General features: G+C 35.1%; 3 protein-coding genes across 4 annotated transcripts; 2 read left to right on the top strand and 1 right to left on the bottom strand.

The window, feature by feature from the left end:
• Positions 1–27458: 27458 nt before the first annotated feature.
• On the top strand, positions 27459–28980 carry LOC125491960 (protein FAR1-RELATED SEQUENCE 5-like). The gene is made up of 3 exons (XM_048634041.2): positions 27459–27567; positions 28153–28364; positions 28690–28980. The coding sequence occupies exons 1-3, from the start codon at positions 27459–27461 to the stop codon at positions 28978–28980; spliced, it is 612 nt and encodes a 203-aa protein (XP_048489998.2).
• Positions 28981–54212: 25232 nt separating this feature from the next.
• LOC125491959 (uncharacterized) lies at positions 54213–56974 on the top strand. Of its 2 annotated transcripts, XM_057396334.1 has the most exons (4): positions 54213–54388; positions 55436–55677; positions 56125–56181; positions 56682–56972. In XM_057396334.1, exons 2-4 carry the CDS (start codon positions 55462–55464, stop codon positions 56814–56816), a joined length of 408 nt encoding a protein of 135 aa, XP_057252317.1. In that variant the 5' UTR covers positions 54213–54388; positions 55436–55461; the 3' UTR covers positions 56817–56972. The 2 variants fall into 2 exon arrangements, with proteins under 2 accessions (XP_057252317.1, XP_057252316.1); XM_057396333.1 differs by lacking the exon at positions 54213–54388 and having other exon boundaries at positions 55359–55677; positions 56682–56974.
• Positions 56975–62559: 5585 nt separating this feature from the next.
• On the bottom strand, positions 62560–68482 carry LOC104899431 (guanine nucleotide-binding protein-like NSN1). The gene is made up of 9 exons (XM_010686627.4): positions 68304–68482; positions 67968–68212; positions 66087–66198; positions 65793–65966; positions 65092–65306; positions 64673–64937; positions 64144–64323; positions 63816–64033; positions 62560–63135 (listed from the first exon to the last, which is right to left on the bottom strand). Exons 1-9 carry the CDS (start codon positions 68320–68322, stop codon positions 62776–62778), a joined length of 1788 nt encoding a protein of 595 aa, XP_010684929.2. The 5' UTR covers positions 68323–68482; the 3' UTR covers positions 62560–62775.
• Positions 68483–72089: the final 3607 nt, after the last annotated feature.

The raw sequence follows: 72089 nt of genomic DNA, 5'->3' as shown, positions 1-72089 counted from the left end.
CAACAACACGAATGGGAGCAAAAACTGAAAAATGAAAAGAAAAAACACAAAGAATCAAATCTAACCCAAAATCGAAACCCAAGGCAACGAAACCCAACCAAGGAAATTCGTGCAAAATTCACAACAAATTAGAGCAAAATTCAAGCAAAAATGAAACACAACGAAACTCTATCCCGATGAAATTCGAGCAAAATGGAGTTTTTATTATGGTGGTAGTTATTAGTTAGGGTTTTCGACTTCATGGTGGTGGTTGTGGTGGTTAGGGTTTTCATGGTGGTGAGTGGGTTATGTGATGAGCGAAACTGATGGGAACGAGGTGGATTCTATTGCCCGATCCTTAATACTAGTAATACAAACCATAATACATTAATCCGATCCCATAATTTGACTTGAAATTTCGGCAGAGTTACTTTGAAAATTGGATAATCCAAAAATGGGCAATAATTTAAACATGTTTACGAACTCAATAAAATATAATAATATTCTCATTCTCATGACCTAATTCATCAACGCTTTCGCGGAGAACAACCTTAAGAGGGAATCAAATTCCATGAAACTACTCAATAATACAAACCAATCTAAGAGATCTTGAAACCAAAACTTCAACAAGAATAATATAACTAATACATATATAAACCCAAGTACAATTTACATTTGAAGCTCTTCAAATACAAAGTTCCTCTGAGAATTTCCGTCCTCACATTAAACATCGCAAATCCAACAATAAACCCGCTCTAATATCAACTGCTCACCATTACACAAAGTATATGGGTCATCACAAGTTCAACCCCAAAGGAGAAAGAACAACAAGCAAAAACAAAAGCAAATACAACACACGTCATCAAAAGCTGAGTACCAACACTCCACCTTAAACTGAACAAGAAAGCTTCGGAATATATATTTTAAGAGATAAAAGTATAGCTTAAATTTTCATTATATTCTTATCTGAAGTTCCCATTTTAAAACTTTCTATATCACTCTATTTCAACTTAAAATAATAGAAACACCAAAGTCTTCATATATCAAAGCCGGATCAATTATACTCAAAGTTAATGATCCCTATGTTTCACATCGAGTCACAAAATCCTGAATTGAGTAAAATAGAATTACGTATAAAAGTCAACACTACAATCACAAGGCAATGAATTATTCCTTCGAGGTATTATTATATTTTAAATCAAGCTATTATGATCACAACAAGAAGACTGAACATTATTAAAAACCAACAACCATTCATCCTAATCATTTGATTGAATAATTCATCTTTGATTTCCCAAAAAAAAAAAATCATTTCATTGAGTAAGATTGACCAAATAATCCAAAGAGAAAGTCGGAGTGGATTCGAAAACCCTGGCCGACCCACTAATTAGCAAATGATAGATCCGGGATCCCCGACCGGTCGATCATAATGTAAACCCGGGATCCCGGCCGGTTTACCAATAATGTCAATGGACAATAACCTATAGTCTGCACACCCCTCAACTCAAGCTTTTATGTGACCCGAGAGCCCCGACCGGACACGCTAGAGAAGAGGAAAAATTAGTATATTGCCACATACGACAATATCAATCAATCCAATATATTCCCAATTCGGGCGAAGATAAAAATATCAAAATACCAATATCTCCAATAGTTAATCCAAGCAATACTTTATTTTTCATTAATATTACCCTTTTAAGGAGTGAACAATAAAACTATGATCATTCTTTTACAAAGATCCAGTATTCAACAATCTTTCGAAATATCGATCAAGTCAACAAGATTCTCGAGATTCCAGAATCACATAAGCTAACCAATATATTTGATAACATTGTAATTCATACTATGTATCTCAACCTGAGTCAATTCTATACAAATCCATATTGTTGTATTTCATGTTTTGATGATGCCAAATAATTAGGTCTTGTATAGTTTTATTTTGAAAAAAATATAGAATCCCAAAAATATTGTCTTGTTGATTTTTATATATCTTGTGGAAAAAAATTAATGAGTTTTAATCTAGTCAAGATATTATTTGTACACTTTGAATTTTATTATATGGTATGTTTAATAAGTCTCATAGCTTAGAATCTTTTGAATAAAAAGATTCCAAGTTAGATGAGATATTGTTGCTGTTTTGTTGAGAAATTAGGACGATAAGTCGTGGCTACAAAGAAGGAGAGTTAGGGCGAGATTTCCTTTAACAAACTCACTTACAATTGGCGCACAACGGCTGTTGGAAAATGGTTAAAACTGTTGCAAGAACCACTAGTAGAATAAATGCTATTTGCTGCGGTTAAAAAGTGCCCTATTGCTGCGGTTTTGGGCGCGGAGCAATTAAGGGGGCAGCAATAGGTAATAATTATATTGTTGCGGTTTTAAACCGCAACAATATCTACAAATATTGCTGCGGTTTTTAAACCAAACCGCAACAAGATATTATGTATTATCTAATTAACACGGAATATTGCTGTGGTTTTGGGACAAAAACCGCAACAATATGCTATAATTAACAATAAAAAATAGGGATATTGCTGCGGCTCCTATTGAAAACCAGTAATATGTACTGCTACAGACAATTTTTTTTATTTTTTATTTTTTTTTTTTTTTTGCGTTTTGTCATCAAATTTGATAAATAAAAATGCTGAAAAAAATAAAACACAACAAATTCAAAGTAATGATAAACAAAACTTTCTCAAATAATTGAGATACCAATTTTAACTAAAGCAACACAACATATGCATAAACAAAAACTTACTTCAAACATTTACATTGTTCTATACAAATCTGATAAATAACTAACTAAAGTATACATTTTATACACAATGTAAACATTGTTTTATACACAAAAAATATATAAAAAATAAATTAAATAAAATAAGAAACTGAAAATTAGCAAAAAATCTCAAGACATAAATCCAAAAGAATATTAAAACATAAACAAAAAAAAACTACTGGATTTCGAACGATGAACGACGGTTGTGATGAAATCCGTCACTCACTGATGGATCTGAACGAACGAACAATTGTTGATGGCGACGAACAATTGTTGATGGATCTGAACGAACGAACGACGGAGGAGGCTTTAATTACGATTGAGTGAAATCCGTCACTCACTGATGGATCTGAACGAACGAACAATTGTTGATGGCGATGAACAATTGTTGATGGATCCGAAAGAACGGACGAACGACGGAGGAGGCTTTGTTGCGTCGAGTGAGGGTGGCGAAGGTGAGTGAGGAGGGAGGGTGAGAGAAAATGAAGGCTGAGAGGAGAGAGAAGGTGAGGGAAAACGAACGACGATGAGTGAGGAGGGAGGGTGAGAGAAAACGAAGGCTGAGAGGAGAGAGAAGGTGAGGGAAAACGAACGACTGAGAGAGAGGAGAGAGGGGGAGAGAGAGAGAGGAGAGAGGCGCCTCTCTTGACAGGAGTGAAAGAAAAACCCTAAGTATTGTGTTTTATATTTTCAACAGGCGCCCCTTCTTTTTTTTGGTTAGTTCAGCATATATTGTTGCGATTGCCACGTAGGACCGCAGCAATATATTAAAAAAATATTTTTTTAATATATTGCTGCGTCCTACATGGAAACCGCAGCAATATTTGCTGTTCAGGCCCCCACATTATTTTTGAAAAGTGTGCGTTAGATAATATTGCTGCGGTTTTGGGCGGGAACCGCAACAATATTGTCAATTTCTATTTTTCTTTTCTTTTTGCGTGTTATATTGCTGCGTATAGGTAAAACCGCAGCAAATAGCATTTATTCTACTAGTGAACGTGGAGTTTGTACAGCGTGTAATGGGCCATGATTCCTAGATATCAGCAAGTACACAACATGGAGAACGTGGAATGTAGAACAAGAAGCTACTGCATCTATTTAAGAGAAAATACTTGCTCGAAAAACTTACAACTTTCAAGCATTACAATTCAATATTAACTTTCAAAGTTTTTTTTTTTTGTAAATTTCTTCTTCTCTTGCAATACATATCGTTGTAAAATTGTTAGTGTCTGGTGAGTGAAAAATTCACAATATCCTTGTAATCAAGTGAGAGAAATAAAGAGAAAAAAAGAAGACTTTGACTGAAGTCAACTGAGTGTCATCAGTTCAGGGAGTTCTAGAGGAACAGAGAAGGGTCTAGTAGTAGGTTGTAAAGAGAGTCTTTTGGCCTATTCTTATTAGAGAAGTATTGAATCAAAATCCCTTGGGGTCAAGGTTTTTCTTCCTATTGGGCCTAGGAAGTTTTCCTTGTAGGTTAAACTTTGTGTGCGATCTTTCTTTCATTCTAAGTTCTTTTAATTCTACATTTAAATTCAAAAATTTCCTCTCAACTATAATTCACTCCCCCTTTTGTAGTTGGTCTACTGTTCATACTAGAATAACAATTAGTATCAAAGCCTAGTACCTCCAAAATTCAGTTAACCATGAGGAGCTTGTACCTGGCACCATGAACACCACTGGAGAAAAACTTGATGAAGGGTATTCTACCCAACGTCCGCCCATGTTCAATGGGAAGCATTAGCCATACTAGAAGAACCGCATGGATATTTTCATTAAAGCGGAAAACTACCAAGTATGGAGAGTAATTGAACTTGGCGATTTCGAAGTTACAAAGAAAAATAAAAAGGGGGAGCTGATTTCAGAACCCTTTAAAGAATTTGATAAAAATGATTTTGATAAAATGGAGGTGAATAATATGGATAAAAAGCTACTTATTGTAGCCTTGGTCCTCATGAACACAACAGATCCATGGGATGCAAGACCACAAAGCAAATATGAGAATTCCTTCAAATTACTCATTAAGGAACAAACGAGGTGAAAAGATTGAACATAGATATGCTTATGCATAAGTATGAATTGTTTCAAATGAAACAAAAGCAACCTGTTAAATACATGCTCACTCGCTTTTCGAACATCATAAACGAACTTGAGTCCCTTGAAAAAATCATTACTCCATAGGAACGAGTTCGAAAAGTTCTAAGGAGTCTTCCACATGATGAGAAGTCGATGGCTAACGTTACAGCTCTATTGGAGACAAAGGATTTCACCACATTTAATGTGAAGGAACTGGCTGGTTCCTTGATGACCCACAAATTGCATCTAGGAACTCATGAGACTGAACCTGTGAAACCTAAGACTCTTGCTCTTAAAAAAAATGATCAAGAAAAGTCACATACAGAGAACAAAGAAGCCGCAATGATCGTATGAAGATTCAAGAAGTTTTTTTAACAAGAACTACAAGGGGTAGGTCACAAGGAAGCCTACCAAATTAAGTTGTCATAAGTGTGAAAATCCTGATCACTTTATCAACGAGTGTCCTCAATAGGAAACTGAGAAAGGTAAAGGAAAATTCAAGGAAAGATAAGGATTAGCAGAAACCATTTTAAAAAACAAACGTGAAGTGAGGCATGGTTACTACATGGGGAAAATCTGATTCTGATGAGGAGGAGGAAAAGACAGAAGAAGAAACTTCCCATCTATGCCTCATGGCTAAAACTGAAGATGAAGGAGAATCGTCAAACACCAAGGTATGTTCTAACATTGTAGAAGAAGAGCTTACAGAACTTAACAAAAGCCAACTTGTGAAGTTACTTCTAAAAAGCTTAGACGACTATAAGGCTATTTGTGTAAAAAAGGAACAAGTAGAAAAATGCCTTAAGCGTTACTAAGAAACATTCGAATTGGCTTTAATCATTAAAATACGATACTGAAGAACAATTCTTTGATCTTTTTAATAAAAAAACAAGTATTCAAGAAGCATTAGAGAAGCTTAAAAATGAGAACTATTTCTTAAGTATGTAATTGGTAGAGTCAAAACTCTTTGTTCCTGAAGGAACATATCCTAAACAGATTTCGAAAGACTAAAAATCTGATTACGAAAATGTTCTAAGTGAAAACATGGTACTTAATAAGAAACTAGATTCCTCTAAGAACAAGCTTCCTAATTTAGTGAGCTGGATAAGAAAGTATCAAAATAAAGGAAGAGATGGACTCGATTTCAACCACAAGAAGAAAAATAAAAAATAAAATATATTGATCTACCAAGCAGTAAAATATGTTCTTACTGTAGGAATAGTGGATACATAATGTCTGACTGTTCCACAAGGGAAGAAAGTATCGAGAGAAATACCTACATTATTAAGAAGGTATGGAAGGCTAAAAGCGGTTTAAGTCCAACAAAGGAACCCATGCAGGACTGGGTTCCTACCACTGATTAGTTGGTTTAGATACAGACTAAAATGAGGGGGAACAACTTGTGGTTCCTCGACAGCGGTTGTTCTAAGCATATGACAGGCGATAAATTAAAGTTTCTCTCACTCTCAGCTACCATGGAGGAACAATGACCTTGAGAGATAACCTTACATGTAATATAATAGCTGTTTGTAAGATTGGTAAGTCTCATCATATTCCATAGATAATGTATTTTAGTCAACGGCTTAAAGCATAGTTTACTTAGCATTTCCCAGTTTTGCGATAAGGCTAATATAGGTGAAGTTTACTAACGACTCATGTGTTGTCAACAATGACAGTACAAGAACCAAGATCCTTGAAGGGATAAGGAAAGGAAACAATTATATGGTTGACCTGAACCTTGTTCCTAGGAACAACCTTACTTGTTTGAGCGTTGAAGAAGATCTTATACTATAAGTGTTTTGGCCATGTCAGCTTGTCACTGTTACACAAACTAAGTAGGAAATACTTAGTGGTTGGGATCCGAACAATTAAGTCTATGCACCACAGTGTTTGTGATCCATGTGTAAGAGACAAACAAGTATGATACTCCTTTAAATTTAAGAAAATGGAAAGCACACAAAGTCCATTGGAACTTATTCATATGGACTTGGTTCCAAAGTAGATTGGGTGAGAAATATGTATTGGTTATTATTGATGATTTCTCTAGATATGCATGGAATATCTTTCTTCATAGTAAAGATGAAACCTTTGACGAGTTCTTAACTTTTGCTAAAAAGATTCAACAAACAAGTGGTCTTTAATTGAAACACTTAAGATCTGACCATGGTAAGGAGTTTGAAAACTCCAAGTTTGATGAACTTTGCAGCAATGAAGGCCTAGATCACAATTTCTTTGCTCCAAGCACACCACAACAAAATAGAGTAGTTGAAAGAAAGAACCAGACACTAGAGGACATGACAAGAACGATGATTATTGCAAGTAGTCTTCCACAGAGCTTTTGGGCGAAAGCAGTGACACAGCATGCTACATCATCAATCGAGTCATGTTGAGGCCAATAACAATGAAGATACCTTATGAGCTCAGTTACTTTCGTATTTTTGGATGTAAATGTTTTTATTAACATAATGGAAAAGACAATTTAGGGAAGTTTGATGCTAGAAACGATGAAGCAATATTTTTAGGATATGCTTCAAATAGAAAGGCATACCGAGTTTACAACAAGAGAACAATGTGTGTAGAAGAGAGTGTCCATATAATTTTTGATGAAACTAATTCTATGCAGAAACCGAGTTATGATGATATCTTTGTCATTGGATTGAGACAACATAAAGAGTCAAACCACTATGATGAGGAACTAACCCCTACAGGTAAAGAAAAGAAGCATGTTCCTGAACCTGAGAACCTTGTGCCTGATCCTCAAGGGGGACAAGCAGTAGGAGGAACTCAAGAAGAAGAAGGATCTCCTGAACCAGAAGAAGATCAACAAATTCAAACACCTCATGAAGCTCCAGAAGCAACCAGGAGATTTGATCCAAAGCCTTGAAAACACCAAAATTCCCATCCCTTAGAATTAATTATAAGTGATATTGAAAAGGGAACTCAAACACGATCCCAAATGAAGAATTTTTGTGTTTTTCTATCTATGACAGAACCTAAGGATCATATGAAAACATTAAAAGAGGTAGATTAGAAAAATGCTATGCAAGAGGAACTGAATGAGTTCCAGAGGACCAGAAAGTAATTGGACATAAATGGGTCTTCAGGAACAAACTTAATGAACATGGTATAGTTGTGAGGAAAAAGGTCATACTTGTAGCCAAAGGATACGATCAACAAGAAGGTATTGATTTCGATGAAACCTTTGCTCCTATTTCTAGGATAGAAGCAATAAGAATTTCGATTATCTTTGCCGCATTTATGGGATTTAAGTTGTACCAAATGGACGTAAAATGTGCATTTTTAAATGGCTTTTTAATAGAAGACGTCTATGTAGAACGACCTCCTGGATTTGGAAATCTCGATCTTCCAAATCAGGTCTATAAGCTTGATAAATCTCTATATAGGTTGAAACAAGCTCCTAAACCTTGGTATGAAAGATTATCGAAATTCTTACTTTCATATGATTTCATAAGAGGAAAAGTTCATATAACCTTGTTCCTTCGTTCAAAAAGAACATACATATTAGTAGTCCAGATTTATGTTGATAATATTATATTCAGTGTTACTAATGATCTTCTTTGTAAGGAGTTTGTTGATCTTATGAGTAGTGAATTCGAAATGAGTATGATGAGAGAATTGAACTTCTTTTTGGGCTTGCAAATCAAGCAAACCAAAAGAGGAACAATGATCCAGCAACAAAAATATGTCAAGGAACTGCAAAAGAAATATGGGCTGAAACGATCTAAAACCTACCACACTCCCATAGGAACAAGAACCAGGTTAGACGAAGACACAAATGGTAAGTGTGTAAACGAGAAGTAATATAGAGGTATGATAGGATCTTTACTCTACTTAACTGCAAGTAGACCTGATATTTCTTTTAATACTGGTTTATGTGCAAGAGTCCAATCAAATCCTAAAAAATCTCAATTAACCGCAGTTAAGAGAATTCTTAGGTATTTGAAGCGATGACTTATGTTTGTTCTATCCTCGAAGTGATGTATTTGACCTAGTAAGTTATTTGGATGTGGATTATGCTGGGGACTTGGTTAATCGCAAAAGAACCTTAGGTATTGTTTAGTTTCTAGAAACAAGCTTGGTCTCATGGAGCTCAAAGAAGCAAAATATTGACGCCTTGTCCACTAGAGTATGTGGCTGCTGCTGCATGATGTTCCCAGGTCCTACGTATCAAGCAACAAGTACGAGATTTTAGGGTTAAGTTTAAGTGTGTTCTTATCTACTGTTATAATACTAATGCAAGCTGTATCTCCAAGGATTCAATACACTATTCTAGGGTCAAGCACATACATATTAGGCATAATTTTCTTAAGGACAATTTTGAAAAAGGTCTTGTTAAAGTTGAGTTTTGTCCAACTGAAAATCAAATTGCCGACATTTTGACTAAACCAATCCCTACAGAAAAGTTCGATAAAATTTTCTTAGAACTAGGGATGATTAGAATTCATTGAGTATGGTGCTTCTAATGAAACCAACAAAAATTTACATGTTAGATTTTCTTTTCAATGTCTTAGCTCTTGATTCTTTTCCTTTGTCTTATTTTTTTTGGCAATTCAAAGTTGTTATTGAAAACCAAAAAAATTGGTAAGAGATCATTACAGGAAACCCACAACTCTTCCAACAACAAGCCGAAGAGGGCAGGAAATCCACTAGAAAGCAAGTAACCTACACAAACAACATATATCTGTCTTCATCCTTACACTTGGCAGCAACTCTGAAAATGACTTCTTTACTAACTTGACTAGGCTGGAGATACGAGTTTTGAAAGATCTTACTATTCCTCTGAGCCCATATAGCATAAATAGCTTCAATAAACAACATGACATAAAGCATGGCTTTCTTAGACTTACTGTGAGCCTTTTTACAAGTATGCCTCTATTCACTAGCAAAACCCTAGCATCTTCTGTTAATATGTTGGATACTGAGTAGCTTATTCCAGATTATTGTTCATAGCTACACTAATAATACAGATGCTCAATTGATTCGTCTATAACTCCACACAGGCTACAAATAGGATTATAGTGAACATTCCATTTCAGCAGTCTATCTGTAGTTGCCAATCTCTGATGAGTAGTGAGCCATTGAATAAAAAAACTTTTAGGGGAAGCTTTGTTATCTTTAATTATCCTTCTCCAAGGAACTCTCTCATAATCCTCCTTCATCAAACAATAGGCTTTGTGAATATTGAAATTCCCATTAACCACCATAGCCTGCCATCCTCCTTAACTCTAGACTTGAGATCTTGCAGCCAGAATTTTCTTAAGTATTTAAGAGGTGTTGATTGTTACAACTACTGTATGTATCCATTGAACCCAGAGCTTATCTTTTTTTGAAAGAAATGGCCCACAACAACTTCATAATGGCAGCTTGGTTCCAAACTTTCATGTCTGTCAAATTCTAGCCTCCTGCAGCTTTATTCTTGTAAAAACTCTCTCATGCCACATGACATTTCTTCGAAGGCAAAATAGCTCCAGTCCATAGAAATTTTCTACAAACACTCTCAACTGCCTTAATTATTTTCTTTAAAAGAGGGAAGATGTGGGCCCAATAATTATGCGTACTGCTCAATATGGATCTTATGAGCTGTAGCCTGCCAGCATAAGATAACATATTAGCCATCCACCCTTGAGGTCTTTTAGTGATCTTCTCCACAAGAGGCTTACATTGATTGGAAGTTTAAGTTTTTAGAGGACAAGGGAACACTAAGGTACTTAATAGGAAGCTGGCCTATTGGCATGCTAGTGAGTTCAGCCATAAAGCTTTTCTCGTCCTCTGTTACCCCAGCAAAGTAAATACAGCTTTTATCCTCACTAGCTTCTAGTCCTGAGGCATGTGAAAATTTATTGAAAGTGTCATGATTTTGGAGACTGAACTAGCATTTGCTCTAGCAAATAGTAGCAGATCATCAACAAACATCATGTGAGTAAGCTTTAACTTTTCACACTTGGGGTGAAAGTTGAAGTCTGGGTTCAGATGTAGCTCTTCTAAGCATCTACTCAGGTATTCCATGCTAAGAGCAAACAAGAAAGGGGAAAGAGGATCCCCTTGCCTCACCCCTCTCTTTACTTGAAAAGGTGCAACTGGCAAACCATTTAGCAATATGGAGTAGTTAACACTTCTCACAAAGACCATTGTCCACTTGATGTACTGCCCAGGGAGTCCCAACTCATGTAACATTTGATCAAGAAATATCCATTCAACAGAGTCAAATGCCTTTTTTATATCTACCTTAATAAGACATCTTGGAGACATATGCTGCCTGTTATAACCTTTAATGAGCTTTGTTGCTAGAAGTATGTTATCTGCAATGTGTCTTCCAGGTATAAATACAGATTGAGCAGGATTCACTATCTCATTAATCACCAGGTGCAGTCTATGTGTTAAAAGTTTTGAGATAATTTTATACAGGATTGAACAACAAGCTATTGGTATGTAATCTTTTTCCTGAATATCATTTTCCTTCTTTGGAATCAAGGTTATAGCTGTTGTGTTCACTGGCCAATGAAGAAATGTTGTTTGAAAAAATTCCATGACTGCCAGGTAGATGTTTCATTTTATAAATCCCCAGCACTTCTTGAAAAATCCTGAACTAAAGCCATCGAAACCAGGTGCTTTTACATCATCAATACTATGTAATGATGCATCTATTTCTTCTCTTGTAACAGTTTTTATGAGAGAGTCACAGGCTTCTTTACTCAGTCTTTTCCCAACTCTCATAGTTTGCAAGTCTATAATAGGCAGTTCACTAGCCCTTGATCCTAAAAGACCTTTATAGAATCCAACAATCTCCTCCTGAATATCTTCAGGCTTGGATAAGGTTTCACCATGTACATTCTGTATAAGGTTTATCTTGTTCCTTGCCTTCCTAGCCATAACATCAGTAAAGAAAAATTTGGAGTTAGAATCACCTTCATACAATCAGGTAATTCTTAATTTCTGCTTAAGAATAATCTCATCCACCTTTGACCAATACCTAAGCTTTTCCCCATAATCCCTCTCCTCCTGCTGCAAGCTTTTATTATTGTTAATGTCAGGAAGGGCTTGGATACTGGCTAGTTAAACTCCTCCATTTTACAGTGTGCCTGAGACATATGATTAGCATGCAAGAATTTTAGAGCATGCTTAACTTTTTTAAGGTTAAGCCACACACTCTTCATTTTAAACCTATCATCAACCCTTATCCAAGCTTCTTGGACAATTTCATCAAATCTCTCATGTTAACACAAGATATTCATAAACTTAAAATGTCTTCCACCTTTCATAATTTCAGGCACCATTTAAAGACAAGAGGGATATGGTTAGGGATATCATTGGACATATAAGTAACTACAACTTCATTAAACTTTTTTATCCAAGCCTGATTCACCAAAGCCTTGTCAATTCTACTAGTAATCCTATCCTCGCTCCTCACCTCTATTTTTCCAAGAGTAGAAAACCCCTGCTGTAGGAGCTTCCATCACACTTGCTTCCACCATGAAATTCTCAAAATCCCGAGTCTCAGCTTCATTGATTGTATTGCCATTAATCCTGTCACTGGAGTGTAAGACTGCATTGAAGTCTCCAATAATCATGAAAGGACTGTTGACACCATCCATCACTTCTAACAATGTCTTTCATATTCCTTTCCTATATCTCCTATGGTACGCAAACCATAAACTGCAAGTAACAAAATTAAAACTCTATTGTACCTTCATAGTTGCTAACCTTACAAGCTATCATCTGTTCTAACTGCTGAACAACATGTAACATCACCAACCCTAGCTTCCATCCAATCCGGATTCTTCCTCTAGGAGAAAAAGAGTAATTACAACACCAATCCCAACAAAGCCCAAACTTCTTTTGAATCTTTTGAGCATTGTGACTCCTTACTCTAGTTTCTAGCAGAGCACACACAACCACCTTCTCCTACTTCAAGAAATTATAAAATTCTTTTATTTTAAAGGGATCATTCATCCCTCTCACATTCCAAGGTGTAATTATCATTAGGACAAAAAAGGGTTTGGCCCCTTAGCTCCCCCAGGTCTACCTGAGTCTCTTCCCTCACTTTGAGCTACATAATTCACCACTTTTGCATTCTGAAAAGCTATTTGTTTGCCTTTATCTTTTCATTTTCTAGTGACAACTTTCCAGACTTCTTCCCCTTCCTGGTCTTTTTGGTGTTGCCCTACTGGTGTAGCCACTGGAGTAAGTATTGGGTCAGAACTTAGAGCTACCACCATGACAGGATCACTAGGAAGCCTAGGATCTACTGGCAAGATGCATCACCCAAACTTAGGACTTCTGCAGCTGTGGTTATATCCCAGTTGGTCTAGGCACCCATATTTGAATTATCTTCTTCTTACATTCTTATCTCATAGTTATGCCCAATATTCTGGCATTTCTTGCAATATGCAAGCACCCAATCATATACAACTTCCTATGCAAAAATATTTCCGTTTGGATCTGTAATTTTTACTTCCTTTAACAATTCTTTTGTCACATCCATCTCAATAAGTATTCTAGCATAACAAACTCTCAAGATCTTGGAGGTGCACTCATCTGCAAAGAGAGGAATACCTAATAGGCTCCCAATTCTACTTAGTGAGGTTTCACTCCAACGGTTCAGAGGAAGATCGAGGAACTTAACCCAAATTGGAACCACTTTTAAGACTTCTTTATGAAAGTTAAAAGTGGATGACCATTGTTTCACAATCATTGGTTTCCCATAAAAGAGATGAGCACCTGAGTAAAGGATTGAGTCCCTAACCTCCCTATTCTGCAGCTTAATGACAAAATATCCTTCTTCATGGTTAAAAATGGTAGGCTCCTCTTGCAAGTGCCATTAAGCTTTAATGAACGATTTAAGCGCATATAAAGTAGGATTTTGCCCCATAATGTAAACAATCAAGGAATTGGCCCAGAAATTATTCATTTTTTTCACCTCCATTTGCTCTAATCTAGCAGTAGGACAACCCTCCAATATCACAGGAGCTAAGAATTTTAGACCCATACCTTTATCAGAGATCCTACTTTGACTTATGAATATATTCCATTGTTCTACAACATCATTACAACCACCTCCACTCATCACTTTGTCCTTCTCCTTTGAAGTAGAATCCCTTAGGTTTTGAGCTTTAGTTTCTGGGTTTTCTTTAGTTACTGTTCCATTAGTTTTCTCACTACTTACTGCATCTCCTTGCTCCGCTCTAGTCTGAGACGCTTCTCCGTCTTTTCCCAGTGCCGGCAAGCTATTTACCGGCCCCGTAGCCTTCTTCTTCCTCCCCATTAAGCGCCGCAGTGCACAATAGTTAAACCCTTATCGTGCACCTTCACAAGCTTAGAGAGAGAGAGAAAAATGGTATATTTATGTATGTTAGAATCCATTAATACCTTATTTTCTTATGTTAATTTTGTCAATATAATATTTTTATTTGCCTTATATTTGTCATCATAAAAAAGGGAGAATATTGTTGTATTTCATGTTTTGATGATGCCAAAAAATTAGGTCTTGTATAATTTTATTTTGAAAAAATATAAAATCTCAAAAATATTGTCTTGGTTAATTTTTATATATCTTGTGGAGAAAGATTTATGAGTTTTAATCTAGTCAAGATATTATTTATACACTTTGGATTATATTATATGGTATGTTTAATAAATCTCATAATTTAGAATCTTTTGAATAAAAATATTCTTAAGTTAGTTGAGATATTATTGTTGTTTTGTTGAGAAGTTAGTATGATAAGTCGTGGCCACGAAGGAGAGTTGGGGCGCAATTTCCTCTAACAAACACTTATTATTGGCGCGTAACGGCTAGTGGAGAGCGATTAAAACTATTGCAAAACGCATGGAGTTTGTGCTGCATGTAATGGGACATGATTCCTAGATATCAACAAGTACACAACATGGAGAATGTGGAGTGAAGACCAAGAAGCTATTGCATCTATTTAAGAGAAAATATTTGTTCGAGAAACTTACAACTTTCAAGCATCACAATTCCGTATTAACTTTGAAAGTTTTTCTATAATCTTCTTCTCGTATAATACATATCATTGTAATATTCTTAGTGTTTGGGTGAGTGAAAAATTCAGAATATCCTTGTAATCAAGTAAGAGAAATAAAGAGAGAGAAGATTAGAATTCGAGTGAAGTCAAGTGAGTGTCATTAGTTCAAGGGGAACTGATTGACTGAAAACAAGTTCCTAGAGGAACATAAAAGGCTCCAGTAATAGGTTGTAAATAGATTCTTTTGGCCTATTCTAACACGAGAAGTATTGAGTCAAAATCCCTTGGAGTCAAGGTTTTTCTTCCTATTTGGCCTATGAAGTTTTCCTTGTAGGCTAAACTTTATGTGTGATATTTCTTTCATTCTATGTTCTTTTAATTCTGCATTTAAATTCGAAAATTTCTCCTCACTTACAATTAATCACTCCTTTTGTAGTTGGTCTAGTGTTAATATTAACACATATCCATATTAATAAGCCTATTAATAATATAATTCATGTAAGCTATAATAATTAAGCATAACTCAACTCTAAATGATCTTCACAATAATTAAGTAATATACTTTTCTCCTTTTCAACTTACTAAAATATAATATACCTGTTATACTTAGCAAAGGTACTTTGAGTTTCATACAATACCAAGACTGTCTCAAAGCCAATATATTTTCTCAATTCCATACATAGCAAGGCTGAAAATAGTTAATCAAAACACTTTTCACAACTTCTGACTCAAACAATATGCAAGCATGATTTAGGTAATTGAAATAGAATTCTATATCAAATAATTTATCCTATCCATACATTATTTTCAAACAAATGTTAGAATAATATATAATCATGTTCGACATCTCATTAAGTGATTCAATAAGATCCTTTAACAAGTAACCCAAAATCTCTTTAATATGGAGTAACTCCTCAAATCCATCTTCAGCAATAACCATAACCCTATAGTAAAACTAAGTTTCATAAATGGGTTGGATTTAAATGATCGAAAGTATTCTGAAATCAAGAATACAATTCGACATAGTAGCATAATTTTGAGTTAGTACCAAATTAGTTTAACAACTCAACTATCCATCATTATCCACAAAATCAAGTTCCAACCCCTCTCAAATATACATTTTACACTTAACATAGGATACTCAATCAAAACTTTAAAATCGATTTAAGGTAATATATGAAATAAACATAATCAAGAAATCTACAGTAATTCAAGAACTCAAAGCATTAACATATAACATCTTAAATTCAGAATTTAGAATTTCATGAATAACAACATATTTGATAAAACAAAGGGAGAAGAATAGGAAGGTGTGGCACCTCAAAGCGGCTCTGATAAACAGCATCACCCCCCCCCCCAACAGTGGCAGTGACAGCACTACGAGGCAACAACAACAGCTATGGAGGTGGCAGCAGCGTATGGCAAAGGAGTCGCATCGAACAACAACACCACCGCGAACAAGAGGAGAAAGAAAACTATAGAGGCAAGCTTTGTGGCTCACTGCTCCACCATCGACAACAACAATAATGGCACTAGGTGCGACGACCACACGACAGAGGAGAGAGGAAGCTCCGACGAGCCTATGGGAAGCGTCGGTGGAGGACCCGGAGGTCTCGACAGGAGGTGAGAGAGGAAGAGACAAAACAAGGGTTTGAGGTTTTTTGGGGGGAAACTAGTTCTTTTCCCGCGCGATACGTCCCATATTATTTACCAATGTGCATTTAAAGTCTGTAAAAATAGAAATAGTATCTCGTCTTTTATTGAAGATAGTTAGTTACTAACTAATTGCCAGCTCAGCCAGTTTGTTATAACAAGCTATTTTTGTTATATTTATTCTTCTGTATTTTAGCCTTAGATACAAGATGTTGTGATTAGCATTATATAAGTTGTAATCTAGCTTGTAATAGAGATCAATTTTCTCATTCTTACAATAATAAGTTTTTCTCTCTATTTTCTCATTCTCTCTCACATTCATTTCCGCAAAACATGAACACTTGTTCATGATTTTCTCATGGTATCAGAGCTAAGGATGCTCAATTGTTGCTGTTTTTTTGGTTCAATCTTCATCTACGTTTCTTCAATTGAAGTTTGATGGCAATTTCTTTTTCTGATTCAATTTTTAGTTGAATTTTGAGGTTTGATGTTGAATTCTGAATTTTTTTTTTATATTGCGAAATTTAATTCATCTTAATCATTTCTCTTTGATTTCTTGATTCAATCATTTCTATTTGTGTTCTTTGATTGAATCGTTTCAAATTATGGTTGGTTGATTGAAATTTTGAATATTTTGATTATATCTCTTGATTTCTGGCTTTGTTTATTGATATAATCAATTGATCCTTTTTGATTGATCATTCTTGTTGTGATTCTTTCTATGAAAATGCCTTGAAATTCTTAAAACACCTCAAATTCTTCGTTCTCAAATTTTTCATCCTCAAATCTTCCATTCACACAAAATCCTGCTAGTATTTACTTCATACATTCATCTGAGAATCCTGCTCATTCACTTGTTTCTGTGAAATTCAATGGAGAAATTTTTTGAATGTAAGAGAGGAATTGTTATTGCACTTTCTTGCAAGCATAAACTATCATTCATTGATGGAACTCTTTCTAAACCATCAATTGAAACTGATCCTGATGCTTATGCTGCGTGGGAGAGGTGTAATGTTATGGTTACTTCTTACCTCCTTCATTCTCTTAAAACTACAATTCCCAGAAGTGTTATATACTTCACTAGTCTTAGAGAGATATGGAAGCACAGTTGTATTCTATATAACAAACTTTGCATGATTTTTCTCAAGAAAACACTACAATTGCATTATTTACTAAAATAAAGGCAATATGGGATTAACTTAGTGGAATTAATCCAGTGTCTGTTTGTATATGTTCAGGTTGTACTCGTAATATCACTCAAAAGATCATCAAACAACAACAAGAAGAAAGATTGGTGCAGCTTCTGATGAAACTGGACACTAAGTATGCTAATGTCAGAACAAATATTTTGATGATGCAGCCATTACATAATGTGTCTATGGCATATAGGCTTCTGATTCAAGAAGAGAAACAATGAAGTATTTCTTCTCTGGGGATCCACCTGCTATGACATTTTCAATTGAGGATAAGAAAGGTGATCCTAAAGTGCCTGTCTACAAACCTCTTGGTACATGGAACAGATTTCAGAATGCACCTAGAGAAACTTATAATGGTCCAAGAAGAAATTTCTATTGTGAGCATTGTAAAATGTCAGGACATACGATTGACAGATGTTAAAAGCTACATGGCCATCCTTCAGCCTTTAAAGGAGAAAAGGGAAAAGACTAGCTACTATTATCTATGGTGATGAAGATGATGATGATCATTTCAGCACTAGACCTGCACATCTCACTTCAAAACAATATCACAAGCTGGTTCAGATGGTGCAACAATCTTATGGCAACAATGATGCTTCTACATCTCAAAATGCACAAAATCTTGTGCATTCTAATCAAACCTCAGCTTATGTACCAGGTACTTACTTATTATCTTGCTCTAATAACAAGTGGATAGTAGATAGTGGGGCCATAGATCATATATGCTCTAATATTGATCTGTTTGATTCATATGAGAAATTTAAAACCTCAAAATACTATAATAGTTGCTGATGGTGATCATGTCATAATGCAACATATTGGCACTGTAAAGTTTCAAAATGGAGTAGAACTCATAAAGTTCTACATGTGCCTGGATTTACTTTCAACCTGATTAGTAGACAAAGTTATGTCAGGATCTTGACTGTAACATTGTGTTTACTCGTGACAAATGTTTACTTCAGGGGGACTCTCAGAGCAATTCACAGGTTCTTGGTAAGCTGGATTCAGGTTTATATGCTGCTAGTGATGAATATAGTGTTCTGTAGAAGCCTAACTCAGCTGATACAATATGCATTGTTGATAGTGAAGTAATAAAACTATGGCACCTTAGGTTGGGTCATTTATCTTTCAATAAAATTCATCATGTTGTAAATGGTATTCCCGGTTATGATTGTTGTGATGATATTTGTTAATTATGTCCTCAAGCCAAACATAGTAGATCATCTTTTCCTAAAAGCAATAAAAACTTCTAGTTGTTTTGACATGCTTCATATTGATACTTGGGGTACATTCAAGGTTTGTACTCATGATGGTTATAACCAATTTCTTACAATTATGGATGATTTTTCAAGGCACGCATGGATTTTTCTTATGAAACACAAATCTGATGTTGTTAAGATACTTAAGCATTTTATTGTTTTTCTTCATACCCAGTTTCATGCTCATGTTAAGTGCATTAGATCAGATAATGCCAAAGAGTTTTGTGAAGGAACTGTCTTACCTATATATCAACAACATGGTATTTTTCATCAAAGATGTGGTTATGATACTCCACAAAAAAATGGTGTTGTGGAGAGAAGCATAGGTATCTTTTTTAGACTGTCGGCCAGGTCCCTTTTCTTTCAATCACATGTTCCTACAAATTTATGGGGATAGTGTTTAATGACCGTAGCACACCTAATAAATAGAATGCCATTAAGTACAATTAATTTATTTTACTCCTTATGAAGTTATTCATGGTTCTAAGCCTAACTTGAGTTACTTAAGGGTGTTTGGATGTCTATGTTTTGCTTCTAAATCCAAGGTTCATAAGAGCAAATTTGATCCTAGGGCAGTATCTTGTATTTTTCTTGGTTATCAACCTGAGCACAAGGCATATAAAGTCACAGATTTGACTACGAAGAGAGTTTTTGTTACTAGAGATGTACAATTTCATGAAAGAAATCTTCCGTTTCATGTATCTACATCTCACTCTTCTTCTATTTACTACCTGCCAATACTCTTTACACTTCTGATTTTACATATGACATACTTGAACCTTTTCTTTTTTATACAACACCACTGTCTTCTCCTTTGTCTTCTTTATCCTCACATCCTGAACCATCCACAAACACTCAACATCATTCACCGACACAAAATTTTCCTCCACTTTCCTTTTCTTCTATAGTTTCACCTTCTATACCTCCTCCTACAACTGGATAATCTCATAGACCTCATAATCCCCCTACTTGGTTGAATGATTATGTTGCTGCCCATACTGTTAGTTCTCACTGGTGCAATGTAGTACAGTTCCAAGATTTGCCTTCCTCTCTTAAATCATTGATCACTCAAACTTTCACCCTCACTAAACTTGAAAGTTGTCTAGAGGCTTCACAGGATGAAGGGTGGATTCAGGCAATAAAAAAGGAAATTGAAGCCTTGGAATCAAATGGTACATGGGAGTTAACTTCTCTTCCTCATAACAAGAAGGCAATAGGGTGTAAATGGGTTTTTAAAGTTCAACTCAAAGCTAATGGCACTTTAGAAAGGCTGAAAGCAAGGTTAGTTACAAAGGGTTATACACAACAATATGGGGTGGATTTTGAGGAGACTTTTTCACAAGTGATAAAGATGTTAATAGTAAGGTGTCTTCTTGCTCTTGCTGCCAGCAAAGGGTGGAGTTTATTTCAATTGGATATCAATAATGCATTTCTACATGGAGATTTGACAGAAGAAATTTACATGAAAATGCCATAAGCAATTCCTAATCCATAACATTTAGTTTGCAAGCTAAGAAAATCACTCTATGACTTGAAGGAAGCTTCAAGACAGCGGTTTGCTAAGCTCACATTAGATTTGTTGCAATAAGGATTTGTACAATCAAGATATGACTACTCTTTGTTTCTAAAGGTCACTCAACCACCTTGATTGCTGCCATCTATGTAGATGACATCATCTTAATAGGTGATGACATTCCTGCTATTGAAGCTTTGAAGGCTCGCCTTCATCAGGTTTTCAGTATTAAAGACCAAGGAAATCTTCATTATTTCCTTGGTATGGAGATTAGTCATGTGCAGCAGGGCATTATCATGACACCGAAAAAAACTACATAAGACTTGTTAGCTTCTAGTGGCCTAGATTTATCTAAGCAAGCTAAGAATCCTTTGCCAGCTCATGTGAAGCTTACATCAGATTCAGGGGACTACTATAGTGATCTCGCTCTCTATAGAAGCCTAGTTGGGAAATTAAATTTCCTCACACACATTAGGCATGACCTCTCTTATGTTGTTCAAAATTTAAGCCAGTATATGCATCAACCTAGAATCCTTCTATTTGATGCATTAACACATGTGCTAAGATACTTGGCTGGCACAATTGGCAAAGGTATTCTACTTGCTGCTACTCCATAGCTTACTTTAAGGGCATATTCAGACACAAATTAGGCCTCTTGCCCTGATAGTAGATAGTCAGTTACAGGCTATGTCATGCTACTTGGAAGTTCTCCCGTTTCCTGGAAGTCCAAGAAGCAAGCTATCGTTTCCAAGTCAAGCTCTGAAGCTGAATATAGAGCAATGTTTGTTGCTGCAACAAAAATTACTTGGTTTGTAAGACTGTTACAAGAGTTTGGCATTGATGATTTACAACCTATCAAGCTATTATGTGACAATCAATCTTCCATACACATTGGCAAGAATACATATCTATGCATGAAAGGACAAAGCATATTGAACTGGAATGTCATTTTACAAGAGAAAAGGTGATGGAAGGGTTGATTCAACTATCTTATACCTTCCTACTGAAGATCAAACTGTTGATTTGTTTATTAAGGCATTGTCTTCACCACAACACTTGAAGTTTAGTTATGTTAGTCTAGTATAAACACTAGATCAACTACAAGAGGGGGGTTATGTTAGTCTAGTATAAACACTAGATCAACTACAAGAGGGGGGTTAATTGTAGTTGTGAACATTTTCAAACTTTTTGCAGATAATAAAACTTAAAAGCTAATAAAGAGAATAGATAATAAGGGAGAACACAAGAAGATCCTTTTAACAAGGTACTCTTCCATAATTCTTTAGGAAGAAACCTTGCTCTTTTATTTATAACAGTTATTACAACTTATTATAAATCAATCCTCATTCAGTTCCTCTCGGAACCAGTTCCAAGTCACCTTGTTCCCCCTAAACACGTGACTTTCCTCACTTGACTTTACTCAAAGTCTTCTCTTTCTCTTTCTCTTTCTTACTCTGATTACAAAGATTTTGTTCTCTAAATCTCACTCACCCAACACTCGAAAGTATTACAAGGATAATTGCTTTGAAGAGTATTAAAATGGAAATAAACTTTCTAATAAATAAGACACTAAATCTGGAAAGTTGTTCGTTTATTCTGGTTTTAGTGGAGCTACATATAGAGGGCTGCTGCAGCTCCTATTTTTGCTCCACTACATAGACATGGATGTTTGAAGTGGCCCATGATCTATCTGTTAATGTAGTCGTTTTATCTATGATCTTCTCCCGCTAACTCTACGTACAATCAGCCATCACTCCATGTTCAGCGTGAAGTTAGTTGTTGAGGGTTATTTGCTTGGGTGGTTATTTACCTCTCCTAGTCTAGGAGCTGACTGCCAGTCAGTTCCCAATCTCCCTAGAATCTAAAAACATCAGTTGTAATTTGTTGCCTTCTCGCTAGCGTGGTTTGTTAGTGATCAGTTCAACCTATATACCAATAACAAACCCAAATTCCATCTAATATCATGGAATCTTACTTTAAAATAATATTCCATGTAATTAGGTTAGTTCAAAATTATTAACATGTTATATTCAAGTGTATGTAATAATTAATTTAAATAACTTGACAAGGTTAAACTCATAACCAATTCTCCCTAAGTTATAATTAAATTAATTATTAACAAAAGAATATAAACTAATTTATATGCAAGGATTAAAACATAAAGATAATCTAAGTCTATAAATAAATCCCAATTAAAACTATTAATGCTAGCCTCAAAAGTATACTCATTATCATTATTAAAACAGTGAATACAACAATATTCCCCCTTCTTTATGATGGCAAATAATTGGCAAAATGTAAAGAAAAGAACGATAAAACAAATGAAATTGAAATTTATTTAGAAGACTCTAAGACTCACTAAGAGTGACTGACTTTATTTTGCTCTTAATTGTTGTGACTAGGGACAGAGACTAAGATCATCAAGAAAAGCAACAGGGACTAAGGAAAGTTCAGAAATTTTCTTCAAATGCCAATATATCTTCCCCCTTTTGTCATCATCAAAACTATGTAGTGAACCTGCGGTACTAATAGAGTTAACAATCTTAGATCAAGGCAAGTAGCTCTAAGATATTATCTCATAATATTAGCCATCCAAACATTTCAAGAGTAAGAAAAGCAGGAACAGGCATAACAAAGCATAAGTATATCAGGAATAGAGTTCAAATGATCAAAAGATAAGAAGATTGATGGGATAAAAGAGGATACATAGATTGTTCAGAAATTTCTTGTGATACCACAAGAAGAAGAAGCAAAGAAATTAAGATGCAATTATTCAAAAATTATACAAGCCCAAAAGAAAATGAAATTAAAGTCTTAATTAGAAGGGACTGGGATCAGGGAAGTTCATGAATGGGAAAGGAGGCAGCAACAGAATCAATTTTGGTGCAGATGTTGGAGGCTCCCATGTTAATAGCTTGAAGAAGCTAATCATGTTGAACATCCTGATGAGCAATCCGAGCCTCTAAGGCTTGCACCTTGTTCCCAACAGTGTAATACAAGCTTGAATCTCCTTCAACAATCCATGAAGACCAGCAGTAGACAGGAGAGGAAAATCCACAGCTTGAGAAGCTGCTCCTTAAGGAACGGGATCCTCATCCAGGTCAATCATGATGCCGCTGACCTGGTTCCTCGTGGGCTTTGCCAGTCTCTAACTCTTCCGGACAGATTGCTTGACCCTAGAACCTAGTTCCTCTTCTCTCTTCCTCTTACCAGCAGGTTCATCCTCCTTCTCCACCTTCTCCTTAACTTACTCAACCTCATACCCTAGCACACCCCCTTGGACTCTCAAGCTATGTCTTGAAAGGGTATCTTTTATTAATTAGTTCTCGGGTTCCAGTTCAAAAGATGGTTTAGAGGGGAGTTTAATCTTGCATTTTTTCAAGATTATGGAAATGAGGTTTCCATAACCAATGCAGTTCTTGTGTGTATTGCAATGGGTAAGGTGAGTTATAATTAATGCAGGGAGGTTGATATGAATGTTGTTGGCTAGACAATACATGAGAGAGAGATCAAGAAGATTGGCTTGGGTTCTTTTGAAGGTACGAGGAACAAGGAACCGCCAAACTAATTGGAAGAGGAAATTGTGAAAAGGGTTGAGATCTTTTTAGTCCATAGAAAGGTCCGAGGGATGGCCACAAAAAAAATTTAAAATTGTCCTATTTGGGCCTTTTTACATTTAATTTTGCTTTTCCCTTTACGTATTCCTTGTACCCAACAGCAGGTACACTGAATCAATCACTCAATTTATGTTCATCAAACTTTACCAAGTTTCCCCCGACAACACTTATTCATAATCCATTTGAATTTTCAAAATTTAAACAAAATTCAGTCATTTCGTCCTCATACAGACCCTCATCTATGCACAAAATAGTTGACCACTTTTAAAATTTGACAATCTCAAGAAATTCAGCCCATTTTACTTTCTTGCACCACCCCAAATCAACACAAAACCCAATAAAAAACTTAGATGATTTTGATTTCTTGCCTCTCTTTGTGGGAATTTTAAGTTCCCTTTCGACTTCTTCCTCTTCCTCATTTTCTTCTTCCATTTTCTTGGAAAATGCTCTATTTCCGGAGTTTTTTCTTTGCATGTAGATGATTCTTGGCTAGAGTGCTCTGTTTCGTTGTCACTTTCGTCATATTCCACAAGAGGAGATGGTTTCTCGTGTGGAATATTGAAGCTTTCGGTACATAAGCGTTTGGGTGCCATTGAAATTAGGGTTTTTTGTGAAGAGAGGGAATATGAGAAGTTTTGGGAGATTTGATGGTTTAGAGTGAATAATAGGCGCGGGTAATGATGTGATGGTAGGAGGTGTTTAAGAGGGAGGCTTTATGCGTGTGTAAGAGGGGTTAATTTAATGTGGTGCTTTCCCTTTTTCTTAGACATTTAATTTTTCAAATACAATGGGCATGCATTTAAATATTTTGAACTAATGCAACGAATGAAATGTGAATGAAAAAATAGAAATTCGGAAAAATAAAGAAAGAGAAAATAAAAATTATGAAAGAAGATAAACGGAAAATGAAGAATATTTAAACTCATGCGTATGATAACTTCTAGTTAAGCTGTACAAGTACTATTTCTATTTACTCAAAGTACTAGTGAGGACATTAAGGGGAATATTATAAGACTAATGCGAGTCCTTAACCTTGACTAAGGTGTATGAATAAAATTTATGAAAGTTGTAGGACATACTTAGTGAAGAATATTATTTAGGGAGATGATTATAAAGGCATTATCATATTATTCTGATCATCCCTAGTTTCAAGCGAATCTTTTCGGATCTTTCTCTAGAATGAGGCTTGGTCAAGATATCTGCAATTTGATTTTCAATAGGACAAAACTCTACTTTAACTAAGCCTTTTTCAACATAGTCCTTTAAGAAATGATGTCTAATATGAATATGCTTGACCCTAGAATGGTGTAGTGGATCCTTGGAAATACATATTGTGTAACGCCCCAAAAATTCATAACCTTAATTCCTCTTAATTGCTAGCAGAATCTATACTTAAATGCGTGGGTTATAGCCCACTAGTACAATAATGACTTCAAAGAGTCCTTAAGTTGATAACAGTCATAATAATATAATAATCTTCCTAGTCTCCAAACAACGACAACAATACACGAGATACATCATGTGCATCATCTCCTGCTATAATTCGAACTTGAGCTTACAACCCTTAAGTAATAGTGACTCATCAACTAATTTCTTAACACTCTCGTTAAGATCAATTCTTGGAACCAGACATGCCAATACCTAAAATAGAAAAGCAAAATGTTATGAGCCGAGGCCCAGTAACAAGCTACGTACTCCAGTAACTTAAAATCATTTCAATCATTTTATTTGCGAAACAGGAGGAAAGAATAATTCAAACATTTATGAAAACAATATTCATTCCATTTCTCTTTAATATTCCATGATTCCAATTCATCAGTTTTTACTCTGGTTGGTGTACATCAGTCAGTGCTGGGACGTCTCCCAGTATGTGTATGCACCACTGTGCAAGGGCCTTGGCCCCGGGCTTTACCCTACACCAGTAAACAGTAGTGGGCCAGTGCCCTAGTAAATAGTAGCGGGCCAGTGTCCCAGTAAATAGTACGGTACGTGCACGACCTTCAGTCAGTCAGTAGGTACAATCAACCAGTTCTTTCACTTTTCTTTATCATGTTATGTTTCTTTTATTTTAACAATGATCAGTGTATTTCAGTAACTCATTAACTTCCATTAATATTTCATAAACAATATCATTTTCATTGATCAGTATACCTCTGTAACTCAGTATCTTTTAGTCTTTTAGAATTATATAAATCTCAGGATACGTAATCAAATCATGTAATAATATTCCCACAACTCAAAACACACATGTTCATAAATCATCATCTCAATAGCATATTATAAAAACGCATTTCAAAGGAATTGCGGGTACCAGCAGTAGTTGTTACCTTGATTGCAGTACAATAATCTCCATCTTATGCTTTTGAGATCGTCCGTACTGAGCTCCGAGTAACGAGTTCTTTTTAGGTTTTAAAATGACCATTTAATAAGTTAGTAACTCAATGGAGAGTATATTAGTACTAGTGCTCTTTAAGTACGATTTTTAGTTTACAAAATTATTTATATAAGCTATATAGTCTGACTCATTTAGCGTTTACGTAGCGAATTGTTTATATACTTGATATTTTAATATAATAGTTTATAGACTCCTTTATATACTTATTTGTCGAAAATTCGTCGGCATTAAACAAGGTGTGGTCCATCATTTAGTCATATGATTAGCTTAGAATCAACCATTATACTTAGTCAAATGGGCTAGTTACTAAGATTATAAAGTGGTATAACTTTTAAATTAGATTAGGAAGGTATATTAAACATGTTATAACGTAACTTATATATTTTTGAAGCTTGATAACATAAGTTCTATTACATTCTAAATATTTACTAAATTGATAATCCAAATTCTATTTGGGATTTTATTAAACCCATTTGGAACATATATTAATATCAATATTATGTCATGGACATTCAAATTTAGGAATATAAGGAAGTTTAGTAACTAAATCATTTAAACCTATAAGTAATGAGTCATAAATTATAACTTCATATAAACAAAACTTAGCCAAACTAAAACCGCAATTTAGATCCTGCACCGAGGTGTATGATGAGCAACCTACACCTCGTGCAAAACGGCATCGTTTCTTGTATTTTAGGGGGGGGGGGGCAAATTTTGGCTGAGTTTTGGCGCCATTTTTTAAGTGGGCCACCTTCGGTTATCTCATGCAATGTCATGTTGTACTTTGTAACTTACATCAATCAATCATTCACTTTATTTCTCTCTCATTAATTTTAGAAGAAGCATGTAAAGTCTCTCTCTTTTCTTTTTCTTCTTCATTGATTTCTTTCTGAGTTTCATAATTTTATATTATAATTTGGCAAAGTTTACTTTGGAGGATTTTCGGTTTTGCATTTTGTAAATCTTTGCAAGTTTCATGGTACAAAAGTTGGAAAAATGGAAAATATAAGTGAAAATTATGTTGATAATGTTGTTCTTGATAATGCAATGGAAGATTTAGGGAATGAAGGAGAAAGAGAAGAAGATGAATTAGAGAAGAAGAATGGTATTTAGCTACGTAGCTCTTTTTTAATGTACAAATGCATGTTGGTTGATGTGCAAGAATATAGTAATGTACATTTGGGAATTAACACTGTTCAATGTGTTGACTATTAATGTACAGTGGCATTTTGTACTTTGGTTACGTACGTCAGATATGTTTAATATTATCCCATGAAGCGTCAATATGCGCAGTCAATTTTAACTTTGGTAGTTACATAAGTCAATCATTCACTTTGTATGTCTCTGATTTATTATGCAAGAAGCAATTTAATGCCTTGTCTCATTTATTTTTCATTTATTGTGTTCTTCATTGGAATGTACCTTATATTCATGTATGTCTATTATAAATTCCTAAAAGTTGAAAGTATGGATGTTTTCCTGTTTTGCATGTGTAAACCTTTATGTGTTTCATGATACTCAATTTGCCAAATGGAGGGAAAAAGTGGAAAATGATGTAATTTACGTGCAATAAGAACAATAGTACAGTTAGGGTATTTTAGTGATCAATTTAGTGACATCCAATGTACATTATTCTATATGAGGGTTAATATTTGTTATGTGTTAATATTTTATTTTTTTGTGTCTGTAGAATACGTTGAGTGTGAGACATCTGAATTGATACACAAAGAAGTTGCTAATGATGAAGAAGCTTACAAATTATACAATGAGTATGCATTTAAATGCGGATTTGGTATCCGGAAGGGTAAAGTTTGTTGGAGATATGATACAAAGACCATCAGACAACATTTTTTGGTTTGTAGTCGTGAAGGATTGAAAGACACAAAAGGTGGTGTGCCTAAGGTATGTGTTATGTTGTGTGTGGTTTAATTTAGGTCATGATAATATGTACATTAAATTTATATAATAGTGTTATGGGATGGTGATGATCATTAACTGAAAGCTAATGTTCACTAGAGTATACTTGAGGTATTTGGTATGTTGTGTGTGGTCATGATAATATGTACATTAGTATATCATATGTTATTATATATAGTGGTATAAATTAGTATACATGAGGTAGTTATTTGATTTGTTTCAAATCATACTGTTTTAAAAAATGTTGTGGATGATCATTACTGCAAAGCCAATGTTCACTATAGTATACATGATGTTCTTTTTGGCACAGGCATATACTAAGCTTGATCAACATTGTGGATGTAAAGCGTTTATTCAATTTGATGTTTCCAAAGAGTCTGGACTTTTTATTGTTACTAAGCACCATATGATTCACAATCACCCCATGGTGCCATTGAAACAAAGACATTTAATAAGATCTCATAGGAAAGTGACAGTTGAACAATTGCACATGATTAATAATTTGAGAAGTTGTGGAGTTGGGGTTGCTGAAGCTGTGCGTGTATTGAGGAAGGAAGCCGGGGATCTGCAAATCTTGGTTTTGCGACAGAGATGCTTATGATGTAGTTGCTACTCAAAGAAAGAAAGAACTTGATGGTTTTGATAGTAACCAACTGATTAAGAATTTTACGCAAAGACAAGCAGCGGAATATGATTTTTATTATGACGTTCGACTAGATGCTATAGGGCACTTAATAAGTTTTTTTTGGAGAGATGGAAGAATGAGAAAGGATTATGAAGTGTTTGGAGATTTAGTTGTTCATGATACGACGTACCGCACGAATAAGTATGGGATGATTTGCGGTCCGTTTGTTGGGATGAACCATCACTAAAGGAATGTGATGTTTGGAGTTGGTTTCCTATTAAACGAAGACACCGATTCTTTTGTGTGGTTGTTTGACTCGTTTTTGAAGAGTATGGGAGGTAGGTCGCCGATTACCATTATGACTGACCAAGATGCCGCGATGGCCAAGGCTATAAGCATTGTTTTTCCCAATGTTATACATCGTCTGTGTATATGGCACATAGGGAAAAATTCCATCAACAATATAAAAGCATTGAGGGGAAAGGCTGGATTTGTGGATCTATTCAATTATGTTCTAAAACATTGTGAGACCAAGAGTGAGTTCAAGCACTACTGGAAAAATTGTTCATTGTTTTCAGCTCAATGTTCAATGCTAAACGAACATATGTTCAATTGTTGTTTTATTGTTCATTGTTTCATCTCAATGTTCAATGCATAATGAATATTTTGTTGAATGTAAGGTTTGGTGATTAAATTTACAACATTAGTATGTTATTCCGATCTCAATAATTGTGATGATTTAATGTACATTATTAAATGAGTGTTGAGAAAGGGAATGTAAATTGTCAAAGGGTATTAATGTCCTTGGTTGATTAGGTTGTACAAGTTAAGGAAGATGTGGTGTCCAGTTTACTCCAAGGATTACTTCTCAGGGGGGGGTGTTTTCTTCTCAAAGAAGTGAGACTACAAACCATTCCTTGAATCAAAGGCTTCATAGCATGCAAGGCCTTTGCGATTTCTACAAGGTTTTCATAGATGTTGTTGAGGAATGGAGGGATAGGAGAATGGTGAAGATTACAATGCACTTAATGGCAACAAACATCTAGCATTTGTAGATGTTAAGTTACTAAATGAGGCGAAGAAGATATACATTGTGGCTGTGTATTTGACATTCGAGGAAAATTTCATAAGAGGTGCGTCATTTTGTCAGAAACTAGTCAAGTATGATCCCCCTTTCTTTGAATACCATGTGGGCCCACTAGAAAGAATATCTAATGCATCTTGTTAGATTTGACCAACAAATATGACAATTGATTGCACATGCAAGTATTTCACTAAGATGGGTTTATTATGTTCCCATTCATTGAGGATTTTTCACATACATAATGTTGAAAAAATTCCCCAAAGATACATTTTGGGTAGATGGGCAAAACATGCTATGTGTACAAGAGTTGACGATGACGTTGGGAAGGATGTAAACATTCTTCAAGCGTCGGTGTGGCGTGTTCAAACTACAAGGGATGCTTTATCCATAATCAATTCAACTCAAGCTGCTAGGAAGGTTGTGGAGAATGCTTTAAGTGATTTGAAGTCAAAGGTTGGGTTGCTTATTGGGAAGGTTGATGAATCAATCACAATTGATGATGTGCAAAATTTGTTATATCCTGTTGTGAAAGATCCACCTAAAAAGAGGAAGAAAGGAACTAGAAATGTAAGGTTGAAAAGTACTGTGGAGAAGCAGGTGAACATGTTAAGAGGGTGGAAGAAAACTGCTGAGAAAGCTGCATTGAGGAACAAGGCAAAAGCGCAAAAATCTGTCCAGGTAATCATTGTACAATGTTATTCCCCAAATGTTCATCTGTTATTGTGATATGTTCATTATTGGGTAATTTGGATAGTAGGATATCATGATGGCATTGTTTGTGTATTGATGTACATTGGTATTATATGTGTTCAACTATTATTGTTACATGTTCATTGTATGATTATGTGGTAGTAGGATACCATGATGGCATATTTGTGTGGATATGCGAAAGATGTACATTGTATATATGGGAATGTTCTTTGTGTCTTGTAATCTTGTACATTTTCAACATGGTGAATGGTCAATGTAATTAGAAGATAATTTTTTTTAATTAGTTTAGCCAGCTAACTTTGACTATTACAGGAATACATTGATATCCCTGAAGAAAGCACTGTAGCTCACTCAACACAGAACAAGTCTCTTCTTGATGTGTATGGCCCTAATGATTATTTCCCTATTAACCACATCCCTGGGGAAGGTAGTAAAGTTGAGCAGCCGCATCACAAAGCCGCTTTGGAAGTCTACCACGAATATTCTGAGAAGCTGTTCGATAATTGAGAAGCGATATTTTGGTCACCTAACATGAATATTTTGAAGAGCTTTTTGGGAAATGAAACGTAGTCCAGGCCACCATGAATGAGTTGTTGATACACTATTTATTTTTTGTAATTCATGCAGCTCATTCACGTTGTACTTGGTCCAAAACACCCAAAAAACTCCTTATTATGAATTGGAGGTCGTGTTAACTTATACAATGTTTATAATTGGTGTATATGTTAACTTTAGTTAGTGAACATGAAAGTATTGATGATGTACATGCTAAAGATATGGGTAAAGAAATTTGTATTTTGGCACCTAATGTGATGTAAAAATGGTGAAGTCACACTTTTGAATGTTGGAATCACTTGAAAACACGAGGTTATTATTTGAAAAAATGTTAGAAAATGTGTATAATTATTTGAATGTTTGAACTATGGAGAAAATTGATGTGAACATAAAAGGAATGATAATGTACAACCTATAAAAAGGAGTAAAGAGCAAATTTGTTCAAATCACACATGGGATAGAATATATGTCAAATATTTTGAAGTTAGCAGCTCAAAAGTTAGTAGTTGTTGCTATACAAAAGTATTCTAGAAAAGAAGTATCAAGCAATTGTATTGTTTTGTTAACACAAAAGTAATTCTAGAAATGGTTGGGGTGCGGGGGGATCAGATGTTTGGTTTAGTACAACAAAAAGCGACTATTACAAATTGCTGGAAGAGAAAGGAGTTGAATCTATGTGTGTTTGGACTTCCCTTTAGCTTGCGCCTTGGCAGAATCAGCAACCCAGGCAGCACGGTTGTTGACTTTGCTCATAAGAATGTCAATGCAGTACTGGATTCTCAGTTGCTTTATCTTGTCAAACTGAGAACAAATGAATTGTGTGAGGTTTAGGAATATGAGTAAGACATGGGGTGACTATCATCCTAAAATAAATGTACATGTAAAAGACATACAATGAACATCTAAGTAAATACATTGTACATGTAAAAGACATGAAATAAAGATTTAAGTAAAATGTACTGTGTACATGTGAAAGAGATAAACCGAACATTAACATAAAATACAATGTACATGAACATATGAAGATGTATATTTTGAGTGAACAATGGAGCAAGATAATGTGCTTGATAAAAAACATGCAATGAATATCATATTGGCTTTAATGTACATGTTTAAGAGATGCAATGATAATCTAAGTAATGTACATGTAAAAGACATGCAGTGATTATCATAATAAAATCAATGTACATGTAAGGGACATACAATGAACATCTAAGTAAATACAATGTACATATAAAAGACATGAAATGAAGATTTAAGTCAAATGTACATGTGAAAGGGATAAACCGAACATTAACATAAAATACAATGTACATGAACATATCAAGAAGTATATTTTGACTGAACAATGGAGCAAGATTATGTGCTTGATAAAAACATGCAGTGAACATCATATTGTCCTTAATGTACATGTAAAAGAGATGCAATGGTAATCTAAGTATTGTACATGTAAAAAACATGCAGTGAATATGATCATATAAAGAAGTATATTTTTGTTTGAAGAGTTGCTTACATTATCAGCTACGAGGCCAGTTTCAAAGTTGGCTTCCCATTCACCGTTATATTTTTCCATGTGCCGCATCGCGAAAATCCCACAATCATAGGTGTTGCTGTTAGTTCTCCAGGGCATTTCCACTATGCGAGGCCTTAGAGGTGTACTTATCATGTTGAAGCCAAGGGATATCAGAAACCTACCATAAGCAATTGCCTGGACACAAGCAATAGGTGAGAAGATTGTAAAAAGATGGGGTAGCGCTTGATGAAATTGGTTGGAACTTACAATTTTAGCTGGATAGTATTTATATTTGTCGTGAATGGAGACATTTTCTGGCAATATTTTGTTGTCAAGTATATCCAAAGTCATCTTGGTGAAGTTTAAGCAAAAGACATAGAAGTGGTCTGATGCGCACACAGGGAAGAAAACCTGCGACATTAGGATGTACAATCAATATCATTCAGAGAACAATCAATATAACGTCAGTGTACATTAAATGAATAACATGATGGGTATAGAGGATACTGGACAAAGTACAATCAATATCATTCAGAGAACAATCAATATGAAGACAGCGTACATTAAATAAATAACAATATGGGAATAGAGGATACTGGACAAAGTAATGTACCAATGGACAATGAAGTGAATGATAATGTACAATAAGTAGTTGAGATGATAGGGTCAGAGAAGTGGCAAAGCAATGTACATATAGACAATAGCAGTGAACAATCACTTAAATAACAATGTAAATTATAATAAGTGGCAATATAGTGAACAATTAAAGCATTAAAACATACATAACAATATGGGAATAGAGGTTACTGGACAAAGTAATGTACAAGTGGACAATGAAGTGAATGACAATGTACAATAAGTAGTTGAGATGATAGGGTCAGAGAAGTGTCAAAGCAATGTACATATAGACAATATCATTGAACAATCACGTAAGTGACAATATACATTAAAATAATTGGCAATACAGTGAACAATTAAAGCATTAAAACATGCATGACAGTATTGATAGAGCTTACCAACTTAAACTGGTCTACATGTGTAATGCCCTGTTCTCTGCACTCATAGGTGAGCCTTTCCACAAATTGTTCCATTCTTGTATTCTCAGTGAGTCTTGCAGTCTTCCTATCTTCCTCCGCTTGCTAGGGGTGCTCGGGGGAGGATTTGAAGCATTGGGGAACAATAAGTGTTTACAATAAAATCGGGTCAGAATACATAAAAAAAGTAAATTAAAAGAAATAGAAGAACTAAATGAAAGAGATGTACATGTGCTATAGTTGAAAAGAAAAGTCGTTGAGTTGAGCCAGCCATTCGATCCGAATTACGTTGGTTCAGGATACGTGCCCATGCATCAAGGAAGTCGTTCCAAATTTCCACGTCATCCCCCAAAGAAAGGAAGTGGGATCTGTTAAGGAATGTGTTACCATCATCGTAGAGCAAGTCCCTGAGGTTGAGTAAGAGGTAATCAATAATTAATGTACAAGTAAATAATACCAATTTGAATAGTAGTGGTTCACACTTGCAAGGATTAGTTATATAGTAGGATTATATTAGCTAATGTGCAGCAAAGGCAAAACACAAAGTACATGAGTATATTTGTTAATGTACATTAATGTAGAGAGAAAGTAGTGCAAGTAGTTTTAAACACAAAGTACATGAATATATTTGTTAATGTACATTCATGTAGAGGCAAATTAGGGCAAGTAGCTTATAACTTACTCATTATCTCCAGCATCAAAAGCAAGTCTGCCAAGTAGGTGTTGTCTATTTGCCGCTTTCGTCTTTTATCTGCTATTAGGTGGGAGTACTTGACCAAATATGGAGGTCAAAAAATTGCGGGTTTGATGATTGTGCGGCGTGGCATGCTTGTAGTAATTCCGATCGACAATTCTTCATTTCTAGATTAAGCATTTTTAAACAGTAAAATGTAAACTTGGAAGTTATTAGGTACTGCACAGTAGATAAAGAGGAAGATGAGTTACCGGGGTAGGGGGAATGATCTTCTGACCCTGATTCATCATCTTTTCCAAAGGAAACAGACGTAGTACAAGTTAGGATGTGGCAAGGAAAAACTTCTGATTTGGCAAGGAAAAATAATAATAAATGCATACCTCATTGAACTACTCAGAAGCGAGCCAGCTGTATAATCCTCCATTTACATTGGATCACCATACATAACACTATGGGTTTTAAAATTAGCAATGAACAAAAGAACCCATATTAAAACATTAAGCATTGTACAATGATCAACCTTAATAAGGCAATGAACATAAATGGAAGCCCAATGTACAACACTATGTGATCCTTGATCATGTGCACCCTATTAAGCAATCATATGAGCTAACTAAGATGGTTACATATAACTGATCACAATGATCATTAGAAAGCAACACAGTGTACAATAATAAGAGTACAGTGATCAAAGAAGAACAGTTGCATTGAGCATAGGGAGGTTAGTGGAGTAGAATGAACATTCAGGGGAGTAAAATGAACAACCACAATAAACCAATGAACATACAGGGGAGTAGAATGTACAACACTAAATTAGCATTAGATTAGCTGGACAAGATAATAGATCACAATGATCATCAGAAACCAACACAATGAACAATAATTAGGGTACATTGATCAAGTAAGAACAGGTGCATTGATCATTTGCACGTTATTGAGCAATCACAATACACCAATGAACATAAAGGGGAGTAACTAACACATTCAATAACCGAAGTAAACTAATGAACATCATGGAGTGTTCAATGTACAACACAAGATGATCATCATTTGAGCTAAAGCACAATGATCATGTTACTGATCACAATGATCATTAGTAAGAAACACAGGATACAATAAGTAGAGTACATTGATCAAACAAGAACAGTTGAATTGAGCATAGGCAGGTTAGTGTAGTAGAATGAACATACAGGGGAGTAGAATGAAAAACCACAACAAACCAATGATCATACAGGGGAGTAGAATGTACAATACCAAACAAGACATCAAATGAACTGATACCTTTCATTTGATTGGATGTGAGGTTGTTGTGTAAAGACATCTACTTCAGCGTTGAAACTGGGGTAAATCCAATCATAAATATATTAAAAATCATTGGCATATGTCTACTAAGAAAACACTCACACAAAGGAAATATCCAGGGAACAAAAGTAACTAGTTCATGTTAGTTAATTAGTGAAAATACTGGGGCAATGAGCCAAGAGTCAGTATGAAAGTTAGTCCACATAGGGATTACCCCTTAGGCGGATCAATGTTAGGCTTGTTGGACTGGAAGATTTTATCAATATGTAGGTCCTTGTGATCTTTGAAAAAATCACCCAGCGACAGAGATGGGGAAAATGAGGAAGATGGTTGATTTTGTCGTTGTGGAGGCCTGCCCATGCTTAACTCCAAGTCCAGGCTGAAATTTGGGGCATCAAATCCACCTGGTGCTCCATGCGGTTTGAGATGTGATTGAACAGCCTGGTCCACCATTTCCCAAAGCTCCGAGGAGTGGAAAAATGCGGCGTCTTGACTCAGAACTAAGGGGTTGCCTTGATCAGGGAGAGGGTTGGGAGTAGGATGGATTGAAGGTTGCGCGGCATTTTCATACCGAGTCCAAATGGCCTGAATAATGGATGGGGAAAAGCTGCTAACCATGGGATCTAGATTGAGATGCGGGCCTTGGTTTAGTATGGTCGTCAACTCAATGAGATTAGCTGTGAACTTGGAACAAAGATTGATGAAGTTTGATTTCCAAGACTGAAAAATAAAAAAAAAATTTGTTAGAACACTGTATATGTGTGATAAATATGTAACATATAGATCTCTATTCTATATGGGAAGAGGGGTAGGACACCAAAATATTAGAAATCCCATTTTACCCTTATTATATCTATATTTTAATTACTTACTTTAGTTAAAAAAAATAAAAAAAGAAACTGCCTAATTAATTAAAAAAAAGACATTACAAATAATTAATAAATAATTTAATTTTCTACGTCCCCTAAAAAAAATTTCTACGTATTTTGGCACGCATCGCGTGCATATAAAAACTAGTTTGTTTTAAAAGAAAGGGGTCACCTTAAGGTCATTGGGTGGTTGTTATTGTTGTTCAGGATGTTGTTGGTGCTGTTGCTGTAAGAAATCCCAATATACAATCTGTAAGTACTCAATGTACAAAGAGTAACTAACCAATGTACAACACCACAACGGACAATGTACAACCAGAAATTATGTATAAGAAGGTGGTGTACATTGTTCAAAGCAGGAATTATATGTGTAAAAAATAATTTGTACAACCAGAAGGAATTACCTGTTGTTGCTGATTTTGTTGTTGTTGATCTTGTTGTTGTTGTTGGAGTTGTTGTTGTTGCTGAAACAAACATGTAAATGACTGTAAGCCCAATGTGCATAGGCAATTAAGATTAGTCATTGTACATCCTGATAAACCGTGTGTACATTAAAGCAATAACAATGTACAACAAGATGATGTGCAATGTATAATGTACAATGTACAAAACGATAAAACTGATGCACATTAAGACAATTACAATGTACAGCACAACGGTCTACTTTGTACACCATTATATATATTTAATATGTACAAGAAGGTGGTGTACATTGTTCAAAGCAGAAATTATATGTGTATACAAATAATGTGTATAAAAAATAATTTGTACAACCAGAAGGAATTACCTGTTGTTGCTGATTTTGTTGTTGTTGATGTCGTTGTTGTTGTTGGAGTTGTTGCTGTTGCTGTTGCTGAAACAAACAAGTAAGTGACTGTAAGCCCTATGTACATAGGCAAATAAGATGAGAGATTGTACATCCTGATAAACCGTGTGTACAATAGAGCAATAACAATGTACAACAAGATGATGTGCAATGTGTAATCTACAATGTACAACATGATAAAACTGGTGTACATTAAGACAATTACAATGTACACCACAACGGTCTACTGTGTACACCAGTATATATATTTAATGTGTACAAGCAGGAGGCATTACCTGTTGTTGTTGATCTTCTTGGTGTTGTTGGGGTTGTTGGGGTTGTTGGTCTTGTAAATTTTGCTGCTGAAGTAGAGTATTGTTAGGACAATGTACATTATACATGGCAAAACAACACATTATGAATATATGTTAGAAGGTGGATTACTTGTTGTTGTTGTTGTTCATCTTGTTGCCCGTGCATGGGAGCAGGGATCCTTGGGAGAACATCCATCCCAACTCCGGACTTGAATTCCCAAGAAATCCTGCTCTTGATAATTTCCCGTTTCCATATAGAGAGTAGCGGGAATTGACGGGGAGGCTTGTGTAGTTCCTTCTGTAGACGATCAAAATAGCAAACCTAGCAAATAGTAGAGCAAATAGCAAATAGCGAATTAACATGACAATCTTAGGGTAATGTACATTAAGTCATTCACATTTAGAAACAGATGGTTCACAGTAATGTACAATGCAACTCAGAGAAGACAGCGAACAATCAATAAAAACCAATGTACACTACTGTAGTAGCACAACAACAGGAGAGAAGAGCACATGACTTACAACATTCGACATTAATAATGTACATTTATACAACGCAAGTGAACAATCAGTTAAGTAATAATGTACATTTAGTCATCCACATTCAGAACTCATGGCTCACAAAAATGGACAACTGGACTAAAATAGTGAACAATCTATTCAATACAAGAAGAGATAAGACAATGGCATATTATGAGAAGCAATGGACATATGGACAGTATCGATATAATTTTAGTGGCAATGTACAACGAGATAAGGCAAGTAAACAATCAGTTAAGTAATAATGTACATAAGAAACTCATGGTTGACAATAATGTACAACTGGACTAAAATAGTGAACAATCAATACAATACCAAGGTACAGTATTGTAGTAACATCACAAGAAGAGAGCAGACAATGGCATATGGACAATATCAATGTAATATTAGGTGGCAGATGTGTACCTGTAAGAAAGGCAGAGGACCAGCAAAGAATCTAGTGGTATCCTCTTGCCAAGCACGAGCTGATGAAGTAATGATTCAGTGGTGTACTTGCACCAGTTGTAGTTGGGGATGTTGTTGATGTCAATGGTAGCTGACAAGAAGTTTGTGAGAGGCTGGGGGTTTAGGGTTGATTTAATGCAGCAGTTAGCGGCCACCACTAGGAAGGTCCTCTTCCAGTTGTCCGTAACTGGCACTGTGGCATCAGCAAGCTGCGTCGCCATCGTAGAAATGTAAGGCGAACCCCTCTGGACGCCAACATATGCCCTCCAGTCCTCGATCATACTCCTAAAGTCAGCATCATTCTCTTGCAATTCCTTGGTCTCATCAACGACTAAGCCTCCTAGTGGAATCCCATACATCAAGTGGACATCGATTTCCCTGATATCAATTTCCCTGCCTCGGCGTAGCAAGAGGGAGCCACTACCCACACAATATCGGCTAACGAGCCTAGCACAGAAGATGGGGTCATTCCTTGGCATGTCTAACTCAAGTAGACCACCGAAGCCCATATCAATGATTGCTTGCTTCTTCTCAGGTTGATCAGCAATAGCAGCGATGAAGGCTTGGAATGGCGTAGTATTATGCCTGACCTTGACACAGGGCTCAGTAGGTTTTTTTGTCTTTTTTGGTGGGGGCTTCACATCAGGAGGTGAATCACTACAATGTACATGTAAAGAAAGTGCAATGTTCATTTTAGCCAATTACAATGTACACAGAACATAATCAATCTGACTAGAAAAATACATAATGTACAAACAAGGCATAGCAAAAGTGTACATTCAATTACACAAAAAGTACATTCAGAAAAATACTATTGTACATGTACATCCAATAGAATAATAGTGTACATGCTTGACATAATGTACAAACAAGGCATGGCAAAAGTGTATATTTAACCAAACATAAGTGTACAATCATCAAATTAATAGTGTACATCGAATTAAACAATTATGTACATTCAGGATCAAACAATTAATAGATGCAGAAAGAATCTAGATGCATGCCCACATAATTTGGACATCAGGGTACAAACAATAATGTACATGCAGAAATAAGCCGAGTGTACATGCAATTGTTCATTAATATATATTCAATAAAAGTAGAGTATACATACAATTAAAGGAAAATAATGTACATGACTGGATAAATAATGTACAAACACGTATATTTAATTGTACATTCACTCTAGCTGGACTTAGCAGGCTTCTTTTCTTTGGAAGGTGAACTCTCAATTGTAGTTTTGTCCTTGCCCTTGCCAATTTTGATTTTGAGGGCCTGCTCTGGGGCTTTCCTCTTCCCAGGCTTTGTGGTATCTGCTTCAAGTGGGGCCTTGCCCTTGGCAGCCTTGGAAGTTGTGGCAGCCTTGGAAGTTGTAATTTTTCTTCTCTTACTGGGGTGGGTGCTGTAAGATGTAGGTGCAAATTTAGTTAGGTGTAAACATGAACATAAAAAAAGTAAGTGTATTGTACAGAGAACATACGCTTGGGCACTTTTCCTTGCCCTGGCCCTCAACACACCAATTGGAACCCTACATGTCAATATGCAATGTACATTAGGGTAAAAGAAATGAACATGTATACAGTGTAGGTGAACATAAAAGGTTTAGATTGCACATGAAGTATATATATAATATAACATATTTCTTACTCTTCATCGTCGTCTGTTTCATCTTCTGCAGGTATTTTTTCAGGACTTGATGTGTTGGGGTTGGTTGTGAAATTGGGCTGTTAGTAAGAGAGTCTCAAAGTTATTAAATTTCTATGAGATTAAAAATAAGGCAATGTGCAGGAGCAGGGTAGAACAACTTACATCTCGGTATTTGTTGGAATAGGTTCAGAGTCAGTAGTAGGGGGCCTGACATTGTACAACAAATGTAACACAATGAACATCTTTTTAATTAACAATGTACAACAAAGATTCCACAATGTACACGGAATATAATATTAATGTACAAGGACTTACATCTTAGGATTATTTGGAATTTCTCCAGTTTCAGGTATTGGGGGCCTGGCAGTGTACAAGAAAGTTACAACAGTGAACATATACGCTTATACAAATGTACAATGAACATTAAAAAACAAATAGTGTATAATAAAGGTTCAGTAATGTACAACATGACAGAGGTATATATAAATGTAACACAATGAACATCTATGTAATTAACAATGTACAACGAAGATTCCACAATGTACACTGAATATAATATTAATGTACAAGGACTTACATCTTAGGATTATTTGGAATTTCTTCAGTTTCAGGTATTGGGGGCCTGGCAGTGTACAAGAAAGTTACAACAGTGAACATATACGCTTATACAAATGTACAATGAACATTAAAAAACAAATAGTGTACAATAAAGGTTCATTAATGTACAACATGACAGAGGTATATATAAATGTAACACAATGAACATCTATGTAATTAACAATGTACAACGAAGATTCCACAATGTACACTGTATATAATATTAATGTACAAGGACTTACATCTCAGGATTATTTGGAATTTCTTCAGTAGTATTGGGGGCCTGGCAGTGTACAAGAAAGTTATAACAGTGAACATATACGCTTATACAAATGTACAGTGAACATTAAAAACACAAATAGTGTACAATAAAGGTTCAGTAATGTACAACGTGACAAAGGCACTGTACAATAAAGGCAATGTACATTAGCAGTGTAGTGCAACTTACATCTCAGTATTTGTTTGAATAGGTTCATGCTCATTACTAGGGGGGCTGGCATTGTACAACAAATGTAACATAATGAACATTTATGTAATTAATATTGTACAAAGAAGCAGGCCCGTCTATTAGCAAGTGCAAAGTGAGCTATCGCACAGGGCCTCACGAAACTGGGGGCCCAAAAAAATAAATCCATATACTTTAACTACACCAAAATTTATATTGATTCATACTTGGTTTAGTGCTTTTTGTCAAGTCTAATAAATCACATTATTGCTGAGGTCTCAAGTTCGATTGTGATGAGAGATATTTACTTGGTTTAGTGGTGTTTCTCAATTTCTCATTTTTTCCATCAACTTGACAGACATGCAATTAATTTATCTTGGGAGTTGTAGAAGACAACATAAGCAACTGATTATTCACCTCTCTTGCTTTCTTATTACTAAAGATTTAAAGTTCAAAAACGAAAATCCTTGGTGGAATTTTTCTCATCATTTATTTCTAGCGATTGATTGTAAGGCATACTCTATTTTTTTTTAAGAGTTATGCTATATGCAGCCCTTAGGGTTGCATATATGACATAAATACACTACTTAAAATGGAAATAAGTTGTGAATTTATGAATTTTTTTTACATCAACCGATGTAATAAATGATCAATTAATGCAACTTATTTCCATTTTTAGCTTCTTATATACAGCCCTTAGGGCTGCATATAGCTTTTCCCTTTTTTTAATAAGCTCAATAGTGTTCTGTTATATTTTTTCTGCATGAATTATTTTGATCTTTACTTCTTTGCTTTTTTCTTACTTGCGAAAAAGGGCCCACTTTTATATTTACTGCACGGGGCCTCACTTTTCATTGAGACGGCCTTGCAAAGAAGATTTGACAATGAACACTTAAGCTATTACATATGTACAATGAACATAAAATAAACAAATAATGTACAATAAAGGTTGAGTAATGTACACTTTAGAATAAACAAATAATGTACAATGGTTGGAATGGCCTCAACAATGAACATTTTTGAAATTAGCTTAACAAAGTACAATGAACATGTATGGCTTTCAATGTACACACAATACTACACAAACAAACTAGGCTAACAAAGTACAATGAACATGTATGACTTTAAATGATCATAAGTATAATGTACAAGCACTTACATCTCAGTATTGGTTGGAATGGCCTCATTCTCAAGAACATGCGTTCTGGCAATGGGATAAAAATTATGTAATTAAGAAATGTACAATAAACATTCATTAATGAACAAAAATACAGTAAGTAGTGTACAATCAAAATATACTTACTTATCAGTTGTTCTGGTGGTGCTTGAATCAGTAGGAGTATGTTCTTTCTCAGTCGAAGGAGGGCTGTAATTTTAAGAGCAAACAGTAAATAGGGAGCAAGAATTTTGTGTTAGGCAGTGTGAAACTTGGTAAATAGAGTGTACATTTATGTAATTAAAATTTTACAAAGAATGAACATTTATGCTAATACCAATGCAAAAGAACATTTTATGAAAAACATTTATCAGAGTGAACACATTTATGACAAACATAATACCAAGAAGTATAATGTACAACAAAGTTACCACAGAGAACACCAAAACTATTACAAATGTACAATGAACGTTCAATAAGCAAATAGTGTACAGTAAGGTTTCAGTAATGTACAACATGATAAAGGCATTGTACAAAGGTTAAACAATGAACATTTATGAAACTAGCTTAACAAACTACAATGAACATGTATGACTTTCAATGTACACTAAATGATACACAAACAAACTAGTTTAACAAAGTACAATGAACATGTATGGATTGCAATGAACACAAGTATAATTTCAATGTACAACAACTTACATCTCAATATTGGTTGGAATTGCCTCATTTTCAGTAGGAATCTGTTCTTTTTCAGTCGAAGGAGGGCTGTAATTTTAGGAGCAAACAGTAAACAGTGAGCAATAATTTTGTTTTGGCAGTGTGAAATTTGGTAAATGCACTGTACATTTTATCCCTAGTAGTGTACAACAAAAATTCCACAATTAACATTTACCAATGTACAACGTGCCAATGATCAGTGTACAATTTACATTTTTGTCAATGAACAATGAGGCAATGGTCAGTGTACAATCTAAGGCAATGATTGGTAACATACAATCAACAAGTAGAATATCAATGTACAAGCGCTTACATGTCAGTACTAGGTGGAGTTGTTTCTGTTTTAGTAGTAGGTTGCCTGCCATTGTACATCAAACTTTCAACAATGATAGATTTTGCAACTAACAATCTACATTCATCTTTAAATCATCTTAAAATACAATGATATGGGGCCAATTTATGCACTTACTTGTCAGCAGAGGTGGAACCTATGGCAGGAATCTGTTCCTTTTCAGTGGAAACAGGGATGTAATTTATAGACAATTTAGTGGGCAACATTAAAGAGTGGACATCAAAGTTTATACAATGTACATGAACCGCAGAGCATGAGATCATATTTATAAAGTACAAACAAGTGAATAAAAATGTACATTGCATTTCACACAACGTACAATAGTTGAGGAAATAGTGTACTTACTTCTCAGCTGTGGTGGAATCAGAAGCATTGGTAGGATTTGTTTGCTTCTCAGTAGAACCTGCTGTGGTGGACCTATCAATGTGGGCAAAACATTCCAACATGAACAGTAATGCCAACACAAATGTACAAGCTAGGACTAAAGAAAAAAATGTACTTACTCTTCAGCAAGTACAGGTGTGGGTCCTGTTTGCTGTTCAGTAGATTCTGTTGTGGTGGGACCTATTGGAGGGCTGTCATTGTACATTGGCATTTAGTTATTGAACAACAAAACAGTCAATAATGTACAAAAAAGCAAGATAGTTCAATTTTTCAATAGAGTACTGGTTCTAATAATGTACAACTAGCCAATAAGAGTAATAACAGGTGTGGGTTCTGTTTGCTTATCAGTATAAAAGAATGTACATTGGACATCACACAGTGTACAACATTGTGATGAATTAGTGTACTTACTTCTTTGTTGCAGATGTGGGTCCTCTTTGCTGTTCAGTTGCTGTGGTGGGATCTATTGGAGGGCTGTCATTGTACATTGGCCATTTAGTTATTGAACAACAATACAGTCAAGACTGTACAAACACATAGTTCATAGTTTTGCGATAAAAGGTTGATGTATAATAACTAAGCAAGTGTCCCATTGTACTTTCAAGTTAAATGTACAAGAAATATATTGTCTTCCAATGTACAATCAGTTTGGCATAATGTACATTAAATAAGGACATATCCCATAGTTCATAGTTTTGCGATAAAAGGCTGATTTTTCGATAAGTTTTGCAATGTACAATCAATTTGGCATAATGTACAATAACTAAGCAAGTGTCCGATTGTACTTTCAAGTGAAATGTATAAGAAATATATTGTCTTCCAATGTACAATCAATTTGGCATAATGTACATTAAATAAGGACATGTCCCATTGTACATAACGGCTTGAATAAAGAACAACCAAGTTTCAGTAATGTACAAGTAGGTATAATTCAGTGTACAATGATTTGATTAACATATTTCATAGAAATTGGTACCAGTTTATATCAAAATGGATCATGCAACCTATCAAATTACCAATATCAAAATCCACCATGGAAGAAGAACGAACATGCGAAGTACAATTCGCATCACATAATGAACATTATTATTACAATCGATAGTGATAAATACTCAATTTCAGTTGTTGTGTTTTTTTCATCCGCCCAAAAATTGTAAAAGTAAGCAACAAAATTGTTCAATTACAGACATGCGAAGTACAATTCGCATCACACAATGAACAACCAAAATTGCACAAATTTTTTTTAATGTACAATGCGCATTACACAATGAACAACCAAAATTGCAAAATTTTTATCAATGAACAACCAAAATTACAGACATGCGAAGTACCAGAAAACAATTTTTTTTCAATGTATAACAATCCACAGTGATCAATACTCAATTTCTTCACCAAAATTTAAATATGAAAATTGCAAAATTAAAGAAACGAAATTGTAGAAACTTACATAATATCTTCACCCATAGTTAGTTGTGGAGATGGAGGAATGATTCTGAGAGGTGTTGGGCAAGGAAGTTTTTTCGCCTGCCTTGGTTGCCGTGGTTTTCTTGTCTGCAGTGGTTGTCGTCGTTGTTTTGGATTTTTTTTCTCGCTACTGTCCATAAACGCTAGAGCACAATGTTGTGGAATGGTGCAATCGAATTTTTTTGGTGGTAATTGGAGATTTCTGGTGTGAATTGCAAGAAGTATTCGGGTTTTTTTGGTGAGAATTGCGGTGGTGGTGAGAGAAAATGTAGAGAGAGAAATTGGTAGAGTGAGAAAAATGGTAGAGAGAGAAAGTGATGAATGAAATATGGAGGTTGAGTGTGAAAATTAGGAATATGATGAACAGTATATGGGGCGACGTGATTTGCAGTTGACATCAAATCAGTTATTAATTGGTGAACAGTAACAGTCAAATCAGTTTCTTTTTTAAACTTTCCCATGTACATTTCTGAACTGATACCATGTACATTATTCTTCAGGCCTTTATGAAAAGCCTGCGTTTTATTCTATTTATTGTGCGTTTTGGACAAGGTGTAGGATGCTCATCCTACACCTTGGTGTATAGTCTACTAATTGAACTAAAACAAGAGAAAATACCAAGGCTTGGTCTCCTTCACTGCTCACACACATTCACGTAAGGGGAGGAGAAGAGGAACGGGAATGGCTGAACCGACGAAGGAAGGTCGACGACGGTAGCAGTTCACGGCGGTGAAGGACAACAGGGGCGGCGAGCAGGTAGGATGTGGTGTTGTGGTGTCGGTCGCGAAGTTCGAGGAGGGAGATTGGGCGAGAGGAAAGCGCGAGAGAGGAGAGGGGACTGGGGCGGTTGGTCGGCGGTGGCTACGAACACTTGACGGAGGCAGGAGAGAAGGTGGGGCAGCAGTGGTGGTGGTCGCTTGGTGGTTGGACAGAAGAACAGAGAAATTAAAGATTGAAGTTTTGTTTTCAAATTCTTCCCATTGATTGTATTTTTTTCTGTATTTTGTTTGCGATTTGTGATTGAAAAACTCATCCATACCTCCCTATTTATAGAGAAACTTCCATCTCAGTAGATGAATTTCATAATTTTAAAATTCTCAAACCATTTGAGTCCATGAAATTCAATAAATCAAGTGGCTAAATTCAGGGGTTTTGAGAAAAATTCGATGGGTATAGTTTAGATGTGAGAGAAAAAGTATAACAAGAAAATGTTTGCTGGTTTTGTAATACAAGGGAAAATGAAGAAAAACCATGGCTTTGCCATGGGTGAGTTGGTACGTAGAGAAGAAAGGAGGAAGAGAGAGAGAAGAGGTTTCCCCAGTTTTAATTATTATCAAATTCCATTTCATTTTCCTTTTTTTCCTATCTGATTTAGGTAAAATTCTCGGTAATCGAGTTACAATTATTTTGGGTTTAACACTTGAACATTACTATATTTACCTAAAATTGAATACCTAAGATGTTGACAAAGTTGATAAGGGAGAAAATGTTTAGGGTCTAATATTTTATAAACATAACTTAGAAATCTAAATATAATTAATATAAACCTGGTGATTGTTATTTACTAAAATAGGATCACTTTTAGTTTTTCAATCAAGATTAGTTTTTAATTAAATAAAATTTAAAACTTGGGATATTACATATTGCACTTGTGTTATCACTGGAAAATAGGAACACAGTTGTACTTAATGCCAAAGCCACGTACCCGTTGTTTGATTCACAATACCTGGGAACAACAAGCAGCTGCTGCTACATACTCAGCTTCAGCTGTTGAGAGAAAAACAGTGTTTTGTTTCTTTGAACTCCAAGAAACTAAGCTTGTTCCTAGGAACTGAGCAATTCCAGAAGTGCTTTTGATTTACCAAGTCCCCAGTATAGTCAGCATCAGAGTAGCTAACTAGATCAAAGATGTCACTTCGATGATAGAACAAACAAAGATCATCACTTCCTTTCAAATACCTAAGAATTCTTTTGACTACTGTCAAATAAGATATCTTTGAATTTGGCTGGAATCCAGAACATAATCCAACACTAAACGAAATGTCAGGTCTACTAGCAATTAGATAAAGTAAAGATCTAATCATACCTCGGTATTTTTTCCGATCTACAACTTTACCACTTTGATCCTCATACAGCCTTGTTCTTGTTCCTATAGGAGTGTGGTTGGTCTTTACTTGTTCAAGTCCATACTTCTTCAATAGTTCCTTCACATATTTTTGTTGATGGATCATTGTTCCTCTTTCAGTTTGCTTGATTTGAATCCAAGAAAGAAGTTCAATTCTACCATCATGCCCATCTCAAATTCATTACTCATTAGATCAACAAACTCCTTGCATAGAGATTCATTAGTAGCACCAAAGATTATATCATCAACATAAATTTGTACTACTAGAATGTATGTTCCTTTAGATCGAAGGAACAGGGTCCTATCAACTTTACGTCTTATAAACTCATGTGAAAGTAAGAATTTTGAATGTCTTTCATACCAAGATCTAGGAGCTTGTTTCATCCCATAAAGAGTGTTATCTAGCTTATAGACTTGGTTTGGAAGATCAGAATTTTCAAATCCGAGAGGTTGTTCCACATAAACGTCTTCCATTAAATATCAATTTAAGAAAGCACATTTGACATCCATTTGGTATAACCTAAAGCCCATAAATGCAGCAAATGCAATCAAAATTCTAATAGCTTCTATTCTAGTAACAGGAGCAAAGGTTTCATCGAAATCAATACCTTCTTATGGATTATACCCTTTAGTTATAAGTCTGGCTTTGTTCCTTATGATTATTCCATGTTCATCTAATTTGTTCCTGAAGACCCATTTCAGCCTAATTACCTTTTGGTTCTTAGGCTTGGCCTCAAGATGCCAGACCTTATTCCTCTAGAACTCATTCAGTTCCTCTTGCATGGCATTTATCCAGTCTGACTCTAGTAGGGCTTCATTATGATCTCGAGGTTCTGTCATGGAATAAATCTTGGAATTCACATAAGTTTTTGAGATGGGATCTTGTCTGAGTTTCCTTCTCAATATCACTTATGATCAACTCCAATGGATGGGAGTCTTGGTTCTTCTAAGGTTTTGGCTCAAATCTCCTTGTTCCTGTTCCTTCTACTTGAGGTTTTTCTGTTGATTCATTCTCTGGATGCAATTCTTCTTCATGTGTTCCTTCATTGGGAGTTCCTTCATTTACCTGTTCCCCCTGAGGATTAGGATCAGGAACTGTCATCTCTTCTTTAGGAATATGCTTTTTATTAGTACCTGCAGGAGTTAGTTCCTCATCATAGTTTATTGACTCTTCAGATCGAGTCAATCCAATTTCAAAGGCATTTTTATAACCCGGTTCCTGTAGAGAGTTAGTTTCATCAAAGATAATATGGACACTCTCCTCAACACACAATGTTCTTTTGTTATACACTCTATGAGCTTTACTGTTTGTAGCACATCCAATGAAAACAGCCTCATCACTTCTAGCATCAAATTTTCCTAAATTATCTTTACCATTGTTGTGTACAAAGCATCTACATCCAAAGACTCGAAAGTAAGAGATGTTGGGTTTTCTTCCTTTGAGAAGCTCATAGGGGGTTTTCAAGGTGATGGGTCTCGCCATGACCCTATTGATGATATAGCAAGCTTTGTTGACTGCCTCTGCCCAAAAATTATTTGGAACATTGTTGGCTATGAGCATTGTCTAGCCATGTCCTCTAGAGTCCGATTTTTCCTCTCAAACTTGGAGTTTTCAAACTCCTTACCGTGGTCAGATCTCAAATGCTTCAATTTAAAACCACTTATCCTTTGAGTTCTCATAGCAAAAGTTATAAATTCATCAATGTTTAATCTTTGCTATCAAGAAAAATAACCCAAGTGTATCTTGAAAAATCATCAACTATGACTTAGACATATCTCTTACGTGATCTGCTTTGAACACGTACAGGGCCACATAAGTCCATATGAATCAGCTCAAGTGGACTTTGTGTACTTACCATCTTCTTTGATTTGAACGAGGATCTCACTTGCTTTCCTTTTGCACAAGGATCACAAACACCACGGTTAGTGAACTTAATAGTTGGTAAACCAATCACTAAGTCCTTCCCATTTAGTTTGTTTAGTAGGGACAAGCTCGCATGACCGCAATGCTTGTGCCATAGTAGGGGATTTCAATCACGCTTAGACAAGTGAGATTGTTCCTAGGAACAAGGTTGAGATCAACCAATAAGTATTGCCTTTCCTTATTTCTTCAAGTATCTTGGTTCCTGTACTTTTATTACTTACAACACAAGACTCGTTAGTAAACTTCACTATATTTCCTTTATCACAAAACTGAGAAATACTAAGTAAACTATGCTTTAAGCCCCCGACCAAAAATATGTTACCGATGGAGTGTGACAAAGACTTACCAACCATAACAACAGGTACAATATTACCAGTTAGGTTGTCTTCGAAGGTCACTGTTCCTCCATGGTATGCTGAAAGTGAGAGAAACTTGGATTGATTGCCAGTCATATGCTTGGAACACCCGCTATCAAGGAACCATAGGTTGTTCCCCCTCACTTCAGCCTGTTCCCACAAAACTAGTCAATGGTAGGAACCTTGTCTTGCTTGGGTTCCTTTTGTGGACTTAAATCGTTCTTCTCTTTCCATACCTATTTCACTAGGTATGTAGTTCTCTCTATACGTTCCTCCCTGGAGGAACAGTCAAAAACAAAATGTCCACTGTTCCTACAGTAGGAATATACCTTGTTACTAGGCAAATCAACATATTTTTTCTTTTTGTTTTTCTTCTTGTGATTAAAGCCTATTCCATACCTTCCTTAGTTTTGATACTTCTTTATCCAACTTACAGGATCAGGCAATTTGTTCCTAGAGAAACCCAGTTCCCTCTTTAGTACCTGATTTTCACTTAAAGGTTTTTCATGTTCGAATTTTAAATTTTCAAAATATGTCCTGGTACTAATTAAAGGAAGTGATCCTTCAGGAAATAAGAGTCTTAATTCTGCAAGTTCCATGTTTAAAATGTAGTTCTCATTTTTAACCTTTTCGAAAGCTTCTTGACTATTTCGATTTTTGTCAAAAAGGTCAAAAAATATTTTTCCAGTTTTAGTTTTCAAAGTATAAAGCCAATTTGAATGTTCCGTAGTGACTTCTCAAGTTGATCCTTTTTAACACACATGCCTTAAAATCATCTAAGCATTCAAACAGTAATTTAACAAGTTGGATTTTGTTAAGTTCATTTAGCTCTTCTTCTATATTGTTAGAACATACATGAGTGTAGATGGCTCTCTTCATCATCAGTCTTAGCCATAAGACATAAGTGAGCAATTTCTTCTTCAGTCTGTTCATGTTCCTCCTCAAAGTTAGATTCACCCCATGCTACAACCATGACTCTCTTCATTTCTGTTTTTGAAAAAGTTTTGGTTGATCCTTGCTCCTCTCTTTGAGTTTGCCTTTTCCCTTCTCAGTGTCCCATTGAGGACACTCTTCATAAAGTGATTTGGACTTCCACATTTATGACAGCTTAGGTTGGTAGGCTTCCTTGTGACTTTCCCTTTATAGTTCTTATTGAAGAACTTCTTGAATTTTCGCACTATCATGACAGCTTCTTCATCGTCCGTCTCTAACTCTTCTTGATCATCTATTTTGAGAGCCATAGTATTTTCTCTTACCGTTTCTGCTTCATGAGTTCCTAGATGCAATTCATGAGTCGTCAAGGATCTTGCCAATTGCTCTACATTGAATGTAGTGAAATCCTTGGTTTCTAGCAATGCTGTTACTTTAGCCATCCACTTCTCATCCTGGGGAATACTCCTTAGAGCCTTTCGAACTTGTTCCTCTGGAGTAATGATTTTTCCCAGAGACTCAAGTTCATTTATAATGTTCGAAAAACGAGTTAACATGTCTTGAACAAGCTCCTTTTGTCTCATTTGAAACAATTCATATTTGTGCATGAGCATAGCGATCTTTGATTTTATCACCTCACTGGTTCCTTCATTCGTAATTTGAAGTAGTTCCCACATCTGCTTTGCAGTCTTACACCCCATGATTATGTTGTGTTCATGAGGACCAAGGCCACAGTGGAGTAGCTTTTTAGCCAAGTTGTTCATCTCCATTTTGTCGGAGTCTTTTTTATCAAATTCTTCTAGGGGTTTTGGGATCAGCTCCTCTTTGTCATTCTTCTTGGTAACTTCAAAGTCACCAATCTCAATCACTTTCCATACTTGATAGTTCTCTTCCCTAATGAAGATTTCCATACGGTTCTTCCAGTATGGATAATGCTTGCCATTGAACATGGGTGGACGTTGGGTTGAGTAACATTCGTCCAGCTTTTCTCCTGTAGTGTTCTTATATATCAGGTACTAGCTCCTCAGTGTTACCTGATTTCGAAGGAACCGGACTCTGATACCAATTGTTAGTCTAGTATAAACACTAGATCAACTACAAGAGGGGGGGTGAATTGTAGTTGTGGAGATTTTCGAACTTTTTGCGGATAATAAAACTTGAAAGCTAATAAAGAGAATAGATAATAAGGGAGAACACAAGAAGATCCTTTTAACAAGGTTCTCTTCCATAATTCATTAGGAAGAAACCTTGCCCTTTTATTTATAACAGCTATTACAGCTTATTATAAATCAATCCTCACTCAGTTCCGCTAGGAACCAGTTCCCAATCGCCTTGTTCCCCCTGAACAAGTGACTTTCCTCACTTGACTTTACTCAAAGACTTCTCTTTCTCTTTCTCTTTCTATTTCTCACTCTGATTACAAAGATTTTGTTCTCTATATCTCACTCACCCAACACTCGAAAGTATTACAAGGATAATTGCTTTGATGAGTATTAAAACCGAAATAAACTTTCTAATAAATAAGACAATAAATCTGGAAAGTTGTTCGTTTATTCTGGTTTTGGTTGAACTATATATAGAGGGTTGTTTCATCTCCTATTTTTGCTCCACTACATAGACATGGACATGGATGTTCGAAGTGGCCTATGATCTATCTATTGATATAGCCAATTTATCTATTATCTTCTCCCGCTAACTCCACGTACAATCAGCCATCACTCCATGTTTAGCGTGAATTTAGTTGTTGAGGGTTATTTGCTTGGGTGGTTATTTACCTCTCCTAGATTCTAGGAGCTGACTGCCAGTCAGTTTCCAATCTCCCTAGAATCTAAGAACATCAGTTGTAATTCGTTGCCTTCTCGCTAGCGTGGTTTGTTACTGATCAGTTCAACCTATATATACCAATAACAAACCCGTATTCCATCTAATATCATGGTACCTTACTTCACTAGTGGAAAAATGCTCTTTTGCTACATTAAAAATGCTTTGGTTTTCATAAAAACGGAGCATTTGAAATTACAAAATTGAGAAATAAAAGAAAAAAAGAACGCCAAATTTAGCATTTTAGTCAAATGCTCCGTTCAAACGGAGCATTTGAGTCATTTAACCAGTTCAAGTTATACTCTCTCCACTTATTATCTCCTCGTTGCTTTTATAAAAAAAACCCTCAACGCCTCATTTTTTCACCTCCTCAAATCCCTAATTCCTCACCTCCCTTCTCTCCAACGCCTCCCTCACATTCACTATCCTCAATTCGACTCTCAATCATACCTCTCTCGCAACTTCCTTCGCGAACTGAAAACCCTAGAAATCCGATAATCAGCGACGACAAAGGTGATGATAACGACGTTGATGATGAAGAAGATAATTATTGAAGGTCGTGGAAAGAAGTTGCTCTTATTGTGTATAAGGTTCTTGGGTCGTTTCTGCCTGGTGATCGGATTTTTTAGCCATATGAGTCCACTTATGCAATTGTCAAGGTTTTTCGTTATTTTTTCTTTGTTATTTCGCTGATTACTTCACTTTTCTTGTTGATTTTGCTGTTCTTGTTGTTGTTTGGTTTGGCTTTTGTTGTTGGTTCTGATATTAAGGGACGAAAATCAAAGGTTGATACTAATTGAGATTTCCATTCTTTACGCAACTGAATTAATGGTTTGTGTTTCTATTTCCTATTTCAATTTTCAGTTTCTAGGGTTTCATTTCGTATATACCATTTTCTCTCTAAGTTTGTGGTTTCCTGTTATTTGAAATTGTGATTTTCTTGCTATCATGTTTTTTGATTTGAAAGCATTGCTGAATTGTTTATAGTTCAGAATCATAGAATTTGCTCTGCTTTTTTATTCTGTTATTTTTTTTTTTTGAAAATTCATAATTGATAGAGCTCCGTAGTTCTTTTTTTAATCACTTAAGTGTGGTGAAGCTAAAATGATATGCCATGTTTTCTTGAATAGGTAATTAAAATGTTAATAATTAATGCAGCTTTTGCAGAATTTGGTGAGGAACCTTAACAGTACCTTGAAATTTGAATCTCCTCCCTCCCTTTTTTATAGTTCTTGATCTTGTCTTGTTATTAGAGGTTAAGTTGACTATTTATGAAAGCTCTGCTCTCCCTTCCCCATCTTACTTATGTGCAATTTTCATATGGTTTCATTTTCATGTATTTAATTTTCAGATTTTCTGCAAATTTAAATTTTGTTGAAGTTTAGCATTGTTTAATGTTGGTTTTTAAATATGAATTCCTTGTTGTTGTCTTCTGCAAGGTTCTGCTGTCTCGGGTCGTTGCCTCCAGTGGTGTTGCCCTCACTTTGCTGCTGCTTAGCATTGTTGCTGTATAGTGGCTCTTGGCGGTGCCTTTTGCTTTTGTTCATTCACATTCTCTCTCTTATTAAAAGGATGACACAAAATCAAGTTTCATTGTGGTATATCTTTTTTTTTCTTTTTGGAACCCATTTAGATTTGAGTCTGATTTCGCTTATGATGTCCATTTATAAGAAAATTGCTTTGGAGAATCACTACGTTATGATTTTCAATTCCAAGTTTGATTATTTTGAATTACAAAGTATTTTAAGAATATCTAAAGGGAATATTATTTTGTAAGAGTTAGTTTTAGTTGGGATGCGATTAGTCTAGTAAGAGAACATGTTTTTTCGTAGGATTAATCTAGTTTTGGATTTGAGATTATATTAGTCTAGGGAGTCATACTAGTGCATGGTGTTATGAAATTCATGATTTCTTGTATCATGATTTACTCTATAGTTTGCTACCCCTCTTATCTTGTCTTATGAAAACTCGATAGTTTGGTGTCTGCTTCATATTCTTATTTGTTCGCTGAGATCATCATTGAGAAAGGAAGATGAAGCCTTAGATGAACTCTAGAAACTCTTTTGTGATAAAATTGTTGTTGCTAACTTTTTATTGCACTTTTTACTTCTCTTATTTATGGTCACAAATCATAGAACTAACACCCTTAATTTTTGTCTATTCAAACCCACAAATCTTCTCCTGTTCGTTAATACGTACAAATAGTAACAACCATTTCGTGAAGGATAAATTTTGCTTTTCCCCACTTTTTGTTAATATGGAACACTCCCGCATTATATTTGTTGTCTCTTCCTTTAGATAAAATAATCATTTCTTGCTGGCTCCATTCATTTTGACTTACCTATTTGATACTTCTGATTTCTTTCCCTTGCTATTTTGGGGCTACTTTGCATGGTGAGATTGACAAAATTTTGTTGCTTTTCGTTTTGCAGTCATAATCTACCCTCGGTACGAGTTTCCCAGGCTAAACTAGCCTGACTACCCAGTTGCCCTAAATGTTTGTAGATGTCCTGTGCTGACTTCATTATTTAGAGTTCATTTTGCAGTCATCTATATTCTGAATCCTCTATATTCTACTCCTACCAGCTGTTTCTATTCATGTATACATATGCTTATTCAATATCGTGATGCATGTAATGTTGTAGGCCATGCAAAACAATCATCTCAGCTAATGATGTACTTCAGACAAATGTTAGTGAGTAGCAGAAGTCAAGCGCGTCTATCATATTCATTGTTCTGTTTTCAAGTAGTTTACTTCCCTTTAACCCTGAAATTTGGACTAAGAACACCACGACTTGCCAACTTATATGGTGTGTTTGGAACACTCATGATACGCAGACTTAAGAAGGATGTTCTTTCTGAGCTTCCTGTAAAACGCAGGCAGCAGGTAATTCGCTGCACCACATTGTTGTTCATGCTTTCTAGTGTTCATCTCTTTCTATGTTTTAATATCTTTACTCTTCATAACCATTTTTAAAATTAGTTCTCCAAAAAAAAAAGTTCTTTTTTAAGCGAAAGATATGCTCTTACTTTCCCTTGGCTTGATATTAGCCAAAGTTTAATGTGGATGACCTTATTTTATGGGAGAGATCGTAATGTGTTAACTCTATGGTTTCTGATTGCTGGATGATTTTAGAAATTGTAAGTGTCAGGATGTCTGGAGTTATTTGAGAAATTTCCGGAGTAGTTTTACATGTCAACAACTCAATATGTTCCTACTTATGATGCAATTATGTCAGCTTATATACTTCTATATTTTATTCGATTTTTAGCGTAATAAATAGTCTCCATTCAACTGATAAATTACCTGAGGACTTTACTTGCTGATTATTAGGTCTTTCTGGATTTGGCTGAAAAGGACTTGAGACAAATCAAGGCATTGTTTCTTGAGGTAATGCATTCTTCAGTGGTGAGTCTATTGTTGATGCAGATATATGTTATAGAAGCCGCTGAAACTTCAATAATGTCATGTGTTAAACTAGATGCTCTAGGATTTTTCTTCAGTAAAACCTCCATTCTCCCCCCTTCTTTTTTTATGACAGTTTGACTTGCGTCCCTCGCTGGCAATCTCTTTCGGGCCTCATAGAGCAAGTTTACTGCCCTATGGCCCCTTAGAGCCTCGTACCTACCCTCACAAGCACTCATATCAGGGACCCAGTAAGTGGAGGTGTGTTTCTAACCATCAGGCTACGGCTCGTGGCTTTCCATTTTCCTCTTCTTGCTAGCTCATCATTGATCCCTACTTTTCATCATTTGTGATTATGTGAACTTTTTTGTTGCTACTTTTTACTTCAGCAACCAAGAACTGTATCAGGTATACCTTTCAAAAAAAAAATCTTATCATATATAGTATATTCTGATTTCTGCATATATTTTCATGTTCCTATGTAGCTGGGAGTGCTCAAGGACAGGATAAAACTTAGCAAGGCCAAGGATGAACACGAGTCTCTCAAACTTTCTGAAAAGAGTTTAATTAATAAGGTACATTTCTGTTGTATTTCTGCTAGTATGCGTACAACATGGTAACATTGTTTGTAGCCCGCAAAGTATAAATCTATAGGTGTTTTTGTTCCTGTCATGCCTTTCTATTCTGCAGATCTACACTGATTCCGCAGAGGCGAAGATTCCAGTAGTTTTGGAGTACTTGGGAACGGTAATTGAGGTGAGTTTATTTTTGCGTGATGAGAATAAACGGTCATTAAGGTGTGTGTGTGTGTGTGCATGTGTGCGCGCACGTGTTATAACTGATTTTTCTTTTTGATACTACGGGTTATTGTAGATGTAGAAGGGGCATGAATACACGTAAAAAACATGGATTAAAAGGCGTAACACTATTTATTATTCTGTAGTACTAATGTATTATAAGAAAAATGAGGGGACTTTTTTTACAAGAAGCTAGCAACTTTGTATAAATGATCTCAGCTTTCTTGGGATTAGAGCCAGAAATCTCTGTCATAACACATACCAATATTGACACGACACAAACACGAACGCGACTTGACTCAATTTGATGGAATTGTCATGTTACCTCCATTTCATATAGTTATTTATATTTTTCTTGAACTACCTGAATTCAACTATGAGACCAAACACGAACATGACCCCTTTACCCAAATAGAGAACGGTAGCATATCTTAGTGAAATAAGATACGTGCTTTCATAATTTTGGTATTGTTTATTGCTTTATTTTCGAACGTTATCTTAGGATTGTTGATTTAATTGTCAATTTATAATGTTTAACAGGTTGGTCCTTATTGGAAATGAAAGTCGTTTGCAAAGTATTGGTGATAGGATAGCCACTGGACAACATTTGAGGATGTTTGATACACTTTACAGTTGCTTATATATTGCTTTGTGCTGCGTTTCTTGCACTAGGGCTTTGGATATGGTTTCAGGAGACAAAGGACCGGTGAGGATAGGAGTAGGATGAATAAGTCTATGTTTATGGTATTTACTATACACTTTTAAGTTTTAACTAATTATTGGTCTATAAGATGTAGATTCTCACATTAATTGCTACCCGGCTAAAGAAATTGATGTGATTGTTGGCATCAGTATTGGTTTGGCTATTTTTGTAAATTTTATGAGTCTGACATATATTGTATGTCATCTTCTCTGTGTAATTGGATGCTTCGTGGGTTTGCACAATTGCTCATAGAAGTTTACTAGAAGCCTTAGAGGGAGGCATGGATAGTATCTCTGAAAGCAATAGAGAATGGCAATACGTATGCTGCTGGCTGGTAGTAGCTAGCTGAATTTTTTTTTATTATTCAAAAGTTACAAATGCTCCGGTTGTTTATGAAAACCGTAGCATTTGTAGCATCAAATGCTTCGGTTTTACATAATAACCGGAGCATTTGTTGATTTTTACCCATATAAAAAAGCTCAAATGCTCTGGTTTTACTCACAACCAGAGCATTTAAGAAACTAAATGCTTCAGTTTACAACCGGAGCATTTGTAAAATGCTCAAATGCTCGTATGACGTCTGCTACGCGTCAAATACGGAGCATTTGTGGGCTTTTTAACCGGATCATTTGATAATTTTTCCACTAGTTCTTTAAAATAATATCTCATGTAATTAGGTTAGTTCAAAACAATTAACAACATGTTATACTCAAGTATATGTAATAATTAATTTAAATAACTTGACAAGGTTAAACTCGTAACCAATTCTCCACAAGTTATAATTAAATTAATTATTAACAAAAGAATATAGACTAATTTATGTGCAATGATTAAAACATAAAGATAATTTAAGTCTATAAATAAATCCTAATTAAAACTGTTAATGCTAGACTCAAAAATATATTATTTGTCATCATTAAAACAGTGAATACAACAAGTTCCAAGCTAGGAATGTTGCATCATCCTCCCTAGCTTGAGGAGGGCTGTTGAAGATAGTTAGTTACTAACTAACTGCCAGCTCAGCTAGTTTGTTATAACAAACTATTTTCGGCTTTTCTACGTTATACCCTTGTGTTTCTTCAGTTTCTATATTGTACCCCAACTTTTTAAAAATTACATACGGTACCTGAAGCTTACCTTTATTAATGCATGATGCCCAAGCTGCTGATTATATGTCATTAATTTCATTTATTCTTTTTAACTTATTGGAACTAATTTGACTTATACATAGTTAAACCCTTAGATGGATAATTCACTAATTAGATTCGTTCCACCAAATTATAAAAAGTAGATGAAATTAATGATGTGTAATTAGTGGTAGGGGTATTGTGTACTAAAAAAAGGTCAATTTGAGGGCATCGTATGAAATTTTTAAAACCTTAGGGTACAACGAGAAATTGAAAAGTAGAAAAATCCAACTATTTTTGATATATTTATTCTTTTGTATTTTAACCTTAAATACAAGATGTTGTGATTAATATTATATAAGTTGTAATCTAGCTTGTAATAGAGATCAATTTTCTCATTCTTACAATAATAAGATTTTCTCTCTCTATTTTCTCATTCTCTTTCACATTCATTTCTGCAAAACATGAACACTTGTTCATGATTTTCTACATCTTCAAATGATTTTTTTCTCTTACAAATACCAACATGAGTATTATAACATATTTGATTATTGCATTAGCATATCAAATGAAAGGTCACGTGTTCGAGTCTTGAAAGACACATTTTTATTGGCTTAATGTCTCGTTTGATTTTACGGGAGAGGGGAAAGTACATGTGGCAGCATAATATTTGTTTGTCTTGGATTATATATATATATATATATATATTATATATATATATATATATATATATATATATATTATATATATAATATATATAAGGGAAGGGGAGCAATGGTGTCCTCTTTTGAAATGTCAATTTTGCGCCCCTTCTCTTTCTAAATTACAAAATAGTCTTTGTATTTTTTATTTTGCTAAATTTAAGAGCTGCCTGTATTTGGCAAACTGTATTCCTCCTTTTTTCCCTCAAAAAGATGTTACCATATCCAGTTCCCACAGCCACAGTCAAGGAAAAAAAATATTTCTTGCCATATATCATACAGGTTGCGCGGATTCGATTATGGGCTTATAACTACACAATACTACAATCTAATAAATTTTTTATAACTCAAAAGAGAAGCTCAAAACAAAAGAAGGAAAAAACTAAAATAAATTTATAACGCTAATAACTTAATAGGTCATGATTAGATTAACAATATTCGTGCATTTCCAGAATATTATTATGTTCGCAATGACATTTTCTGAAATTTTCGATGATATATAATTTTTTTTCTAAAATGTTCAAATTTTGACTCTTATGCCGAAGAAAATCGAGTTTCTGATTTGAAAAAAAATTCAAGCACGCATCGCGTGCAAAAAATTCTAGTATATATAGATGGAACACGAGAGAGAAAGATGAAGACTTGGGTGTTTTGGGTTTTCAATTAACCAACATGGGGTAGTTAGGATCTTGCATTTTATTTTTTTTTATCACAATCCGAATGTCTCCCGCACAACTTACTCATTTAATTCTGTAAATGCTTGCAAATATAATACTTTACTAACAGACAACCATATCCAATTGAACTCCAAATTATTCATTTCATTTTGAGAGATATAATTATATAATTAAGCTAACAAAATAATTAACTCATAATTACACGCATCGAAAGTATTACTTGCTACATATAAATAGCATACAATATCAACACTTACATAGTATTAGAATATTGTTAGTTCCAACTTAAACATAATAAGAATATTTAATATATCATTTTCACAAATATTGATGATTAAAACACTCTTAAAAATTGGGTTGTGATGACTGATGAGTGATGAGTGAGGGGTGATGATGGAGAGGGGGGTGATGAGTGGCAGGTGGTGATTTGTGAGATCTTATAATTAAATTTTAATGATTTTTAGTTAAATTTTAATAAGTATTAGGATTATTTGTATTAGAGTTTATGTTTATAAAGTAATGGCATTTTTGTAATTTTGACAAAAAAATTTTACTAAAATATAATTTTTCAAGTGTTGCATTTTTTGTGTTACATCCAAAACGGTAATTGTTGCATTTCTTTCATTACGGAGGAAATACTTCATTTCCCCTGTCTCATAGTAGTACTACTTTATCTACTCCCTCTACCATAAAATTAATCGTCACAAAATATTTTGCTTTAGATTTTCTTAGAGAAGTCAAAATAAAGAGAAAGAAGTTGATAGATAACCAAGTATCCTATATGGCCCAAATTTAGAGTGTAAAGATAAAGTGAGAAAATTGTCACTGATAATATGTGGCAAATAAATTACAACAACCCAGAAAGTAGAATGAGGCAACTAATGTAAGGCAGAGAAAATGTTTATTTTTAGCATACATGATATAGAGTGGAGATTATAATTCAAAATAGAAGATGATTAATTTGGAATGAAAATATATTGGAATGAAAAAACAGGATGCAATTGGAGATAGAATGTATTGAAATTATATATACTATCTCTGCTTTTTTTTATACAAAATTTGATTATTTTAATCCATTCGCCAAAAAAGCAACATGTTACATCTAAAATAGCTGAACTATAATGAAGAAAAAGTACACTGTAAAGAATGATGTCATGATTAGGAATGTTAACAAGCCGAACAAAGATCGGGCGTAGGGTTACTCGACTCGTAAGACTTTTACTCGAATTCGAGCCAAGTCTCGAGCTTTTTCGAACTTAAATTTTCAAGTTTAATTTACCTTAAAACTCAACTTGAGTTAAAAAAATTATATTACATTTATTTAATAAGTAGGTTTAGACTATTTAGTTTGAGTTGTTAACACGTATTGTGCAGAATGTAAGTATAAGTTTTCATTTAATTTCTATAATATGAAAAATAATATAACTAAAACATATTTCGAGCGTGCACACATACTTTCCAAATCGAGCTTTCCTATGCTCGGCTCTAGAAAATTTCAAGCAATGACTCGAATAGTTTGCGAGCCATTTCAGCTCATTAACACCCCTATTCATAGACTGGGCATGGGTCGGGCGGACCTGTTCACGAGCTCGGTCCGCGGGCTTAGGGAAATGACGGGTCGGGCCGGGCTTGAGCCCGTGGGTGGTGGGTCGTGCCAGGCCAGGCTTAAAAATTTTAGATTTTGTCCACGTCTCGACCCAGGCGCGCGGGTCGAGCTCGCGCCTCCTGTGGGCCTGGCCCGTATTCTATGTTGTTTTTTGTATTTTTGACAGCTTTAGGCTAAAAAAGAAAAGAAATGAGCGTTCGACCCATGCGGGCTCGTACCGGTGGGAGCCTGAAATAAAATTTCTTGACCGCGACAGGCCCGCGACCCACGTAGCGGACAACGGGTCAGATTGGGCCCAAATCATGTCGAGTCGGGCCGGCCCGGCCCATGCACACCTCTACCTATTCATGATAATGACTAGTGTATAGTTTTACACTATTGACAAGAGCTTGAAAAAAAGAAATGAGTTAAGGTGTGATCCCCCCCCCCCAAAAAATAAAGAATTAAAACCATCAATTCCAACTATAATCGGTCTATTTTAAAAAACTCGACTTCCAATTTTTTTGAAAGTTGAAACGATCCAATCTTGAGAGTACTAGCTCAAAATGAGCCTCAACCTGAAATCTATGCATAACACTTATATTGTCCCTTTGACTTTCTAACAGTTGTGCTAGATAGAGAGAGTGAAATAAAGGAATTATCTTTCTTCAAAAAATAGTAAAATCATGCCTCACAATAATTTTAACCATCAGATCTTTCCTCCCGGTGATCTTTCAAAAGTATATCTATTGTAGTCTAATAGGCAAGGTGGCTGCAATGTTGAATGCAGAAAGCATAATCAATATGATAATACATTACAAGGAACTTCCACTGATTTTTGATTTTTTTCTGGAGGAAATCTATGCATAACACTAATAATTTTAAAATAACTTACGCATTCTACAACCTTTTTCTTTGTTTGACAATATAAGACTACCAAAATTTTAGTGAACCAATAAGTCCAAGAAAAATATACTTGACATATATAATCACTCATCGTCGAATTCTACGCCAGCCATTGGCACCTCTGCTTTGATTTCATCATCATCTTCATCTTCATCAACTTTCATAGAAGAACCTCCCCGCTTATAATCCACCTTAAAATCATAATCACCATTTTCATCCATAGCATCACCTAGCTTGCTAGCTTTTTTCCGTCTCTTCTTCTCTGCTCGCTTCTTTTTCGTATTGAGCATCCCTTCTGCATCATAAAGCTTCTCATTTTGTTTGCTTGCTGTACTTTTTACCTTGGTCTTTCCTGTTTCCTCTTCTTCAGCCTCCATGATTTCATCATCACCGTTTTCTTTCAAATCATCAACCCCATTGATCTGTGATGACGGTTGTGGATCCTAATTGTTTAAAATGACACATGTAGTTACATCTCTTTGTAAAAATCATCTATTTTCCCCTGTCGATCCCACAAACCAAAATAGCAGATACCATATAAATATATAATACTCTCTCCCTCTCATATTACTTGCTCAATTTCCCATTTTGGACATGTAATTACATACCTTTGTAAAACATCATCTAATTTCCCTTGTAGATCCCACAAAGCAAAATAGCAAATATCATATAATACTCTCTCAGTCACATATTACTTTCTCAATTTCCAACTTTGGGATGTCCTCATGGTAGCATTAAGCTCTCTACTTGGACTCTAAGTTGGGGCTCACACACATATCAACATTTTTCTCTACTTTTTGCTCTTAAGAAAATGCGAGTCGAACTACTTCCAGTGTTTTCTTTACTGAATGTACTTCAGATTTTGCATTATTCACATGCCACACTTTGATCATATTTAGAACTAATAATATTATGCAAAATATTAATCACATTTGTCCCACTATATATTTTCAAAACATTAACTACTTATAATCTTTACTAATAGATAATAAAGATATTAATGGATTTTTTCCAAAAAAAAAAAGATATTAATGGTCGAAAGTTGTATTGGCAAACATAAAAGTCGAAAGTGGTGAACAACTAGAAAAACAAAGTACCAATTTCTAAAGAGAAAATCACAAACCTCAAGCATCTGTTGATCAAAAGTCAACGGACAATTTGGTTGAACCTCGACGGGCTGGAAATCATCGACTGATTTTAAGCTTCCAATGAATGAAGATTCACTTCCATAGACTTCATCTATATTGAACTCCTTTCCAAGTTCTGAAACTATCTTGGTTTCAGAATCAGAGACTTCACCTTGGTTCCTCACTGGCGGCATAGTATAATATGGAATTTTACCTGAAAGGAAAAATATTTGACAGATCTAGTTCTCAATAAAACTCTTAAATGAAAACAGATATTCTGAACTAGTGACCTAAGTGTCATTACTCATTAGCTCTCAACCATACCTTCATTCCAGTCATGCAGAACAATCCTTGCTGCTGCATCAACATCCACGACACCACCTTTCTTAAGTCTTCCCCTAACAGAGGCCACATTCTGCAGAAACTCATCCACCGTATCAAAGCTAGGGACCTTGTACAATGTGACTAGCACTTGGGCAGGGCAGAGCTTTAAAATTTCCTTCACTGCAATGGTAGATTGTAGACAAGATTAACATGGAAACTCCACCAAAAAGAACATAAACCCTTATGGCACAAACAACCATACCAAAAGAGAGTACCTTTATTGAGCAAAAAGAAAGACAAAGGTTAACAAGCAACTAGGAGTTATCTATTTCTCTCTTTATGTACTTCAACCAACTAATGCAGTATGCATTTAACACAAAAAAATCTCCTTCTTGTCTCTAGCTTTTCACGCATGTTTTCATGTGTATTTCAGCAAAGCAGCAGGAAAAAAAACCCAAGCTACTTATTTCATAATTAGAAATTGCATCAATAACAACAAATAACAAGTGAAGATAGGCAACAGTACTACCTGGTGCAATAGGATCTTCAAGCTTCTCAATTCTTTTGCAATTTCGAAGAGCTACAGTTGCATCATTCTGCGCAGATTTAAGCATCACAACACCAGGACAGTCCATCAACTTCACATTCTTGTCCAAATGAACTTCTTGCAGTGACCTAGTTAATCCAGGAGTTGCACCAACATTGGCTACATGGCTTCTTTTCAAACTATTGATAAGACTACTCTTCCCCACATTGGGAAGCCCCACAATGCCAACAGTGATCGTCTTTTTTATCTGCAAAGGTCCCAAATCAATAAAGATCCAGCAGATGATTATATGATACAGATGACTTATTAAGGATCATATAAGACTAAATTATTTTATACCAACTAATAGCCATTGGTGGCTATCATTCTAAATATTGTTCCATGGTCTTCTTGGTTTTTACCTCGTGACTCCTTGAGTAATTTTTTAGCATCTTGATAAGAGGGTCTGCTCCAAGACACTCACTGGTTTGTAGAAGGTTGCTGGGTTTAGAAGCCTTTGACGACTTCCACCCCAAATTTGATCTTTGTTCTTGAGTGCTGCATTTGAAAGCAACAGCTGGTAATTCTTCTCTAAGATACTTCAGCCATTTTTCAACTGCTTCACGTGGTACAAGATCTGATACATAGGCAACACTTTAGTCAACATGCGAAAAACACAGCATACTTCTATAGAAACAAACTCAAATTTTAAAGAGCACGAAAAGGGGGAAAACACTATCATCTAAAATTCTAAATCTTATTTCTGAGTACATAATGAATTGCAGTAAAATGACACCATGGGAATGTCACCAAAATATAAGACAAAAACTACTGGGCTGAAGACAAAAAGAACCCACCTCAAAGGCACCAAGGTCTTATATGAAAGACAGAATTCACCATAAAATTCATGATTTTGGCACCCATATTTCATTATTTATGCCCAAAGCTACTAAGTATTACTTGCTCCCAGAAATAACGGAGTATAAGATTCAGCTCATAGAAATATTTTGAAAGCACAGTAACTTTCCAGAGCATCTAACTATGATAAAGGCAGAGAACTCAAACTTAGTAAAGGACTGCTGGTCTTTAAACAAAACATCCAAGAGCTAAAACAAAGACATACCTATTTTATTCAAGAGCAAAACAAGCTTCTTAGTGGGACCCGAATTCAGAACCATTTTCTCCATATCCACACATCTGGTACCAAGGGGATCGCGAGCATCAAGGACTTCCACAATGACATCAGATACTTCAATGACCTTAACCAGCTCCTTGTAAAATACCCTATCAGAATTATCTGCAAATAAAAGAAAAGATAAAAAAAATCATTACTTCAAGGATATGTGTCTGAAAAGCCTAAACATACAAATAGACACAAGTACGTAGCAAACTCCTATATCTTGTTAACTTTATATACCTCGGTTTTTAATAAAGTCTTTAGACAGGTCTGCTTCCTTTTCCTCCTCGTGAGATTGCTTCTCAATGCTACCATTGGTGTCCTCAAATATTCCCAACTTTCTTTTTTGAGCCTGAAGACATAATTTGCGTCATCCAAGCATATCAGCTCTAAAAAGAACATAATATAGCCCAATTTTCAACAAAAGATACAAAGCTCAAATTGGAAATGCATTTCTATGAAGACAAATCAACAAAAAATGTACTCTACACCACTCTCTCCTGAAGACTGGAGAGGGGCAAGTTGGAAGTTCTATCAGCATGTTGAAGGAAAAGAACCTGCCTAAATCAAGCTGCATGTCAGACGACCAAAAGTCCTAGCATAGAAGAAATCGAGAAGCCTAACCACCCTACCCACTAACATTCTTTTCCAGTTTGCAAACAGAAAACATTAAGTTAGAAGTTCATCTTATGAGCATGATACAGCTAAGTCATATTACGTGTTTAACCTGTGTTCAGATCTTGGCATAGCATTAAGAGCACTTTTCACGCCTGCATTTTCTTTCCTTTTTCAATGCCATATCACCTTTCTCCTCTCTCCCCCTACTCATTCCCCCTCAATACGCTCCTTAGAATCTCTGATGTAGCTAAGGAATAAAAAAGCTACAAGTATCAGTTTTTACGATTACCCCCGCCCTCAACACAACAATTCTAGCACGACCACTATTTAGATTCATTAGTCAATGCCGAATTCATCAATCATAGCCCTTTTACCAAGATTAAGTGGTATTAACTTACCACAAAAATGACCATTTCCAAACAGCTAGATTAATAAATTGAGCATAACCAGTTCTCACAAAGAAAACAATATTTTGTTTCAAATCCTTTATCTATTAAAGCATACATCATAAGCCGAATTAAGATTGAAATAAAAATCCTCAATCAAACAGTGTATCTATTTCTGTTACATGTTGTTTGACATTAGGAATTAGGGGTTGGGCACTTGTTTCCTTTCTTCAACCTTATGGTAACACATAAGGTTGCCCTCCTTATTCCCATACTTATAAGTGTTCCCTCAAACACAATAAAGATAACAATTATCGCAGCCATTCAATCACTTTATCCAATTCCATGCCATGAATCACTACACTAATAACTCGATTAATTCTCTGCGCCCCACAAATGATTAATACCCAACAACAAAAGCCCATGCTCAAATCAATCATGAATCATTTTCCATCACATGTTGTTTGATATTAGGGGTGGGGAACTCGTTTTTGTTCCTGAACCCTATAGTAAGACATTAGTTTTCCCTCCTCCTCAATCTCACACTTATAAGTGTTTCCTCGCCATAGTATAACCAAACAAACACCCAATAAAGATAACGATCATAGCAACCATTCCATCACTTTATCCAATTCCATGCCACGAATTACTATGCACATAACTCATCAATTACCCACACTACACAATGATTAATACTTAACCACAAAAGCATGTAATCAAATCAACAATGTATCTATTTGCATTACATGTTTCTTTTTTGATATTAGAGGTGGGGCACTCGTATTCGTTCTTCAACCCCCCTCCTTAATCCCCCAATTAGATGTGTTTCGTCACCATAGTATAACCAAACACCCAATAAAGGTAATGATTATTGCAACTATTCCATCACTGTATCCAATTCCACGCCACAAATCACTACGCTAATAACGATGAATTCTCCCCACCAACAACAAAAGCCCGTATTCAAATCAACGATTAAAAGTGTTTCTTCGCTATAGTATAACCAATCAAACACCCAATAAAAGTAACGATTATAGCAAGCATTCGATCACTCTATTGAATTCAAAAAATACCCAAACAGCAAAAATTGAAGAACTACATAGGATTATGAACATACCCTTTCTTTGCGGGCAGCTTTCTTCTGCTCTAATTCTTCGAGAGCACGGGCACGGCGAGCTTCGAGAGCTTTAAGCTCCTGCTCCTTAAAAGGCCATTCATTAGGAATCCCAGGATCCTTCTCAACCTTATTCTTCTTATTCAATCCAAGTTTCTTTGCTTCTTTAGCTTTCTTCTTGTGATGTTCCTTCACTTTCTTAATAATCTTGTACTTCTTCTTCAGTGATACCCTGTTACTCTTACTCTCTGCAACAATTAAATCAGTGTTAGAATAATTAATTAAACCCCCAGATTAACAAACATATCAAATTAGTTGTTGTTGTTGGGTTTTGCATACTTTTGCTCCGTTTCACCATCTTTGAATTAAAGAATGGAAAGGAAGAGGAGATAAGAAAGATGAACTTCGGTTATTTGAAGAGAATGACGGTTTGTTTGTGTGTTGGAGTCTGGGAGAGATGGGGTTTTGGGGGTTAGGGTTTAGGGAATCAAGTAAGGAGTGAGGAGAGAGATGGGTTGATTTTCCAAAAATCGGGTCAGGAAACGGGTACAAGTTTTGTGAATAAGATTTGAGATTTGGGTTTATAGAAGTTGGTCCGTTTGTGCTAATACCTACCCATTTTCAATTTTAAAATAAAAAAGAATAGGCAATTTGGGTAATCTGATCAAGTTTGTGATTGGTTTCTAGTGAAATTATGGTTATAGATATCGGGTAGAATCATAGTGTGTCATGGACCATGGGAGATCCCAATAAATCTTTCATTGTTAGTAGTAGTGTCAGAAAAAGATCTGATCGCTGGATTAACTTAATTCTGATCTGACTTGACTTGAACCTGATTCGACCTGTGAGGATCAGTCATCAGACCTGACCGAAACCTGACCTGGGATTACCCAGACCTGACCGGCACCTGGGAAAATTATATGCTGACCTGACCAGACAGACCTGCATTCAAATTCAAACCCGACTGTACTCAACCAGATATTACTAAAATTCAATTATTTTTTTATATCTACAGAATCATTTAAATATATACTACCTTCGTTTCCTAAAGATCTTCCTTGTTACTATTACTACAGATACCAATGAGAATTAATTTATGTGGGGGTATGGGGTGGGTAAAAAGGAGGTTAAAGTAGGAGAGAGAAAGGAAGTAAAATTGAATTAATAATGTAATGGTGGACCATATGATAGGGACATGAGAGAGTAAAAAAGAAAAAAAAAATCCAAATAACGAATAAAGTAAAAGAGGGAATATCTTTTGGAAACAAACTTAAACGGAAAGAGGGAAGATCTTTAGGAAACGGAGGGAGTAATTTATAAAAGTTATTACATTTATTAATAAATTAAATAAAAAAATAAATTACATTTAATTTAAGGGTTAAACACTTAAATTTTTAATATCATGTACTTGTTTATACTTTCATTTAATTACCTAATGTTCTCATTTTCAAATAATATTAAAAAATATCTGATTAGATCCTATACTTTAAATTTATTATCTCATTTTAATATTCTACCAAAATTTCTCCATTTTTTCTACCAAAAATCCCATTTTAACATTCTACCAAACTTTCTACCAAATAATATTTCAAATTCTCGTAACCTTATACTCCCTCCGTTTCCTAAAGATCTTCCCACTTACTGTTCCTACAGATACCAAGGAAAATCAAGTTGTGTGGGGCATGGTGTGAGTAAAGTAGGAGAGAGAAAGGGGTTAAGATAAATAAACAAATAAAAAGGGTTAAAGTAGGAGAGAGAAAGGGAGTAAAATTGAATTAATAATGTAATGGTGGATCATATGATAGTGACATGAGAGGGTAAATAAGGAAATTTGTTTTGCCAAATAAGGAATAAAGCAAAAGAGGGAAGATCTTTTGGAAACACCCTTAAACGGAAAGAGGGAAGATCTTTAGGAAACGGAGGGAGTACTAAACAATTTGCAATAACCAAATTAGAACTTACAAAATCACAATCTCCAATATGGCAAATTAAACGGAAGAAAACAATTGCCAAGCACGAAATCTCTTACATTAACATGAGCAATAAAAAAAACCAAACTCATATGGCAAACATAGAAATTCATATACTAAAACAAAATTACAGATTTTTCTTTATACTACACAAACCATATACTACCTCCGTTTCAGATTAATTGTTACACTTTGACATTTTACACTATTCACAAATTGCACTTTGACCCTCATTTGTGATTTATACGTGAATAAAAACATAGTCATGTGGGATCTTGTTAGATTCGTATTAGTATGTATTTTATTAATATGTACTTTTCATAATTTTTACAAATACAAAACTAAAGATATATGTCCTCAAAATTTTGCATTGGCATGCGTGAAAAGTGTAAGTGTAACAATTAATTTGAAACAGAGGTAGTAGTTTTTATTTGTTTGTCATGAAAAACTACAATTTGTTTGTCATGAAAATACTGGGGATTCTTTTATTATGAATTCCCAGTATTCTTATTGATAATAATCCCCAACTTTTCCCAGATACAATACTGCAAAAGAAAATTACACTGTAATTTATTTGTTACAATCCTAGATAAAATTCTTTTGTTTGTCATAAAAATAAAATTACAATCCCAAATAAAATATTGAACTTGAGAATATCAAAAGAAAGTTACAATTTCAGATCTAAGTTTATCAGATAAAACAAATTAAAAAAAAAGGTAAAATAAAAACGAAAATGGAACTAATAAACTAGCAACAGAGTGAGGATGCGAGATAAACGACAATGGCGACGCTGGTGGAGTCGAGCAAGAATGAGAGATGAACGAAGGTGAATGAGGATGATGAGCGGAAATAAGATTTACACGATTTTGCCATGAATTCTTTGTAGCAACTGCTTCTGACGAAAAGACTTGTTATGCTCTATTGGAGAAGACCGGTCCGAGAGGTGAAATCCATTCAATTTCACGAGGAGTCAGTTTCCTTCCGACGATGACGAACTTGGTGGAGTCAATCGAAGATTTCGTCAATGTGCAGCACGAATGACGTTGATGTATGTTCAGCGAGGATGATGAGAGGCGATCGAACATATTGGTTGTGGAGGATGAGAGAGGCTAGCAGACAAGAGTGAGAGATGAGAGAGTAAGAGCATCGAAAAAGGGAGGAAGGGTGGTGATGGCGGCCGAATTCCGGCAAGGATAGAGAAAGGAAGGAAGGAGCAGCACAATGGAAAGAACAGCAGCTGAACATAGAGAAATATGATTTTTAGGGTTGGAGGAGAGATGGGAGAAGGTAATAGGGTAGGAGACGATCTAACGGTCCAGTTTGTTTTATGACATGTATCCAACGATTAATATTCATGATCTGTATGCTTTGTGCTATTTTCTTGTGTGCCCTTAATTATGATGATCTAACGGTTTAGGTTTTGCCCATTAGATGATTTTGGATTTTGCCTTAAGAAAACAAATAATCCTACCAAATTATTATTCATAACAACTAATCTCCATGTTCCACATCCCTAAACCCCAAATCTCATACCTTATAACCCCATTTTCAAATAATAATATAACTATTTATAGTAGTAATCTCATATCCACTAATTGATCGTATATTTGTAGTTAATATATAATACTCATTATTATTATCGTTAGTTATGCTATTAGAACATATTAAGAGTCTATACTCATTAATAATCAATCGCATATTAGTTAGAATGATTCCGATCCAATATTATTATATCGTACTAAAGTATTTAAGTCTACTGATAAAATAGTTTATTTATAGTCACTATATACAAAGTTAAGACATATAGCTCAAGTAGATGTTTTTTGTTTCAAAATGCATTTCTTATAAAGACGATTAACTCAAATATTGTATTGTTATCTTAATTAGCCTATCAACTATCATTGACACATTCGTTTAGTATAATATGTAATTTGAATCATTCAAGTAGATTTCTTTGTTTATGAAACGTATACACTCCAGGACGATTATCATAATGATTATCCACTTCCATTGACTTATCTATACACTAATCCATTTGTATTACTTTGTGTTTATACTAATGTATATTAGCTAGAAATGTAATACATTGATCTATACACTATTCGTACATCGACATATAGTCGAAATGCAATACATTAATCTATATACTAATTTA

Source organism: Beta vulgaris, chromosome 7 (assembly GCF_026745355.1).
Source record: "Beta vulgaris subsp. vulgaris cultivar EL10 chromosome 7, EL10.2, whole genome shotgun sequence".
NCBI lineage: Eukaryota > Viridiplantae > Streptophyta > Magnoliopsida > Caryophyllales > Amaranthaceae > Beta > Beta vulgaris.
The sequence above is the reverse complement of the archived record's forward strand: the minus strand, read 5'-3'. Positions and strand labels throughout refer to the sequence as shown.

Excerpts from the sequence above, each read along its gene's own strand:
- LOC125491960 (XM_048634041.2), top strand. The coding sequence starts at position 27,459 with ATGGAAAATATAAGTGAAAATTATGTTGATAATGTTGTTCTTGATAAT. Across the intron at positions 27,568-28,152 it reads TGAATTAGAGAAGAAGAATG|AATACGTTGAGTGTGAGACA; the intron begins GTATTTAGCTAC and ends TTGTGTCTGTAG. Across the intron at positions 28,365-28,689 it reads CAAAAGGTGGTGTGCCTAAG|GCATATACTAAGCTTGATCA; the intron begins GTATGTGTTATG and ends TTTTTGGCACAG.
- LOC125491959 (XM_057396333.1), top strand. The coding sequence starts at position 55,399 with ATGCTTATTCAATATCGTGATGCATGTAATGTTGTAGGCCATGCAAAA. Across the intron at positions 55,678-56,124 it reads CTGTAAAACGCAGGCAGCAG|GTCTTTCTGGATTTGGCTGA; the intron begins GTAATTCGCTGC and ends GCTGATTATTAG. Across the intron at positions 56,182-56,681 it reads TCAAGGCATTGTTTCTTGAG|CTGGGAGTGCTCAAGGACAG; the intron begins GTAATGCATTCT and ends GTTCCTATGTAG.
- LOC104899431 (XM_010686627.4), bottom strand. Across the intron at positions 65,307-65,792 it reads TTTGCTCTTGAATAAAATAG|ATCTTGTACCACGTGAAGCA; the intron begins GTATGTCTTTGT and ends CCTATGTATCAG. Across the intron at positions 64,938-65,091 it reads ATTACTCAAGGAGTCACGAG|ATAAAAAAGACGATCACTGT; the intron begins GTAAAAACCAAG and ends GGACCTTTGCAG.